General features: G+C 42.6%; 1 long non-coding RNA gene across 1 annotated transcript; it reads right to left on the reverse strand.

The window, feature by feature from the left end:
* Positions 1–28,049: 28,049 nt before the first annotated feature.
* On the reverse strand, positions 28,050–56,763 carry LOC129527127 (uncharacterized). The gene is made up of 2 exons (XR_008672069.2): positions 52,194–56,763; positions 28,050–51,643 (listed from the first exon to the last, which is right to left on the reverse strand). It is a non-coding gene; the product is annotated as an uncharacterized lncRNA (long non-coding RNA).
* Between the last annotated feature and the right edge of the window lie 4,185 nt (positions 56,764–60,948).

Genomic DNA, 60,948 nt, shown 5'->3' on the forward strand with positions numbered 1-60,948 from the left:
GAAATGACAAAGTAAGCTTCAGAAAATGGATAAAAACAAACTTCACTGAGCTAAAGGAGCACATTGTAACCCAATGCAAGGAAGGTAAAAATCATGATTAAACAATATAGGAGCTAACAGCCAAAATAGCCATTACAGAAAGGAACATAACTGACCTGACAGAGCTTGAAAAATATACTACACAAACTTCACAATGTAATCACAAGTATCAATAGCAGAATAGACCAAGCAGAGGAAAGAATCTCAGAGCCTGAAGACTGGCTTTCTGAAATAAGACAAGCAGATAAGAATAGAGGAAAAAAAAGAATGAAAAGGAATGGACAAAACCTTCAAGAAATATGGGATTATATAAAGAGACTGAATCTGTGACCAACTAGGGTACCTGAAAGAGATTGGGAGAATGGAACCAATTTGGAAAACATATTTCAGGATATCATCCAGGAGAACTTCCCCAACCTAATTAGACAGGCCAACATTCAAATTCAGGAAATGCAGAGAACCCCAATAAGATACTCCACAAGATCATCCCCAAGACACATAATCATCAGATTCTCCAAGGTTGAAATGAAAGAAAAAAATGTTAAGGGCAGTCAGAGAGAAAGACCAGGTCACCTACAAAGGGAAGCCCACCAGATTAACAGTGGACCTCTCAGTGGAAATCCAACATGCCAAAAGAGATGGAACCAATATTCAACATTCTTAAAGAACACAAATTCCAACCCAGAATTTCATATCTGGCCAAACTGAACTTCATAAGCGAAGGAGAAATAAGATCCTTTTCAGAGAAGCAAATGCCAAGGAAATTCGTTACCACGAGACCTGCCTTAAAAGAGCTCCTGAAGAAAGCACTAAATGTGGAAAGGAAAAATCATTACTAGCCACTACAAAAACACACTGAGGCACACAGACCAGTGACACCATGAAGCAACCACAAAAATAAGTCTGCAAAATAACCAGCTAGCATCATGATGACAGGATCAAATCCACACATAACAATACTAACCTTAAATGTAAATGGGCTAAATGCTCCAATTAAAAGACACAGAGTGGCAAGCTGGATAAAGAATCAAGACCCAATGGTATGCTGTCTTCAAGAGACCCATTTCACATGCAAAGACACACATAGGCTGAAAATAAAGGGATGGAAAAAAATTTACCAAGCAAATGGAAAATAGAAAAAAAGCAGGAGTTTTTTTGCAATCCTAATTTCTGACAAAACAGACTTTCAAGCAACAAAGACCAAAAAAGACAAAGAAGAGCATTACATAATGCTAATTATGTAATTTAACAAGAAGTAACTATCCTAAATATATATGCACCCAATACAGGAGCACCCAGATTCATAAAGCAAGTTCTTGGAGACTGTCAAAGAGACTTAGACTACCACACAATAATAGTAGGAGATTTTAACACCCCACTGACAATATTAGATAGATCATCAAGACAGAAAATTAACAAAGATAGTCAGGACCTGAACTCAGCACTGTATCAAATGGACCTGATAGACATCTACAGAACTCTCCACCCAAAAACAATGGAATATACATTCTTCTTATCACCACTTGGCACTTACTCTAAAATTGATCACATAATCAGAAGTAAAAACGCTTCAGCAAACACAAAAGAACTGAAATCGTAACAGTCTCTTGGACCACAGCGCAATCAAATTAGAATTCAAGACTAAGAAATTCACTCAAAACCATACAACTACGTGGAAATTGAACAACCTGCTCCTGAATGACTTTTGGGTAAATAATGAAATTAAAGCAGAAATCCAGAAGTTCTTTGAAACTAATGAGAACAAAGATAAAACATACCAGAATCTCTGGGACACAGCTAAGGCAGTGTTAAGAGGTGGAATTTACAGCACTAAATACTCACATCAAAAAACTAGAAAGATCTCAAGTTAACAACCTAACATCACAACTAAAGAACTAGAGAACCAAGAGCAAACAAACCCCAAAGCTAGCAGAAGACAAGAAGTAACCAAACTCAGAGCTGAACTGAAGGAAAGAGAGACATGAAAAACCCTTCAAAAGATCAACAAATCCAGGAGCTGCTTTTTTGAAAAAATAAAATAAAATAAAATAGACCACTAGCTAGACTAATAAATAAGAAAAAAGAGAAGATTCAAGTAAACATAATCAGAAATGATAAGGAGGATATTACCACTGACCCACAAAAATACAAGTAACCATCAAAGAATATTATAAACACCTCTATGCGCACAAACTAGAATATCTAGAAGAAATGGATAAATTCTCGGACACATAAACCTTCCCAAGACTGAACCAGCAAGAAACTGAATCCCTGAACAGACCAATAAGGAGTTCTGAAATTGAGGCAGTAATAAATAGCCTACAAACCGAAAAGAGCCCAGGACCAGAGAATTTCACAGCTGAATTCTACCAGATGTACAAAGAGGAGCTAGTACCATTTCTACTGAAACTATTTCAAAAAATTGAAAAGAAGGGACTCCTCCCTAACTCATTCTATGAGACCACCATCATTCTGATACCAAAACCTGGCAGAGATATGACAAAAAAAGAAAACTTCAGGCCAATATCCTTGATGAACATTGATGCAAAAATCCTCAACAAAATACTGAATTCAGCAGCACATCAAAAAGCTTATCCACCACAACCAAGTGGGCCTCATCCCCAGGATGCAAGGTTGGTTCAACATACGCAAATTAATACATGTAATTCATCACATAATCAGAAGACAAGACCAAAAACAAAAAGACGCATAATGGATGATGGCCAGGCATGGTGACTCACACCTGTAATCCCAGCACTTTGGGAAGCCGAGGCAGGCAGATCACCAGAGATCAGGAGTTCAAGACCAGCCTGGCCAACATGGTGAAATCCCATCTCTACTAAAAATACAAAAAGTAACTGGGCATGGTGGTGGGCACTGGTAGTCCCAACTACTCAGGTGGCTGAGGCAGGAGAATCACCTGAACCCAGGAGGTAGAGGTTGCAGTTAGCCGAGATCATGCCACTGCACTCCAGCCTGGGCAACAAGAGCAAAGCTCCATCTAAAAGAAAAAAAAGATTATCTCAATAGACGTAGAAAAGGCTTTGCTAAATTTGCCATTTCTTCATGTTAAAAATTCCGAATAAACTAGATATTGAAGAACATAGCTCAGAATAATAAGAGCTATTTATGACAAACCCACAGCCAATATCGTACTGAATGCACAAAAGCTGGAAGCATTCCCCTTGAAAACTGGCACAAAAGAATGCCCTCTCTCACCACTCCTATTCAACATAGATTGGAAGTTGTGGCCAGGGCAATCAGGCAAGATAAAGAAATAAAGGGCATTCAAATAGGAAGAGAGGAAGTCAAACTATTTTTGTTTGCAGGCAACATGATCCTATATCTAGAAAATACCATTGTCTCAGTCCAAAAGTTTCTTAAGCTGATAAGCAACTTCAGCAAAATCTCAGGATACAAAATCCGTGTGCAAAAATTGCTAGCATTCCTATACACCAACAACAGGCAAGCTGAGAGGCAAATCGTGAATGAACTCCCATTCACAATTGCCACGAAAAGAATAAATACCTAGGAATACAGCTAACAAGGGAAGTGAAGGACCTCTACAAGGAGAGCCACAAACCACTGCTCAAAGAAATCAGAGATGACACAAACAAATGGAAAAACATTCCATGCTCATGGATAGAAAGAATCAATAGCATGAAAATGGCCATATTGCCCAAAGCAATTTATAGATTCAATGCTATTCCCATTAAACTACCATTGACATTCTTCACAGAACTAGAAAAAAAAACGATTTAAAAATTCATATGAAACCAAAAGAAAAGCCCAAGTAGCCAAGACAATCCTAAGCAAAAAGAACAAAGCTGGAGGCAGCATGCTACCTGATTTCAAACTACACTACAGGGGTACAATAATCAAAACAGCATAGTAGAATAACAGATACATAGACCAATGGAACAGAATAGAGAACACAGAAATAAGACTACACACCTACAACAATCTAATCTTTAACAAATCTGACAAAAACAAGCAATAGGGAAAAAATCCCTATTTAATAAATTGTGCTGGGAGAACTGGCTAGTCATATGCAGAAAACTGAAAATGGACCCCTTCCTTGCACCATATTCAAGAACAAACTCAAGATGGATTAAAAACTTAAATTTAAAACTGAAAACTATAAAAACCCTTGAAGAAAACCTAGGTAATACCATTAAGGACATAGGCATGAGCGAAGATTTCATGATGAAATCACCAAAAGCAATTGCAACAAAAGCAACATTTGACAAATGGGATCTAATTAAATTAAAGAGCTTCTGCACAGCAAAAGAAACTATCAACAGAGTAAACAGACGACCTATGGAATGGTAGAAAATTTATCCAAACTATGCATCTGGCAAAGGTGTAACATCCAGCATCTATAACAAACAAACAAATTCATAAGAAAAAAAAGAACCCCATAAAAAAGTGAGCAAAGGACATGAACTGACACTTCTCAAAAGAAGATATACATGTAGCCAACAATCATATGAAACAAAGGTCAACATCACTGATCACTAGAGAAATGCAAATCAAAACCAAAATGAGATACCATCTCACACCAGTCAAAATGGCTATTATTAAAAAAGTCAAAAAACAATAGATGCTGGCAAGGTTGTGAAGAAAAAAACAGTATGCTTTTATACTGTTGGTGGGAGTGTAAATTAGTTCAACCATTGTGGAAGACAGTGTGGTGCTTCCTCAAAGACCTACAGACAGAAATACCATTCGACCCAGCAATCCCATTACTGGGTATATGCCTAAAGGAATATAAATTGTTCTGTTATAAAGACATATGCACGAATATGTTCACTGCAGCACTATTCACAATAGCAAAGACATGGAATTAACCCAAATGTCCATCAATGATAGACTGGATGAGGAAAATGTGGTACATATACACCATGGAATACTATGCAGCCTTAAAAAGGAACAATATCACATCCTTTGCAGGGACATGGATGGAGCTGGAGGTCATTAACCTTAACAAACTAATGCAATAAGAGAAAACCAAATACCACATGTCCTCACTTATAAGTGGGAGCTAAATGATGAGAACACATGGACACATAGAGGGGAACAATACACACTGGGGACTACTAGAGGGCAGAGGTTGGGAGAAGGAGAAAATCAGGAAAAATCATTAATGGGTACTAGGCTTCATACCTGGTGATGAAATAATCTGTACAACAAATCCCCATGACACATGTTTATCTATGTAACAAACCTGCACATCCTGCACACGTACCCCTGATCTTAAAAGTTTAAAAAAAAAAAAAAAGAACAGCCAGGTAACATGTTCTCTTTTTCTTTCTGTTTTTGATGGGCAAGAGAAAGATGAACAAAGACCAACAAAAGAGTAAGGGTACCACAATGCAACTTAAGGCCATCACCCAATGGAGAAAGAAGGGAGAAAGGGCATTAACATTTATTTTGAGGCTGCTCCCTACTAAGAACTTCACCAGCATGTGTATCCTCATCGGATGGTTGTGAAGTGGGTTCACCATATGCTAGTTCCCAACTTGTCTGAGTCAGTGAGACAGAACACATTCATATACAAGTGACAAGCAGGTTCATTACTTACAGATAGACAGCAAGGGATGACAGAAGCCTAGCATTTACTGTGACCTGGTCCCCCCAAGCTTAGAAAAGCTGCCTGGGGTAGATGGAGTCTTATGTCCACATGGCACACTTGTACCACAGCTGATGAACCCCAGATGGCAGCCTGTCCCAGATTATATACCTCTGGGTAACATGACATACTGGGCTAAGGTGTTGAAGAGCATTCCTGTTCTCCAGTCTGCTCAGACTTAATAGAGCCTGGGCTGTTCCAGTCAATTCCCCCTTATCTCAGGATGTTGCATTGCCAACATATTCTACAGTTATATTTGAGAACTACAAATGAGACAGGTGCAGAGGAGAAACTAAATCAGCTCAAGGCCACCCAGATAATTGTCCTGCAAGGGTCACCTCGTCCTTTGAATTCAGATAGAATTGACTCAAAAGTCCTCTTTTGGGCTCTATAGGGAATCCAATCCCTCTCTAAGATTTCTGTGAATTCCTTCATTCCTAGATTCTTGTAGGAACACCTTTGCTCAAATGCCCTGTGTCTTCTGGGTTTCACTCACATCCCACTCCATTTGTTTCTCCCTCAAACACGCAGCACAATGTTTTTCTCTGACTTCTCCAAATTTTATTTATTTATTTATGTATCATTCTTTCTTCTGCCTTCCTCTCTTTCTTTCTTTCTTTCTTTCTTTCTTTCTTCTCTTCCTTCTGTTTGTCTTTCAGTCTTCCAAACAAACATTTGTTGGGCATTTACCATGTACTCAGCAACTATGCTAGGCACTGAGGACAGACTGATGAGTGAACTCAGACATGCTGTCATGCAGCTTACAGTAGAAAAGATGGACAGGAGTCAAATAATTATATAACTTGATACAGAATCATAGAGTCATAAGAACAAAAGAGCTGTCCATAAGGCTGGAGAGCACCTTACAGCCTGGCGGGTCAGAGAAGACTTTCCTGGGTCAATGACATATCCTTGAATTCTAAGGGATAGATAGGAATTGACTCAGCGAAGAGAAGGCAGAAAAGAACACCAGGCAGAGGGAATCGCATATCCTAAGGCCCCGTGGAAGAGGGAGCCAAGGAAGCCAAAGAGTGCCACATGATCAGTATGCAGAAAGAGGGCAAGTGCCATGAGAGACAGGGGAGGAGCTGTAGGTGGGCTGTGGCATGCAGGTCAAGGCAAACATGTGGTCTTTCACCTGAGAGCAAAGCAAAGACAGCAAGGAATTTCAGGTGTTGGTGGGAGGGAGAGTCTAGGGTGGGTTAAGGAGTGATGAAAGGCATGGCTATAATTTTCAAGAAAAAAAAGGGTGGCTGGGCGTGGTGGCTCACGCCTGTAATCCCAGCACTTTGGGAGGCCGAGGCGGGCGGATCACGAGGTCAGGAGATAGAGACCACGGTGAAACCCTGTCTCTATTAAAAATACAAAAAAGTAGCCGGGCGTGGTGGCGGGCGCCTGTAGTCCCAGCTACTCAGGAAGCTGAGGCAGGAGAATGGCGTGAACCCGGGAGGCAGAGCTTGCAGTGAGCCGAGATTGCGCCACTGCACTCCAGCCTGGGCAACAGAGCCAGACTCCGTCTCAAAAAAAAAAAAAAAAAAGAAAAAAGAAAGAAAGAAAAAGAAAAAAAAAAAGGTACACATACAAATCAATGAGTATTTGAGTATTGGAAATGTAATTACCACTATAACCAATACCCAAATAAGATACAGAATAGTTCATCTCCTCAGAAAATTCTGTCAATCCTTTCCAGTCAACTTCCAACACCCCCACCCACAATTACCACTGTTTTTATTTTTCTCACCATAAAATAGTTTTGCCTGTTCTTAGACTACAGAGGAATCATATGCCATACATTGTATACCATGGCTGCAGTGTGAACAGCAGATTGTAGAGAAACAATAGTGGATGTGAAGTGGCCCAGAGAGAGATAAAGACCGTTCAGACAATCATAGTGATGGTGGAGATGGAAAGAAAGCGCATAGATTGAGGAGTGAGCTATTTCTTTGTTTTTTTGTTTGTTTGTTTGTTTGTTTTTTGTTTGTTTGCTTTTTTTGAGACGGAGGTTCGCTCTTGTCACCTAGGCTGGAATGCAGTGGTGCAATCTCGGCTCACTGCAACCTCCACCCTCCTGGGATCAAGCAATTCTCCTGCCTCAGCCTCCTGAGTAGCTGGGATTACAGATACCCACCACCATGTCCAGCTAATTTCTTGTATTTTTTGGTAGAGATGGAGTTTCACCATGTTGGCCAGGCTGGTCTCGAACTCCTGACTTCACGTGATCCACCCACCTCGGCCTCCCGAAGTGCTGGGATTACAGACGTGAGCCACTGCGCCTGGCCAGAGGGAGCTATTTCTAAGGTAAAATCAACAATGAAGGACTGGATGTAGAGCTTGAGAGAGAGAGAGAGGTGTCATGGGTAACACAGGCATTAGTGTGTTTAGCAGACTTTGAAAGTTTGGAAACTTGGAAAGTCCAATAGACCCAACAACTTAAAATTGTGCATAAGAATGGTGGTTCCTTAAAATATTAAACATAGAGGCCAGGCGCAGTGGCTCACGCCTGTAATCCCAGCACTTTGGGAGGCCGAGGCCAGTGGATCATTTGAGGTCAGGAGTTCGTAACCAACCTGGCCAATGTGGTGAAACCCCATCTTTACTAAAAGTGCAAAAATTAGCCAGGCATGGTGGCGGATGCCTGTAATCTCAGCTACTCGGGAGGCTGAGGCAAGAAAATCGCTTGAACCCTGGAGGTGGAGGTTGCAGTGAGCTGAGATCGAGCCACTGCACTCCAGGCTGGGCAATAGAGTGAGACTCCGTCTCAAAAAAAAGAAAAAGAAAAAAAGAAAACATAGAATCACCATGTGATCCAGAAATTTCACTTCTGGGTATAGACCCCAAAGTACTGAAAGCAGGAATGTGAACAGATTTTGTACACCCATGTTTGTAGTAGCATTACTGACAATAGCCAAAAGGAGAAGGCAACCCAAACGTCCATCGACAGTTGAATGGAAGAATGGATAAACAAAATGTTGTATATACATACAATGGAATATTATTCAGCTTTAAAAAGGAATGAAATTCTGGCATATGCTACAACATGAGGGAATCTTGAGGACATTATGCTAAGGGAAATAAGCCAGTCACAAAAGGACAAATATTGTAGGATTCCACTTATATCTTGGCACCTAGGACAGTGAAATTCATAGAGACAGAACGTCAAATAGTGATTACAAGGGGCTAGAGGGAGGCCAGGAATAGGGAGTTAGTGTTTAGTGTTCAGGTTTGGGTTGATAAAAAGAGTTCTAGAGCTATATGGTGGTGATGGTCACACAATAGCGTGAATGTACTAAAAGTCTGTACATTTAAAAATGGTTAAGATGATGCCAGGTGTGGTGTCTCATGCCTGTAATCCCAGCAATTTGGGGGGCTGAGGAGGGAGGATTGCTTGAGTTCAGGAGTTCAAGACCAGCCTGGGCAACAGAGCAAGACCCCCATCTCCACAAAAATTAAAAATAAATTAGTCAGGCAGGTGGCACGTGCCTATAGTCCCTGCTACTTGGCTAGGTAGGAGAATCACTTGAGCCCAGGAGGTCAAGGCTGCAGTGAACCATCATTGTGTCACTGCACTCAGACTGGGCGACACAGAGTGAGACCCTGTCTCAAAAAAAAAAAAGTTATGATAAATTTTATGTAATGTATATTTTGCCACAATAAAAAAATCTATTCAAAAAAGTGTGATAACATCATTGAATATTCATTTTCTGTGTCAAATCTTTAAATATTTTTTTAAAATCACACATAAGACAATCTTCTTAAAATGCACTGGGCATTTCTTCAATAGTCTGAAAGCTCCCCTGGTGGTTTTCCACAGGTGCCCACCCATCCACCGTCTCAGTCCCAACCACTGTCTCTGCATCCTCCCCCCACCATCTCTTCTCTGCTTCACCCCAAGTTTCTGTCAATCCGGCTATTAATGTTTCTTCCATCTGCTGCCCTGGTTTCTAGTTCCACCTTATCTTCCATGAGCCATCCTAATGAGCTTCCAAAAAGTCCTACATTTTTGTTTAAGCTGGTTTATCTTAGGTTTTCACACCAGGAAGCCAAAGAGTAAAGGACTTCATGTGTTTATAGTAAATGCAATGCAAAAAATATGACTATTGACATAAAACCTACCACTAATATCAATAAATGTATATAGGTTAAATGCACCCACTCAAAAAAACTGTTAACAAAATAAATACAACTCTCTGTTTTTTCAAGAAACACATACAAAACTAAGTAATCAGAAAGACCAAATTAAAAAGTAAAAAAAATTAATTTTAAATGGCAAAGATAAAATGAAAACAGGTGTCATGGTCAAATATGCTATCATTTAGAACTAAAAGCACTAGACAAGATAAAGAAGGATACTTTATAATGCTAAAAGCTATAATGTATAATGACATTATTGTTGTTAATCTGTATGCACAAAATAATACAGCAACAACTTTCACAAAGCAGAAATTATAGAGGGCAAAAGGAAAAATAGACAAACTCACACTAATAATAAGAAAATTTAAAATACCTCCCTCAGACTTAGACAAATTAAGGGAGAAATACTTAGCAAGGATATAGAAAATCTAAATCAATCAAAAAATATATCTAACAACTATATATTCAAGCCTATATCCTGATAATCTCCTTCTCAGGTACATATAGATCAGTTATGACAAGAGAGCATATTTTAAGCTACAAAGAAAATCTAAATTAATTGCAAAAATAGAAATGTCAAAAGCTTATAACCACAATACAATGAAACTATAAATTACTGACAAACTGTTTGAAATAATGCCTTTTACCTGGAAATGTTTTAAAACTCTTTATTAAACAACTCGGGTCGAGGGAAAGGCAAACTGAAATTGCAAAATTTCTAGAAAACTCCAATAATGACAGTACTAGATACTAGTCACTAGTATCTAGAAATACAACTAAAGTAGTGCTTTTAAAGAAAAAAAAATCTATATATCCTTAAATAACTATATCAATAAGGATAAAAATGAAAATAAGTTATTTAATACCCAACTCAACTAATTAGAGAAAGGAAAATGAAATAAACCAGAAAAAAATAAGGAAAACATTCAAAAGAATAAAAGCAGAAATTAATTATTAAATAAAAATTAATATATTTTTAATTTATCAATTAAGAAGTAGGGGAAAATGTAAGTATACAAAATAAGAAATTTCAAAGAAGAAATATTCGTGACAGGAAATTTTTAAATCATGAGAGATTAGTATGTACAAACCTATATAAATAATTTTTCAAAGATAAAGTGAATAACTTCCTTGGAAAATATAATTTACCAAAACCGATCACAATAGAGATATAAAGTCCAAATAAGACACTGTCACTGAGGAAATAAAGTCATCAAAGTGAGTCTCCAGTGACCCCTAAACAATCACCAGGTGCAAATGGTTTCACAGGAAAGTTCTAACTAAAGTTCTAAAGATCAGATTATTTGCAATGGTAGTATTCTAGGGAGTAAAGGATACACATGTAAAAATATTTTAATACCAAAACCTACAAATATTTCACAGAAAAAGTCTAATCTCACTTAACAATAAGATGTAAAAATGAATAAGTTTAGAGCTCTAGGTACATGAGGACTATAGATAATAACATTGGCCTAAATATAGGTTCACGCTAAATGCATATATTTTAGCTGCTTTTGCCTCAGAAAAGTGGGTAGCAATTTGAGATAACAGGTATGTTAATTTGCTTTCCCACAGAAACCTTTTTACTATCTGAATGTATCCTATAACATCATGTTGTATACCCTAAACATATACAATAAAAATTTGTTTTTGCTTTCATTTTGTTTTGTTTTGTTTTGAGACAGGGTCTCACTCTGTCACCCAAGCTGGAGTGCAGTGGTGCAATCACGGCTCACTGCAGCCTCGACCTCCCAGGCTCAAGCAATCCTCCAACCTCTGCCTCCTGTAGCTGGGACTATAGGCACAAGCCACCATGCCCAGCTAATTTTTGTATACTTTATAGAGATGTGGTTTTGTCATGTTGCTCAGGCTGGTCTCACACTCCTGAGCTCAAGCCAACCTCCCGCCTCAGCCTTCCAAAGTGCTGGGACTACAGGCATGAGTCACCGTGCCTGGCCTAAAATTTATTTTTTTTTTAATTATTAGAGTTTAACGCCAACAACAAAAATACATCATGACTAAGTGTGATTCATTCCAGGAATGCAAGGAAGGTTCATATTAAGCAGTCTATTGGCCAGGCACGGTGGCTCATGCCTATAATCCCAGCACTTTGGGAGGCCGAGGCAGGTGGATCACTCGAGGTCAGGAGTTCAAGACCAGCCTGGCCAATATGGTGAAATCCTGTCTCTACTAAAAATACAAAAATTAGCCATGCGTGGTGACAGGTGCCTCTAATCCGAGCTACTCGGGAGGCTGAGGCAAAAGAATGGCTTGAACCCCGGAGGCAGAGGTTGCAGTGAGCCAAGATCGTGCCACTGCACTCCAGCCTGGGCGATAGATAAAGACTCCATCTCAAAAAAAAAAAAAAAAGAAGTCTATTAATATAAGTCCCCATAATAACAGAGTTGAAGAGAAAAGTCACAGAATCATCTTCACAAGTAATAGATAACTGTAGTGATGGGAACTTCTGGAATTTCTCTTATAGTTGCTTCTAGTTTCCCAGTGAAATAGGAAACAAGGTCATCAGCTGAGAGTGAGAAATCAGGAACAGGGAAAAACATGAAACATGAAATCGTTGTCTAAGAAACTGTTTATCTTAACTAAATTAAATGAAACTGTTTCAACTATAGAAGATTATTTCTACAATGCTCCTCTGAAGAAAGATATTTTTCTAACTCCATGTTAGCCAAATCCATCCCTTTTCTCCAATTCAAATACATTATTTCTGTTCTGTCACTAACAGGACTTGAGGCCTTAAGTCACAAAAAATGATTCCTATAGAGTTGGAACTCTATAGGAATGTCCTATCAGTACCTTCCTCCTGGGCAGTCCCTAACCTCCCTCTCTGCTCCCAGTCTCAGCTTCTTCCAGTTCATATTTCATATTCAGGCATTCAGTGTAAATTCACTAGTAATTAGTAAAACAAACTCATCTTTCAAGATGATATAGATGCCATCTCAATGCCACATCCAAGAATTTACCCTACAAATATATTGGCCTGTATATTTAATGGTGTATGTACATGTATGCTCACTGCAGAATTATTTGCCTGGAAAACAACTAAAATGACCATCAACAAAGGACTGGATAGAAAATATTGTTACCAGCATACAATGGAAAACTATGCAGCCTTAAAAAGAAAGTTAGGTAGATCTAGGTATGCTGATTCGGAAAGCTGCCCAGGCTATATTATGAAGCACAGGGGAAATGTTATTTTAGAACCATATTAATAACACAATTCCATCTTTTTAAAGCTATATATTACAAATAGGACTTCATCATTATCCAAGAAGTTGCACATCAGTTGCAAGGTTATGAAGAAGTAAAAAAAAAAAAAAAAAAAAAAAAAAAAAAAAATTTGTTCTCAGATGAGTTCTCGCTATGTTGCCCAGGCTGGTCTTGAACTCCTGGGCTCAAAGAATTCTCCTGCTTCAGCCTCCTGAGTGGAGGTGGAACTAAAGGTATGGGCCATGATGTCCGGCTCCAAAAACCTTTATAATAACAAAATATTATTATTAGCTCAGGTGCACTGACTCACACCTAGTTATCCTAGTGCTTTGAGAAGCTGAGATGGGAGGATCGCTTGCGCCCAGGAGTTCAAGGTTACTGTGAGCTGTGAGCATGTCATTGCACTCCAGTGTGGAGACGCAGTGAGACCCTGTCTAAAAAAAAGAAAAAAAAAGAGGAAAAAGAAGAGAGAAAATGCTATGAACATTTTCTGTTTCTAAAATTAAAATTAGTGCCCAAACACATCCCATGCCAATCGCAGCTCAACACTTTAACCAATTTCTATCAACCCAATTAGCATCTTCCTCAGGTGGCCACTGGTCCACAGGAAACATTAAGGGATGTACTCACCATCTCTGCATCATTTTCAGAAGCACTAGGTTTTTCTGATGCTCCTGTGCCACTATTTGTAGGAGCAATCACTAGAGCACCTTATAAATCAGGAAATTAGATCTCTTATTTGCCAACTGACTTGTTTAAGGTCATATATCTAGTTAATGGCAAAGTTAAATCTTGATCATGCTTATTCCCAAGGTTGTGCTGCTATTTATATCATTCGGCTGCCTCATCCTAGCCATCCTTCAGGGCTGCCAATCAGATGTCACTTACTCCATGAAGCTTTCCAGGATGCCCTTAGCAGGAAATGACATCTCCTTTCTCTGAAACACAACAGGACCCGAATCCCTCTGGTGGACTTTGTTCCTGCCTGCTTTGCTTGAACTGCTGATATAAGGACATATCCTCCAAGTTCTCTTTGAGGAAAGTGCGCTCATTAACTATGTTTGTGTAATAGCCAGGGTCACGATTGGGGTGAGGCAAGTGGGGGGCCTGGAGTGCAAAATTTAATGAGGAATTCACTCTCAGAGTCACACATGTACAGGGTTATTTGTCTCATCTTAGTTCCAACCCTGATAACATTTGATAGAAATAAAAGTCTACCATATTCTGTAATATAGTTTCCTGTACTGTAATAATCAGAACAGCTTTAGATTGGTGGGTGAACCACCCAAGGTCAGCCAGCTAGCCATTGATGACACAGGGATCCCCATGCTCGTAGATTTCCAACTTATAACATGGCATAGAGCATTGCACTGGGTTCCTGGGGAAGACTAGAAGGGGAGGGAGACTAGAAAGATGGTGAGACGGCTGGGCGCAGTGGCTTACGCCTGTAATCCCAGCATTCTTGGAGGCCGAGGCAGGTGGATCACCTGAGGTCGAGATCGAGACCATCCTGGCCAACGTGGTGAAACCCTGTCTCTATTAAAAATACAAAAATTAGCCGGGCATGGTGGCGTGTGCCTGTAATCCCAGCTATTCAGGAGGCTGAGGCAGGAGAGTCGCTTGAACCCAGGAGGCGGAGGTTGCAGTGAGCTGAGATCACGCCACTCCACTCCAGCCTGGCAACAGAGCAAGACGCTGCCTCAAAAAAAAAAAAAAAAGAAAAGAAAAGAAAAAGAAAGAAAGATGGTGAGACATGGGTGCCACCTCAAAATGCTCACATACAAGGAGCCCTGGACAGCAGCTACTAAGTTCCAAAGTTGATTGCAGATGAGAGGCAATCTCCCTTTGCCAAATTCCATTTTCTGTCATTTCCAAAACAGTGATTTATTAAATAAATCATGAAATAACTTAAAATTAGATAAGAAAGTAAAAAGAAATTGGATAGATAAAATGAGGCTATTTATCATTTTCTTTGTTTTAGGGTCTGAAGCACTTCCTTCCATTTGTATTCACAATTGAATGTGCTCATTGCTAGGCTGAGTTGGCCAGCAGATGAATGAGGCCAACCAGCCAGCTCCCAACATACTCCTCTGGGCCATCTAGAGTGTCCTGGTGCTCAGGCTTCATTCTAACCATCTGCCAAATCACTCCTTAGAGACAGGGAGTGGGGAATTGAGTTAGGCTTCTATTTGCAATAATGGAAATAAGAACTGAGGATTCCACATGGGCACAAAGAGGGGAACGACAGACACTGGGGCCTATTCAAGAGTGGAGGGTGGGAGGAGAGAGAGGGTCCGAAAATATAACTATAACCAGGTACTACGTTTAGTACCTGGGTGACGAAATAATCTTTACAACAAACGCCCACAGCACAAATTTACTGATAACACAAACCTGCACATGTATCCCTGAACCTAAAATAAAAATTAAAAGAATAAGAAAATTAAAAAAAAAAAAGAACTAAGGGTTCCATCGACTTGTGGCTGAACTGTTCTTAGATTCCAAAGAAGCCTCTGAAACCAGGCCACTCTCTATGCCCCTAGGTGGATGCATGATCCCAGAGTCACTCTCCCTGGACTTGATATTGCTGAGAACAGCAGCCAAACCAGGCGAGTCAGTACGGAACAGCATCCAGGGATGACGCCTGTATTTATTCCACCAAGATAGGCTGAATCAGGAGCCTCCTTTAAGTCAGCTTGATCTGTCCCGAACTGCTGGCCTTCCTTATCTGTGCCTGTGACATCTTCCAACCAATCAGTAGACACATCCATAATGTACCCTGTCTCATAGCTTCTCTACAAAGATGGGTGAGATATGGTGTCTCACTCTTATTCCTCCCCTAACCTGACAGTCTCTGGGGTAACTGGAGCAAACACAGCAAAAACTCATTGGTTAAAAAAGACTTTCAAGTTGATAAGTCAATTTAAAGAAAGCAAGAAATTCTTAATCCTTTTTGGCTGATGTGCAATCATCAAATCACGTTATCACAGACCTCTGTTCCTCAGTGTTTTTTTATGTTTAAACTGTCCTTAGTCTTCTCAAGAAGACTAAACACCATTATACGCTATATCATAATTAATCGCTGATAAACAAATAAACTAAGGAGCTACTAAGCACCTACCCTGGATAAAGCACAGGGTTAGACATGGAGGTAGAAAAACAAAGAAGATACCAGCTCTGCTGAGAGCTCTGGATAAAGAACTCACTTGTGGTAGAATCAATAGAAAACCGAGTCCTGGGAGGGATGAGGCTGACGAAATGACAGACCTGTAGCACTGGGAGCTGGGAGCGAGGTTCGAGGAGGCCGGTCCACTGCGTCTAGTCCTTTCACTGTTTTTGAACAGGTGGTTCATTCTGCTTGAAATGGCTTTTTCCCCGTTTTCCATCTAGTGAGCTACCTCTCATCCTTTTAGCCAGTTTTGGTCAATCAGAGGATAGCATTTGGGGCAGGTGCACCTTGAGACGAATGGAAGCCCCACGTGTAGGATAGTTTGGACAGCATTTACCCATCTCCCTTTCCCAAGGTCATCTGCCAAAAAATAAAAAAAATAAAAAAGCACTGGGTCTTTCAGTTTCACTGAATTCATCTGGGCTGCCCTAACGCAAAGCTATGTCAGGGAAGTCTAACTGCCTGCATGTAAGAATTAGGACCATCTCAAGACCAAATTCCTGAAATCTCAACTTTAAGCCTGACTGGTTAGAAGACGCTTCTTCGAATTTACACCTGCTCCTTATTATGCTCCTGATCGTTTCTCTACCCAGAGCAGCTGTAGCTTCCCCTAAGGGCGGCCCTGCCTGTGGCCCTGTGAATAAACATGTCTCTCCAGACCAAAGGAGTCATAGGTGGCTTTGTAATCACAGCTTATGAGTTGTATACACTTACTTAAATGGGCTTGATGCTGTTGATAGTGCTGTCTTCTGAAAGGAGAGCTGACATAGGGAGAGTAATTCGAGGCTTTACCTGTTTCTTTTGCAGCTTTATTGCGATATAATTCAGATACCATAAAATTAAGTAGTTTAAATTGCATAATTCAGTGGTTTTAGTATATTCACAGAGTTGTGCAACCATCACCACAAGCAGTTTTAGATCACTTTCACCATTCTAAAAAGAAACATCATACCCATAGCAGGCACTCCCCATTTTCCCCCAACCACCCTGCCCCAAACAAGACGTTGCACTTTCTGTCTCTACAGATATACCTATTCCGGATATTTCATGTCACTGAAATCATACAGTATAGGACCTTCTGTGTCTGTTTCTTTCATTTGGGATACTGCTTTCAAGTTTCATCCATGTCATAGCATACATCAGTGTTTTAATTATTTTTATGGCTATGTAATATTCCATTGTATGGATAGACAACATTTTGTCTTCATTCATCAGCTAATGGGCATTTGGACTGTTTCTAAATTTTAGCTATTTACATTCAACATATTTGGCTGTATGTTCAAGTTTTTCTGTGGATGTGTGTTTTCATAGCTCTTATTTGCTGGATCACATGGTAACTGTATTTAACATTTTGAGGAACCCCCAAACTGTTTTTGTAAAGTAGCTGCATGATTTTCCATCACCACCAGCAATGTATGAGGCCTCCAATTTCTGCCACATCCTCATCAACACTTGTTATCATCTGTGTTTTATTTTAGCCATACTAGTGCTTGTGAAGTGGTATCTCATTGTAGTTTTTATTTGCATTTCCCTAATGACTAGCGGGTTGAGCATCTTTTCATGTGCTTTTTGGCCATTTGTGTATCTCTTTGTTTGTTTGTTTGTTTGAGACAGGGTTTCACTCCCATTACCCAGGCTGGAGTGTAATGGCGCAATCTTGGCTCACTGCAACCTCTGCTTCTCAGGTTCAAGTGATTCAAGCCTCCCGAGTAGCTGGGATTACAGGCACGTGCCACCTCACCCAGCTAATTATTGTATTTTTAGTGGAGACAGGGTTTCACTGTCAAGGCTGGTCTTGAACTCTTGACCTCAAGTGATCCGCCCACCTTGCCTCCCAAAGTGCTGAGATTACAGGTGTGAGCCACCGCGCCCAGCCCATTGTTGTATCTTATTTGGAGAAATGCCTATTTAGATCCTTTGCCTATTTTAATTGGGTTGTCTTTTTACTATTGGGTTCTAAGTGTTCTGAATACTAGCCCCTTATCAGGTTGTAAATATTTTCTTCCTTCCCATGGGTTCTCTTTTCACTCTCTTGATGACATCCTCCGAAACACAAAAATTTTTAATGTTGACAAGGTCCAATATATCTAGTTTTTTCTTTTGTCACATTTGCTTTTTTTTTTTTAAGACGGAGTTTTGCTCTTGTTGCCTAGGCTGAAGTGCAGTGACGCCATCTCAGCTCACTGCAACCTTTGCCTCCCAGGTTCAAGCAATTCTCCTGCCTCAGCCTCCCAAGTAGCTGGGATTACAGGCACCTGCCACCACGCCCGGCTAATTTTTGTATTTAGTAGAGACAGGTTTCACCATGTTGGCCAGGCTGGTCTCAAACTCCTGACCTCAGGTGATCCACACACCTTGGCCTCCCAAAGTGCTGGGAACACAGGCATGTGCCACCACGCCTGGCCCCCATATTTGCTTTTAATTTCATATTTAATAAAATATTTCCTAACCCAAGATTATGAAGATTTACTCCTATGTTTTCCTGTAAGATTTTGTAATTCTAGCTTTGACATTTAGGTCTTTGATTCCTTCAAGTTAATTTTTGCATATGCTGTGAGGCAGGGGTCCAGCTTCACTCTTTTGCATATGGATATTCAGTTGTCCCAGCATAGTTTGTTGAAAAGAATATTTTTTTCCACACTTAAGTATCTTAGTATCTTTGTCAAAAATCAATTGACCATAAATGTGAAGGTTTATTTCTGAAGTCTCAATTCTACACCATTGACTTACATGTTTATCCCTGTGCTAATACCACCCCTATTTTGATTACTACAGCTCTGTGGTGAGTTTTTTTATATTTATTTTTTATTTTTTCAGTAGAGATGAAGTCTTGCTATGTTGCCCAGGCTGGTCTGAAACTTCTGGGCTCAAGCAATCCTCCCACCTCGGCCTCCCAAAGTGTCGGGACTACAAACGTGAGCCACTGCGCCCAGTCTTGTGGTAAATTTTGAAGTTGAGAAGGCTGAGTTCTTCAATAATTTTTTTGGCTATTCTGGGTTCTTTGTATTTCTATATGAATTTTAGGATCTGCTTGTCAATTTCTGCAAAAATGGCAGCTGAAACCTTCATAAGGGTTGCCCTTTTGTACTTTTTACATATCCTTGTTTTGCTTCATTTGGTTTCAATGACAGGATTTTGATTTATGGACACTTTGATCAAATTCACTCCGTTGAACTACAGCCGCTATGTTGTTTGTTTCTGTGATACCAACTGATACCTTAAAGTCTATAAAGTGCCCTAAGAGCCAATGAGCCAAACCAGCCTGTCCTTCTCTTTGTCACTCCATCAGCCCACAGCCTATAGCTCCTGAAGGTAAGAGGTCTGAAGCAGTGACAAAAAAGAATCCTCTTCTTTCCCCCATTCCAAATATTTTTATAAACCAGAAACCCTATGGTTATTGTAATCAATGTTTTGAAGCCAGGCATGGATATAAATCATCCCTTCCATTAAATTGTATTTGTTTGGATGTGCTACCCATCTCTCTCTCTCTCTCTCTCTCTCTCTCTCTCTCTCTCTCTCTCTCTCTCTCACACACACACACACACACACACAGAGAGAGAGAGAGAGAGAGACAGGCATTTCCAGTTTGTCTTGCACAGATTTTTAACTTCTAGATAAGTTCAATCACATCGAGAAAAGTGCTTTTTCTTTCATTTGATAATAGTTTTCATGAGAGGCCTGGCAAAGCTGAATGCTCAGCTGTGGGGCTTCTTTTAAAAGAAAAAATTGGCTTCTAATAGTACATACATGATAATAAACAAAGTATATACATACATACTTTTTTAATTTTTTAGAGACAGCGTCTCACTTTGTTGCTCAGGCTGGAGTGCAGTGGCGCATTCATAGCTCACTGACACCTCAACTCCTGGGCTCAAGCAATCCTCCTGTCTCAGCCTCCTGGGTAGCTGGGACTACGGGTGCATGCCACCATGCCTAGCCTAATTCAAAAAAATTTATTTTGTAGAGATGATGGCTCCCCATCTTGCCCGGGCTGGTCTCAAACTCCTGGGTTGAAGGGATCCTCCTGCCTCAGCCTCCCAAAGTGCTGGAACTACAGGCATGAGCCACCACACCTGGCCAGAATAATATTATATAGGCCAAATTTACATATTCCAATTAGCATCGCTTAACTTCTCTCCCCCCAGCAAAAACATAGTAGAGGATGCCTTAGTCTGATTAACTATTCACATAGACCTCAGCTGTCCCTTGGTGCGTGAATAGCGAGTATATTTGGCCAGATGTGGTGGCTCATGCCTGTAATCCCAGCACTTTGGGAGGTCAAGGCAGGATGGTTGCTTGAGCCAAGGAGTTCAAGACCAGCCTGGGCAATATAGTGAGACCATCTCTATAAAAAACAAAAATAAAAAATAGCTAGTATATCCAATTACATCAGATAGAAAACCATTCTCGCCTCCGTGTTCTAAAAATGGACTAACTTTGCCTTAAATAAATTTATTTTTTCCTCTTCATGAACTTTAAGTGGAGGCTGACTCTATGAATCAGAATGCATAGCTGAAATTCAGGTTCCACCATGTACTAAATGCATTTTTGTGAGTTCATCCTTTGGGGACCAGACCTATGCTTTGCATATGCCATACATAGTAATCAGGTAAAATTAATCATACATTGCTGAGCTTACAAACTGTTATCTTTACAGGGTCCCTTGTGGTGCTGGAGAGCAGAGAACCTAGAGGTAGGAAAGTAAATGAAATACAGCAATTTACACGAATGATGTTTCATAAGCTGTCCTATGAGAAAAATGTTAGTTACTACTATGATCATGATGATTAATATTATCAGAGCAGAAACCAGGAGACCTTGATTCTACTCTCTAGCAAAGTTCTGTCTTTGTTAGTTTTCTGATGTTGGAGGTCCTTGGCCAGATGTGATGGAAGCTGGGCTTTTGTCCCATGGTACCCAATGAGTAGAGCAGGATTTCTATTTTCATTATTATTTTTTCAACTTTTATTTTACATTCCAGAGTACATGGGCAGGATGTGCAGGTTTGTTACATAGGTAAACATGTGTCATGGTGGTTTGCTGCACAGATCAACCCATCATCTAGGTATAAGCCCAGCATCCATGAGCTATTCTTCCTGATGCTCTCTCCTCACCCTAACCCCGACAGTCCCCAGTGGGTGTTGTTCCCCATGATGTGTCCATGTGTTCTCATCGTTCAGCCCCCACTTACAAGTGAGAACATGCCATGTTTGGTTCTCTGTTCCTGTGTTAGTTTGCTGATAACAGCTTCCAGCTCTATCCATGTCCCTGCAAAGGACATGATCTTGTTCCTTTCTATGGCTGCACAGTATTCCATGGTGTATGTGGTACAGAGCAGGATTTCTAACCCACAAGAAGGGATTCAAAGAGGCTTTCTCTTTTCTGAGTTGAAGACCACAGGCCTCTCACATTGGGATTAATCTTTGGAGCTTGACTCCAAACTCTCAGACTCTCCATCTCTTCAAACTCTTTCCCCTCCTGCCCTTCCACACTCTACCCACTGCAATCAGAAAAGCTGAGCCCACACACAAAGAACCTGAGCTTTGGAAATACAGTTCATTAATGGCAGGTGTGTGGAAACCCACAAGGAGAAAGTGGAGGAGACACAGTCCTTGCTATCTTATGCAGCAAACTAGGATTTCTGATGCAAGACATGCAGTAAGGTAACGAGTGAATAGTCCTAAATAGCCTCGGTTGGGAGTCAGGGAAGAGCACTACATGCGTCTGACTATACAAAGAGATTCCCATGCTCAGTTCCCTAGGCTGCTAGATGTCAATTGTCTCTGTGCAGCTGCTGAGAAGATGGAAGAATAGGTGTCCTCTTTGGCCAACTGAGGCTGCCATGAGTGCACAGCCCATTGGAGTCATTAAGGCCATCTAAATCTAAGTGGCCATATAAAAGTCATTAAGGCCATATAAAACTATATTCCTTGTTCACAATGCCACCAGATACAGAAAGACGGGAAGAGGAGTCTAGTCCTTTCTACTTGTTCCCAAGTCCTCTTCCACCAAGGCAGGTTATCACGGAAATATTCCAGGATCTGGAATGAGACACTTGGATTTGAGTCCCAGTTCTTCCACTTAGAGACCATGTGACTTTGAGTGACTTTGATTGGTCCTTTTGACTTTTTTTTTTTTCTTTGAGACGGAGTCTTGCTCTGTCACCAAGCTGTGCAGTGGTGTGATCTCGGCTCACGGCAACCTCCACCTCCTGGGTTCAAGTGATTCTCCTGCCTCAGCCTCCCAAATAGCTGGGATTACAGGCGCTCGCCACGGCACCCGGCTAATTTTTGTGTTTTTTTAGTAGAGACAGGGTTTCACCATCTTAGCTAGTCTCAGACTCCTGACCTCATAATCCACCCACCTCAGCCTCCCAAAGTGCTAGGATTATAGGCATGAGCCACTGTGCCCAGCCTCTTTTGACTTTTCTAAGTCTTGGTCTCTCCAAGTGTAAACTGGGGGTCCCCTGAACTACCAACTTCACAAGGTCTTGCTGAGAATCAAATGAGATAATGGATGGAAAACCCCTTTAAACCAAAATGTACCATGTATGTGGTGATTTTTCTATATTCCTCACTAGTTTCAGCTAATAAGCACATAACTGTGGCCACCAGAAAAAAAAAAAAAAAAGTCACTGCAAGTAGCAGTTTTCTCTCCTGGTAAGGACAGTTCAGTAAAGGCAACATCTCACTGTAAGGTACAGGTAAAGCTGAACTCTAGATCTAAATATGAGCATATCTGTGGCCAACAACACCCTTTTACAGAAAGAACAAGGCCAACATTTTATTCTCCCTATTGCAAGGCTGTTGACTGTCCCAGACACCAAAGGGGAGACTGTGACATGGTGGCCATGAGCATTCATCTCACAGATCTCCAACTACAAGGAGAACAACTGACCAAGGACTCTGGCTGCCTTTGAAATATATTATCATGTTTGAACCCAGGTAAACCTTCCCAAAGCCACTTCCAGCCACTGACTAAGTGCAGCAGGGCTACTAAGGTGAGCCCTCCAATGGCTAATTGTAGCTCTAGGACTCCACAACAGCTTTGCCAAATTTTTCTTAGACTGCGTAGCAGTCTAGAAGGCTTCTACCTATCTTTTCTTTCCACAGTCCTTCACTCAGTACAGACATTCTTCATGCAAAGAAAGAGGCCTGTTCATAGTGCACACAGGGGGCCAACTTCATATGAATCAGGTGGTGTGAATGGTATGGACTGAGGCCCCTCGACAACCACATGTTCTGTAGCTGTTTCTATTGCCAAAGAAGGCATTGGTCAAGAAAAGGCAATAGGGAGAAAATAAGGAGGAAAAGGCTTTTTTAGTTTTAAGGAATAACTATTTTTGAAAAATAGAGCTTGACAGAAACATTAGTTGAGGAGTAATCCGAAGACTGCATTGACTGTCATGGGAAGCACGGAGGCCCCTGTTCCTGAAAGTGCTGAGTCAGAGGCTTGAGGCTATTTTGCAGGGATTTCATCACATGATATGCAGGGGATGCTGAACTTGATAAATCTGTAAGGTCTGTGAATCTAGAAGTCATTCAATTAAATACAAACATGGGTCTGGATAATTCCAGTACCTTAGAGTTGACATGATCCTGAGTTCCTGCCTCTAAATGACAAACGTATTTATATGAAAGTGACCAGTGGACATCAACTCTTACTTGCTCCTGTTCTAGACCTTGAAAGAAACTCCAGGTGGCCAGCTAGACCCCAGTGCCACCCTTCCCAGGACATTAGCACCCTCGGTGGGTGTGGGATCCGACACCAGCCTCCTTGATGAGAAGCACTGCGCACTGGGCTGCCTCCAGAGCCCTTGACTGCTCACGCCCATGAGTACCACCTGTGCTTGAGGACAAGGCTGTCACTTGCTAGCAATCAGCAGAGGGTTGTCACAAAGCCAGGAGCAGGAATACACCAGGGCAGTATGGCGATCCCAGGTACAGACAACCACAAAAGGCTGGTATCCCATCTCCACTGGGAACAGAGAAGATTCACTAGGTTCCGGGGGCTGTGCTTCAGGGGAAATGGTAGGTAAGGAGGAGATCCCTGCTCACAGTGAAAACTTGTGTCCATAGGAGAAGAGTAAACTTTGTCCTGGGTGGCTTGTTCTTGGCCACCTGCCATTCTAGGAAGATTCATCCACACTCCTCCAATTTCCTACCACTCTGCCCTCGGCCTGCTGTGGGTCAGCTCCAGCCTCCATCACTCCATGACTTTGTTCTCATCAAGATCACCAGTGACCTTCAGATTGCCAGATCCAAAGCCCACTTTTCCAGGCCTCATCATACTTGCCCTCCTGGCAGCATCCAGCAGTGTTGGCCACTCCCACCTGCCTCCTTACTGGTTTTCTCTCAAGCCTTCTTTTGTCTTTAATCCCTGCACATCACTCCTTCAACAAATATTTATTGAGCATTTACCATGGGCTAGCTACTGGCCTAGGCACTGGGAACACAGCAGTAAGAAAAAGCAGACATGATTCCAATCCTTACGGAATCTACGCTCTAGCAGAAAAGTCATATGTTCTTCAAATAACACACACACAAATGCCAAATGGCAATCACACTCTGTGAAATAGGTAAAACACTAAAAATTCCACAGAGAATTGCGCAGGTACAAGAAGAGGAAAAAAAAGTTAGGATTTTTAGCTTTTAAAAAAATCACTACATATACATATAGAAGGTACAATAAATTTTATGCCTGTTCATGGTAATCTATGTACTGAGATACATAGCTTTAACAACTCAAGCTCACTCACAATTCAGTCTGACTTTCACAAACTAATTTCATATTACTGTATATATAGAACAAGACAAATATACCAATTCTTTATTGAACAACTGTGCTAAGCTTTGCATATGTTATTTAAGTAGTGCTAGGTTTTATATAAATTGCCTTTTCTAATCCTTTCAATAACCCATAGGAAAGTATAATTATCTCCATTTTACAGATGAGAAAACTGAAATTCAGAGAGTTTACCAAGCTGGCACGTGGCAGGCTCTGAATATAGACCCAGAACTTCCTTTTGACCAAAAAAAAAAAAAAAATTTACAACCAAAATATCCAATCTTGCATGTGCAAATGAAGCTTGTTCCATTCAAATATGTGCTCTAGAGACCACAAAATAGTCTTCCCTAGAAACAGCTTTGCGAACCTGAAGCACAATCTTCTGAATGTTCTCACTGCAGTCAAGGCTTTGTCCTCGAAGAATGGAGTTGATTTTCAACAGTCATTTGGCGCATAGGCTGGTTGCATTGGGAGGGGGAGGTCAGAGTGGGTCATAGAGCACACCTGTCCTCTCATCTGGCCAGCCACTCTCTGTCTGTGATGGAATGGGCTCTCCCCAACCCAAATACAAGTACTTCTTCTGACTCCTGAGTTCAAGGTGGCCACTCATGCTACCTCATGCTTCTGTCCAGTGTGTCTGGCTCCAAAAGTGGGTATATGATCCAAGTAAGGCAAATCAGAAAACCTCTGTTAGATTTAGCATATCAATGTTGGAAAAAAGGTCTCTCTTCTTTTTAGGTTGTATATCAATTGCCCATTGCTGCTATAACAAATTCCAACAAACTTCATGGCTTGAAACAACTTGAATTTCTTCTCTTATAGTTCCGAAGGCCAGAAATCTGAAATCAGTTTCAGCAAGCTAAATTCAAGGTGTCAGCAGGGCTGGTTCCTTCTAAAGGCTCTGGAGGAGGATCTTTTTCCTCACTTTTTTTTAGCTTCTAGAGGCTTCCCAAATTCTTTGGCTTGTGGCCCCTTACTCCATCTTCAAAGGGCATTACTCCAAGTTCTGCTTCATTGTTCCCTCTCCTTCTTCCACCTTCAACTTTCTTTTTTCTTTTCTTTTTTTTTTTTCATTGAGACAGAGTCTTGCTCTGTCACCCAGGCTGGAGTGCAATGGCACAATCTCAGCTCACCACAACCTCTGCCTCCCGGGTTTAAGCAATTCTTCTGTCTCTGCCTCCCAAGTAGCTGGGACTACAGGTGCACACCACCACGCCCAGATATTTTCTTTTGTATTTTAGTAGAGACGGGGTTTCATTGTGTTGCCCAGGCTGGTCTTGAACTCCTGAGCTCAGACAATCCACCCACCTCAGCCTCCCAAAGTGCTAGGATTTCAGTTGTGAGCCATCGCACACAGCCAACTTTCTTACCCACCTCTTATAAGGACCACGTTGGACCCACCCAGCTGATAATCCAGGATAATATTTCCATCTCAAGATTCTTAATCACATCTGCAAAGTTTCTTTTGCCAGGTAATGGAACATAGTCACAGGTTCCAGAGATTAGGACATGGACATCTTTTGGAGGCCATTATTCTGGCTAACATAGACTGCAGGTTTTGGGGCTGCCAGTGACTATGACGGCCATATTAAGAAGGCTTGATTGTAGGGTATGGGGTGACCAGAAAGAAAAAAAAATAATAAGAGAGAGGGAGAGAGCAAGAGAGAGAGAGATGACAGTACCTTTGAACTTCTAGATTCCAGTTGTCCCCGAGAGAACGACAGAGCGGGAATTCTGGGCTGCAACATGGAGAAAGCCTGGCTAAGAGATGGAGAGAGATGTGTTTATGGCCTTTAACCCAGTTTTGCCCACAGCCAACTGCACTCTCAGATATCCAGTTGGGTTTTGTCACGAGGAATTAAAAGTGAAAAAGTACCATGCTTTAGTAAAGAGGGAGGTGTGACTACTAAGAATAGATACTGATTTTCTTTCAGTGAAAAGTAACTGACCCTAAAGCTGCTCCCCAAAGACAAGTACTAGGGTGAGGAATAAAATAAGTACATAGGTTTGGGGAAAGGCATCTGGCATCTCCGGGTAACTGTAAGAAAACAGTACTCATTTGGAAAGCTATATATACTTGTAATGTTTCAAATAATTTAATATTTTATAGAACAGATACTCATTGTTTCTTCTCCTACCCTTTAATTCATCCTTAGAAAATGCATCCATGATTTATTCTCAAAGAACCACACAATAAGATCACTGTTGATTGGGTCAGGGGCTGATAGCCAACCTAACCTGAACCGGTTAAATTCTCTCCAGGCATTTGAAATTGGAACTCAGAGCTACTAGTTATAATTAAATGGTGCTTAACCAGAGAGTCAGAGAAACTGGCCTATACAGAAAGGAACCATGTGAAAACACAGAGAAACAAAGGTGGGAGGCCAGGGAGAGAGAAAGAGAAAGCAAGCAAATATTAAAAAAATAATAATAATAACATTTGGGAAATCTGGGCGAAGTGTATCTTGGAATTCTTGGTATTATTCATGCAACTTTCCTCTAAGTCTGAAATTACATTTAATTTTTTTTTTTTTTTTTTTTTTTTTTTGAGACAGAGTCTCACTCTGTCGCCCAGGCTGGAGTGCAGTGGTACAATCTCAGCTCACTGCAACCTCCACCTTTCGGTTTCAAGTGATTCTCCTGCCTCAGCTTCCTGAGTAGCTGGGATTACAGGAGCATGCCACCATGCCTGGCTAATTTTTGTATTTTTAGTATAGACGGGGTTTCACCACGTTGGCCAGGCTAGTCTTGAACTCCTGACCTCAAGTGATCTGCCTGCCTGTTGGCCTCCCAAAGTGCTGGAATTATAGGTGTGAGCCACCACACCCAGCCTAAAATTTTTAAAGTTTCAATAAATAATGTAAACAACATAAACACTCCAAGTAAAAGACATTGTTAAGAAAATTAAAAGATAAGTGCAGACTAGAAAATATTTTCAAATTATCTATCTGATAAAGAACTTACATCCAAAATATATAAAGAATTCATCTAATATATAAAGAATTCAACTTTAAAAGTGGACAATCTGAATAGTTGCTTCACCAAAGAAGATAAACAAAAAAAGATGCTCAATATCTTTATTCATTAGAAACATGCAAATTAAAACCACCTTGAGATACACTTACATGCTCACAAGAATGGCCAAAATTAAAGACTGATTAATACCAAGAGTTGTCAAGGATGTGGGACAACTGAAACTGTCATACATGATGGCGGCAATGCAAAATGGTACAGCCACTTTGTAAAAGTTTTATAGTTTCTTATAAAATGGGACATGCACTTACCCTACAGCCTAGAAATTCTACTTTTAGGTATTTACCCATGAGATAAGGAAACCTAAGTTCACACAAAGGCACGTACTTTATTCAGAAATGAAACTCAAATATGTATCAATTGCTGAACAGATAAATTGTGGTGTACTTATACAACAGAATACTACTCAGCAATAAAAAGGAAGAACTACTGATACATGTGAGAGCATGAACAGCTCTCAAAAGTATTATGCAAAGTGAAAGAAGTCAGACACCAACAGACACTGTAGAGTCCATTTCTATGAAATCTTCACAAAGCAAAACAGTGACAGAAAGCAGATCAGTGATACCAGCGGCCCAGGTGTTGGGAGGGGACTGGCTCAAAGGGGCTCATGGGGGTGATGAAATGTTCTCTTTCAGGATTGTGGTGGCGGTTACACCTTTGTCAAAGCACATCAAATTACAGTTTTTGAACTGATACATTTTAGAGTATGAAACTGATATTTAAAGTTGACTTTTAAAAATTCTCTTCTCCCTCAAAGCGAAGACTACATCAGTCCTCCCAAATAAGGAGCTAGTCTTTTGCCAGCCTTTTGAGAGAAGGAAGGAGAAAACACCTAATTTCTCTACCAGGTTATCCTGCCTCACTCATAAAGCATCTCCCTTTACTTTAATAAGCACATTGATTTCTCTTACTTGCAACCAAAAGATCCCTAAGGTATTTGTGATGGAAAGAAAATTAAGTTTCTTAACTAACTCAGGGAGTCCAAACTACCTAGAAACATAATGTCATAAAATCTTCTAATATTGTATGCAGATGGCTTTATCCCTTCTGGAATGCTAATTTTCAGCTTGCTGTCTTCCTAACATCACCCCAGGCATGTTCAGTGCAGTTCACCACCCGACTGGTACGACATCTATTCCAGGACTAAACTCATCATCCTGGTGGAACGGTCTCAACGTTCATTATTCTTAGGGATAGAACAATTTAAAGTTCAATTATCTGCAATTGCTCTGTTGAAGGAATAATCTCCATATAGATGAAGGCAGCCCAGTACCACTCTTGCTTGGACTGTAGCATTCTCAAACCTCTGTGTTTCCAGCAAAGGGGGAAATGACAGAGTCCCAGGTCCCATCTAACTCCCAAGGATTCCTGAGCCAGTAGCTCCTGCCTCCTAGTCCTTGGGCCCCTGTGACAGCTCCATGGAAAATATAACCTCCTTCTGATATGAGCCCTTGTTGTACATGCTGAGAACAACAGCACTGCCAGGCAGCAAGTGTCACAGAGGGACTACCCTTGGCCACAGCATAATGGCTCATCATGGCATTACAATTCCATCTGAGGCTGGGAGTTTCATCCAAGACCAGCAGCCAAACGTTTAAGGGTTTGTATCATGACAAACATAATTATGAGACAGAAAGGGCCTATTAGTTCTACTATGTAATTTTAAATCTCAAACTATCAAAAAATACACACACACACACACACACACACACACACACACACACACACAAACCCCTCTTCATCTTCTCATTTGAGAAGGCTGTAATTATTCCAGGGTCCCTAACAGCTCACTCAATGGCTGGTTAAGCACCGCTTCTTAGCTGACAAGACCTCATTCCATGTTGGTTCAGGTCAGATGCAGGTGGCTGGGCCAGATGACCGGAGGAAGCCCTTGGATTCCATAAGCTCGAGTGTGGGACACTGGATAGAACATGCCTACCTTGTTTGTTTTTAATTAGGAAATTGAAATTGCCACTAACAGGTTTCTGCACATGTGGGACCAAGTGTGCACACACTGGCATTTGTGTGCAGGCATGAGTCTCCCGGGACATGTGTGTGGCCGTCCATGACTGATCATCCGAATGCTCTTCTGTAAGTGTATAGATTATCTCAGGGCATGAGGACACCCTTCACAGCCTGGGCCTCCCCGCCAGCTCTGTCTCCACACTCTTATCCACTTGGTGCCACATATGCACAGCCTTATGGGTCCCGGTGTTGGAAAGGAAAGTGCCCTGGGCAGCAGGCCAGGCCTCCAGCTGATTCACCGGTCAGCACTAGGCAAATTGATTTACCTCTCTGATGTATCCCTATTTCCCTCTCCGCAAAACAAGAATATTTAATCCATAGGGTTCATGGGAGGATTTGATGAGCAAACATGTGCAGAAGCGTGTTGCCAGTGTGTTTATTGTGTAGTCATAATAATGGAACAGTAGAGTATGATGCAGCAACAGTGCCTGTCTTAGTTTGCATTCTTCCACAAGTAGACTCCGTGATAAGGATTCAAGGTCAAGTAGTTTGTTTGGGGTGGGGAGTCGGAAGAAGACAAAGAAGAGAAGTCAGCCAGTAAAGAGTGCCGTGTCAAACCAGCCACCGTTATGGGTGACAGGAGCTTACCCCACAAGAACACTGTGGACAGTGGTGTGGAATACACTCCTCAATGTTACCCCTGCCTGAGGGAAATGATGGAGTTACTGTCATCTGCCCTGGCCAGGATCTGGTGGGTGGTTAGTTTCTCAGCACTTGCAATATGCTGTGCACAAGCGCCCAGAGCTGCAGACCCCAGTATTTGGAATGTGGCCAGTTCCTGCTGAACCCAAGACCTGAGGGCCAGGAGCACGGGCTTGGCAGCAGCTGCTTCAAGTTGGATCATTGACACTGCAGAGCCACGTTTCACAAGCAAGGAACTAAACTCAGGGCAGACTTGGATTCCAAAACAAGACGTGCAAAAAGGGCAATTTCAGGAGAAATATGAGCCCAAAAGGGAGATCTTTCAGGCCTCATGGCATTTGTGCCTCTCTTCACAAAAATAATTTTTTTTCTGCTCTATGTAAACCTTGTACTAAGTGCTACAGATACAGTGCTGACCAAGACAGAATCTGCCCTGCCCTCCTGGAGTTCCAGTGGGGATGCCTGCCTTAAACCATCACAAAAGCAAATAAGCAATTCCAAATAATAATGAATGATAAGTACATGTGAGTGTAAGTTGAACTGTGGATGAAGGTGAAGGGATGTCAGGGAAGACATCTCTCAGTGACATTTGAGCTCAGACCTGAAGGATGAGTAGGGGTGGTGAGGTGAAGGGGAAGGAAATTCCGAGCAGATGACTTAGCATGTGCAAGGGCCTGGAGGCAAGAATGAGCTTGGCACTCTCCCTGCACTGGTGAAGGGAGCTGGAGCCTGGTGAGAGGGAGGGAGGGGAAATGAGGCTGGAAAAGTAGGGAGGCATCAAACCAAACAGTCTAGAGGCATGAGAAAGAGTGGACTTTATCCTAAGTGCTGAGGGGGCCAATGAAGCATTTAAAGCAAGGGAGTGACCTGATCAAACTCAAATTCGGGACAGTGCCTTTGTGGAAACAGGATCCCTGGAGCAGCTCTGATCATCAAATGCTCTCTGAGCCCAGCTTCATGTGGAGTGTTGGGGGTGACCACACTCCGGGAGATCTGATGGGCATAGTACATGGTAGACATGCTGAATTCTGTAAGAGAGGTCCAAAGAAAAAGGCTCAGAGGAGGTGAGGAGGGGGATCCAAAGGGCCCTGCGGGGGGAAATGGCATCTGAGCCAGGCCAAGAGAGTGGGTGATGCTGGACCTGAGTGTTGGTGTGGAGAGGGTATTCCAGGCAGAGGTGCCAGAGTGAGTAAAGGTGAAGCTGACCAGGCAGTTGTCCTCTCTGCTCCCCTAGGCGGTGGGGCCCGGGCAGGAGGTAGCCTGAAGGGGCACAGCTCCTCTACTCACTTGGCCACCATGTTCAGCTTCTTGGCTGCCAGCGCAGGTCCCAGTGATGGCTTAAGCACCTGGACTGGCTGCTCTGATCCCTGTGGGGGTAATATGGTCACTCAGGCTGGGTTGGAGATCCAAGATACCTGAGAGTCAGCAGGAAGCCACCAAGGGCATAGTTGGGCATTGGTTGGGGAGGCTGAGTGGTGGGGTCATTTACCTTCTAAGTCAAACTCACCCTGGCCCCAGTCAAACCCAATCCAACAAGCAAAAAAACAACGACAATTACTTTTCTGTTGGAGAATTTCAGCAAACCTCTGAGTGTGTGTGTGTGTGTGTGTGTGCGCGCGCATGTATGCACGTGTTTCATTGTGACTATGCATCTGGAGGGGTTTGTGAATGTGCTCCCATGTCAACGTGCACGTAAATGACAACAACTCACGTTCACTGAGCTTGCCACATGCTCTATGTTCTCGCCTGAATCCTTCTATTTAATCTCCACCTTATTAAAAGAGAATATTGTCGTCCCCACTTACAGATGAGGAAACTGCATGTTAGATTAGTTTCCACAGTGGGATGTGAGCTAGACTCCTATGGGCAGAATGACTTTTTGCTCCTAGAATTCTAAATCATGCACCAACTCTTAGCAGGAAAGAGATTTTCACCTTTCCTCAAGGTCATGTGGCAGAGATAAGAACCCACTTCTTTCCTGTAAAGCCCTTCAAAACATTGGCTCTGAAATAAAAGCGTAACATTTTCTAATGCAGTCTATTATCAGACGACTGCCACAAACATTAGTAAGATGCACGCAGTCCACTCCAGAGAAAGAAAAGTACTCTGGTGCTGCACAGCATTAAATGGCACGTCTCCTGACTCCTCTGCTTTCTAATAAAGGAAGCGATGACTCTGATCTCTGAAGACACCGGTTCTAAACCCACCATATGACTTACCTCTTTAAAAAACAAACAAATAACATTTAATTTGCTTGTAAAGAATATCGTTTTTAGGTTTCCAATGTATTTAAAAATTGTAGGTAAAAGGCATTCATATCATCTTGGCTTTCCAATCTCTTAAATCATTTCGGCTTTATGTCCGGCATTTGACAACCCAAACTGACTTATAAAGTACTCATGTTAATTAGCATAGAGAAATTGTGTATCCGTGTGTGTGTGTGTGTGTGTGTCTGAGTGTTTGTATGTGTGTCTGTGTGTGTGTGTGTCTGAGTGTTTGTATGTGTGTCTGTGTGTGTGTGTGTATGTGAAGTTGCTAGTATTCCCTTTGTGCTGACTCCAAATAAAGCCCGGAAAGGCTTTGGAAGTCTTCCCTGCCCCTTACCCTTTTCCCTTCTTTCTGAGAATTCTTGAAGCCTTCAGAGCAGGGCCCGGCACACAGCAGGCACCAGGAAGTGTCAGCTAATGGTCTAATGACGGTGACGGTTGGCACCATCACCACCACGCCCTTTCCTCCTGTTCCTACTGGGAAACCTGCATCCCCTCAGCCCACAATAGGAAAGAACCTCCCATGGCCCTGCACACCCTGGATTTTATCCTAGAAGCCAGCAGAGTCCCTTCTCACCATGGCCCCCTGGATCTCTCCACTTTCACCACCTTGGCCTTCCCTGACTCCCTCAAATTTGCTTGTCCCTCAAACGATAGACCCTGCACCCTCTGTTCCCAGCCTGCACACCCTTCCTCCTCTCTTCTCCCAGTTAACTCCCGCTCGTCCTTCAGATGGCTGCATCGGCATCATCTCCCCAGGAAGCCTGCTTCCATCTCCCCGACTTAGTCCACTCCCCCTATAATGGACCTTCATCACACCATGTCCTGCTCCTTCAGAGTGCATGTCACAGGGAAAGTTCACACTTGTCTGGTGGTGACCTGCCCCTCTCTAGAGCATCGCTCCTGTTAGACTGAAATTCCAACAAGGCAGAGCTATGGAGCCCCAGAGCCAAGCACAGCTGATCTGGAACATAATCGACACTCAGTAACATTGGTTGCATGATTTTACAGAAAGGGGTTTGAAGTAACAGTGTGAGAAGGAAGGGACTAGAAGAAGAGTAACAGTGATGGGAGAGAGAACAAGGCCAGATGCTCACACTGGCTCTCCTTCATCCACCCTCTAGGCCTCTCCACCCCTCAGCCTGCCTCCTTCCCCAGCCAGGAGACGCAGATCTGTGCTGGGAGCTTCAGAGGCCATCTGGCTGCAGCACGGTCACTCTGCTTTGAGCTCTAAGGATGCACCTGGTACATCTCCAGTGACAAAGTGATTCCAAATAATACCCAGGTCCTGTGTCCAACCCTCCTCTCTCCACTCCCTCCCTGAAAGGGAGTCTCATCACATTCCAGCGCCATCTGCTTGGGCAGAGCGTGCCAGGCCCTGGCTGAGGGGCCCTGCTGTCAGCAAGGGTTCCTGGGCCACCATGGAACCAGCACCCACAGGAGGCAGGCAGTGTCCAGACACATGATCTGGGTCAGGGACACAGTGCCAGCTGCTGAGTCTCGGAGGACAAGGGGGGCGAGATGGAAGTGTCTGTGGGTGGCACAATGGTGGAATAGCCAGCTCTAGGTGAATCTGCCCTAAATTCAAAACTGTCACACAGCAACGAAGGATGGTGTCCTGCTGGCAAAGGTGTGCCCTGATTCCAAAGGGTCAAATTAAGGAAGGAATCCAGGCATGGCGAGGTGGGGACTCTGGCTGAGCATCCTAAGGCCCAGCCTGGCTGGAGAAAAGTGGCCTTATAGTGGGTCCTCATGTACCCACTGGGGACAGGCTCACAGGTTCCACTAGCACAAGGGGACACAGGGGACATCATTCAGACAAGGAGAGTGGCCACCAACAACGAATCCAGGGTGTGCGAGTCCACGGCACTGCCCGCTGCAGCAAGATCCTTGGTGTTAGGACGAGGCTGCTGCCATCTGCTCTGCTCCAGGCTCACTAGCGCCCACTCCCTGGGTGCAGGAGTTGAGCTGGAATTCGCACCTCCCAGATGTGGGTGTGAATTCCAGCTCAACCCTCACCAGTAACCTTTACTGTGTGACCTCAGGTCAGTCAATGAACTCCTCTGAGCCTCCACATTCATAAAATGGGAACTGTAAATCAGCCTTAGGGGGTGGAGAGGAAGAGTTGTTTAGTCAAAGCCTACTATGTGCCCAGTGGTGAGGAAGGCTCTGGAGATATCACTGTAAGCAACATCAGGCATGGCACCTGCACTGGTGGGGCATACAGCCTAATGACAAAGATAGATGTTAAGCAACTCATCCTGTAAATAAACGTTTCATTACAAACCGCAATAAACTATAAGAATAAAAAGCACCAGACATTGGAAAGTGTTTAACAGGAGGCCTTGACCTAGTATAGGAAAAAGAGGTGCCAGAACTCTTCCTGGAGGAAGTGACAAGTGAGCAGAATTCTGATAAAAGGGAGGGGGGCACCCACTGTGTCTGAGGGCGAAGGGGCCAGGGACCATTCTGGGAGAGCAAGGGACACATGCCGCAGCTTCTGGATGGACTGAGATGAGAGAAGGCCACAGAATGCTGCCAGCAAGGCAGAAAGCAGCAGGCAGGGGTGGGGTCCCAGAGGGCACTGCCAACCTCACAGGTGGTGGTGATGAGCAACCCAGGGCTGGCTTAGCAGCCACCAGAATGACAGCACCCAGCATTACCCACAAAAAAGCATCCTAGCTAGAAGCCAGGCCCAGCAACTGACCCTTCCCGGGATGCTTTCTAGGTTATTTAGATGTTCCTTTGCGAGCATAGAGCAGACTTAGTTCCAAAATCTTGATCCCTTTGCCCCAAAATCAGGCCTTCGTCCCAGGAGGCCTCTCTACTATTTCTCCCAGGAAGCCCAGCACATGATTCTCAGGAAAATGGGGTTCTGGGGAGCCTGTGTTAAGATGCCAGGATTCTCAGAGTAAGTGTGCAGTGAAGGAAGGCTCCTGGTCCACCTGCCCACTCGAAGGGATAAGCACAGTATTCATATGTAGAAATCTCTTTGTCAAAAGACCGAAAAAGGGATCTCTCTTTTTTTTTTTCATGGAATGCTTCACAGATTTGCACGTCATCTAGCAAAGGGTCCATGCTCATCTCTGTATAGGTCCAGTTTTGGTATCTGTGCTGCTGAGCAAGCATGGGACTCTTATTATTCAATCCTTAAGTTCCTCCTCCAAGACCCCTTTTTTTGAGCCACTGCCCATGAACTCCACAGCTACAGCTTCATAAAAAGGTAAATGCAACACAGCAGTTTCCCATCTCTTACCCACTCTAAACCTCTGCATCTTCAGTCTCTCCCTCTGTGTTGCCTCTTTTAGAGTGTATAATCAAGCCAAAAGAGCCTGGAAAAACCCCTTCTAATCAATAATTCAACATGTTGGTCTCCTGTGACTTTTTTTCATTACAATTCTCCAGGTCAGGCATTCATGAATTCTACAGGATGGAGTTCCCTGCTGGGACACCAAAGTAGAATTAATGTAGTTTGGGGGTAATTATGTGTTTTTTAATTATCCATCTTTTTCTTTTCCTAAACAGCCAGAAAGAATTATTTATAAATAAAGAAAAATGTTATGGTCTCATGAGTTGGGCATTTGTAAAGAAGCAGATTCAAATGAGGGTACAAATTAGAGTAACAGGAAACATTTTGGGTATTTGCTGAGTCAAGAAAGACCGATTTAGAAAGAGGTGAAAATAGTTCAAGTCCGTTTAAAAACTGCTGACATGACATTTCAGCTTTATAATGAGCACCACTGAGGCATCAGTGGCCTTGCTCTCTCTTTTTTTTTTTTCCTTTTTTTTTTTTTTGAGACAGAGTTTCCCCCTGTCCCCCAGGCTGGAGTGCAGTGGCACAATCTCGGCTCACTGCAAGCTCCACCTCCCGGGTTCACGCCATTCTTCTACTTCAGCGTCCCGCGTAGCAGGAACCACAGGCACCCGCCACTACACCCAGCTAATTTTTTTTTTTTTTTTTGTATTTTTAGTAGAGACAGGGTTTCACCCTGTTAGCCAGGATGGTCTCAATCTCCTGACCTCGTGATCCGCCCGCCTCGGCCTCCCAAAGTGCTGGGATTACAGGCATGAGCCACTGCGCTGGGCCTCCTTTTTTTTTTTTTTTTTTTTTTTTTAAGTTGGAATCTCATTCTGTTGCCCAGGCTGGAGTGCAGTGGTGCGATCTCCGCCTCCCAGGTTCAAGCAATTCTCCTGCCTCAGCCTTGCAAGTAGCTGGGCCTACAGGTGTGTGTCACCACGCCCAGCTAATTTTTAGTAGAGATGGGTTTTCACAATGTTGGCCAGGCTGGTCTCAAACTCCTGACCTCAGGTGATCCACCTGCCTCGGCCTCCCAAAGTGCTGGGATTACAGGCATGAGCCACCGCGATTCTCATGCTCTGCCTCCTCCTCTCCTGAACCCCCAACCCATCACTCTTTCTTCCTAGCTGCAGTAGACACTGCTGCTAGTGGCTTAGCTAATACCCATTCTCTCCTTCTCTCCATATTCTGTTCCAACAATAGGACTCTGATTTTGTTCAGCATGGCAATATGTCCAATTAAAAATACCTCTCCAGTTCCACTACAGCTAGACTAGGTGAACCCATCCAGCCAATGAGATGCAAACAGAAGTCTACTGTGTGAGAACTTAGGAAAACAAAACTGATTCAGCTGGCATGGTCTGTGCCTTTGCCTTTCTATCTTCTTCCTGCCTGGAATGTGAAAGTGAGGGCTGGAAGAAGAGCAGCCATTTTGCAACCATGCAGATAAAAAGCACACATTAACAATGGCAAAGCAGAAAGCCAAAAGAAACCTGGACAATTGGACTTTTGGTTTATCCTTCAAGGAACTGAACCAGTCCTGGACAGGCTTCTTTAGGATTCTTGTTACATGTGAAAAACCAACTCTTGTGTGATTACACCACAGTTAGATGAGTTTTCTGTCACATGGAACCAATGCAAGCCCTAAATGACATACATTTCTATATATCAGGACACTCACAGAGCCAACTATACCATCCCAATTTGCATAAGCACCCCTCTTTTGGACCCAACAATTTTGCTGACTCTCCATTCCAGAAAGAGGCTTTAGCAAGGCCTAATATGGAACCTCATGGAAAAGCTGTCCTCTACCCACTTAAAACAGGAAAGGACAATGGGCACTTCTGCAGGTTCCACCAACCTGCAGACAGGGAATGCAGAATTGAATGATACAGTTTCTGAAAGCAGTAACCTCAGTGGCTACAGTGAAAACTGTCCATGATAGTTCAAACTCACCTCACACTTGCTGGAGCCCCAGCTCCTCAAATCCCTTCCGCACCAGCACGGCATCTAGATGACCCAAGCTACCTGAATTCACTTGGCCTCGTAGCTCCCCTGACACAGGTGGCCACTCCATCCTACTCAAAGCAGCTTCCTCTCTGGGCTTCTACAGGACCACTCTCCCGCTTCCCATACTGCACTGGCTTTTCCACTCAGGGCAATTACCACTTCTTCCTCTCCTCCCCAACCTCTAATTGGTTGATTTCCACAGGACCCAGTCTGGGTGCTCTCCTTTAACTCTCTCAGTGGCCTCCTCCAGGCCCTGCACAATCACTTATGTGCTGGTGACACAAACATTAACCTCTAACCCTACTTTTCTTTAGAACTCCAGCCTCTGACATCCAACTGTCTGCCTGACACCTCCACTGGGATGTCTCACAAGAATCTCAAGCCCAGCATGTCAAAACTTAAATTTGTATTTCATGCAAATCAAAACCTCAATGAGATACCATTTCACATGCATTAAAATGGCTATCACTAAAAAATAAAAAATAAATGTTGACAAGGGTATAAAAAATTGCAACACTTGTGCACTGTTGCTGGGAATGTAAATAGTGTAGTTGCTATGGAAACAATATGGTTTCTCAAAAAATTAAACACAGAATTCTCCTATAGTCCAGCAATTCCACTTCTGAAAAATGAAAGCAGGGACTTGAGCCCTTATTTGTACATCAATGTTTATAGCAGCACTATTCACAATAGTCAATAAGTGGAAGCAACCCAAGTGTTCATTGAGAGATGAGTGGATAAACAAAATGTGGTATATCCACACAATGGAATATTACTCAGCCTTGAAAAGGAAGGAAATTCTGACACATGCTATAACATGGAAGAACCCTGAAGATATAATGCTAAGTGAAATAAGTCAATCACAAAAAGATAAATAGTGTATGATTCCACTTATACAAGGTCCTAGAGTAGTCAAATTCATAGAAACAGAAAATGGCATAGTGGTTGCCAAGGGCAGGAGGGGGGTCAGAGAATGAAGAGTTACTGATTAATGGTCACATAGTTTCAGAGTGAAAAGATGGAAAAATTCTGGAGATGGGTGATGGTGATGACTGTACAATAATGTGAATGTACTGAATGTCACTGAACTGTACACTTTAAAATGGTTAGGATGATAAATTTTATGTTATATATATTTTACTACAATAAAAAATTCATTTTACCCTCTTTTTCTGCCAATCTTCTCTAGTACATACATAGCAGAAGCACCCATCTGCCCAAAATCTGAGAGTCATCCTTGATTCCTCCTTTTTCATTTTCCTCTACAATCAAACCATCAGCAAGCACTAGCAATACTACCTTCAAAATATATCTTCAGTATCCACCCACTTATTTTCACAACCACCACTTGACCCAAGGTGCCCTCGTGTCTTACTGGCATGACCGGAAGGGCCTCTTGCCTTATCTCCTCACATCCTCTCCTGCCCTCCTACCAATCACTCTCCACCAGCAACCAAAGCAGCCACATCCCTGCTTAACACCTTTCCATGGCTGCTCAATATACCCAATGCATAAAATCCTAACCGTTTGGCCCTGCAGCCTTGCATAATCCATCCTGTGACTCTCTCTCCAAGTTTATGCCACATTTTCCAGGGCTCACTCTTCTCCATCAAACTGGATTGGAAAAAACCAGGGCCTTTATCAAGCTGCTCCATGCCTGGGATGCTCTTCCCACTGGTCCTAGTATAAATCTACTTTTCTTATTTTTCAGGTCTCATTTTGAAAGTCATTTCCTAGAGAGGCTTTCTATGGCCCCCTAACTAAAGTAGGTCCCCTCTGTTATTTTCTATCACAGCATCCATTTGTAACTCTGTGTCTGCTGATTTGTGTAATGTCTATCTCCCCTGCTAGACTGGGAACTCCAGAAAGAGAGCAACAATCTTTGTCTTGGTGACCATTGCATTCCAGCCAGTGCCAGGCATCACAGTAGGTACTTAATAAGTGTTTGCTAACTGAATAAAAATATGGAGACTGCTAAATTCTACTATTTCCATCAGGGGCCAGCAGCTTCTAACCAGGGACAAAGTGGCTCCTGTCCCTATTATTCTTAGATATCTACTAACAAAAGTTACACGTTTCATCCCAATGACGTTAGGCTCTGTGTCTAGAGGTCTCACAACTACAGAGAAGAATGCTTCCACCAGAGGACACACCAGTGGTTCCATTGACCTGGATGCTGAGTCTGCCACCCAGCCACTCTGAGCCCCTCTTGTCATTGAGTCATCAGGCAACAGGGGTCACTGCACTGGCAGGAATGATTGATCCTGACTCTCACGGGTAAAATGGGTTGGTCCTACATAATAGGGTAAGAAGGAGCATGTCTGGGATTCAGGAAATACTCTGGGGTGCCTTTTAATACTCCCTTGTTCTATGATTAAAGTCAATGTAAAACTACAATACAACCCAATTCAGGCAGGACTGCTCATGGCTGTGGCCAGTGATCAGTGAACTATAGCCCACAGGCCAAATCCAGCTTGGTAAATCCTGTTTTTGTAAATAAAGTTATTGTTGTAACACAGCTATTCCCAGTTGAGTAGTTGTGACAGAGACTGAAAGGTCCTCAAAGCCTACATTTTAATATATGACCCTTTAAAAAAAAGTTTTCTGATTCCTGGCCTAGACCTACAACCTGCCGTTCTTGCTGAAGGCAAAAGAAATGTTGAATGAACAATGAATAAAGGTGGTTGTAAATACCAGCTATGACCATGTGACCAGTTGCAGAAATAAGGATTATAATATTTGTGAGTATGTCTAATTTTGATATACATGTTCATATATATGAACCACATATGTGTTTCCACCTCTGCCATTCCTTTATCATCTACATAGATGGGGTTAGTAGCAACTGCACGTGTATCTCAGGATTTAAGTTACATGTATCAAAGGGGGAGTGTGAAGCAGCCAAGAAAAGAGCAGATGTTACTTCAAGACAAAAAGGGGTTTTCTATCCTCTTCTAGGGAAAGGGTGAGCACATGTTTGGCTGTATGTGCATTGGTTGTGTCATGTTGTGCAGAAGCATGACTTTGCTCTTGTCTTTATTTGGAGAGTATGGTTGAAGGTGATCCATGTGAGTGTCAAGTTGACAGAAGTGGACCACAGTGACTTTCTAATGTGACAACTTGGTTAAGATGAACTACATTTCCCAGGACTCCCTCTCCTGTAGGTTTCCCATTGGGGCAGGCCCCAAGGGAGATCCTTAAGGGAGATTTGGAGAGAAGAGAAGCAGCAGCCTTTTGCTTCCGCACGCTGCCACTGATCTCACTCACAGCCAGGCCTGCAACTGCTCCATCCTCCCCTGCATCGTGCTTCAGCTTCTCCAACTCCCAGGCCAGGAACATACGCTTGGCTGCAGGATGAGGGGCCCTGGCTTTTGTAGAACACCTATACCATCAAGGTCAGAGGCAAAAGAAGCAACCCGGGGCCCAGTCCATCCCATGGTCTCCAACTTGTGCTTGGGGGTTCCAGCATGCTCTCGCTCTCCTCTGCTTCACATCCATCTTCTCTACCCAACAACCTGGTATGTGGACTTCAAGCTCTAGCACAAGATGCAAAAGCCAAATTCCTCTAACAAATCCCATAACAAAACCTAATATATATTAATACACGCAGGACCTCCCGGTGGTTCTGCTTCTCTGATTGAACCCTGATTGATACACCAATTAGCTACTAAATGCAAGGTACACTTGAAGTGGTGGCAAAGAGGAACAGACATAAAACCATAAGCCCACGTTATGATGGAAGGAAAATTGGCTCAAATTGCTCAAATAAAATGGAACAAAAGGATAAAGGCTACAATACAGGCATAAATAATGTGTTCCAGGGGCATGGAAGAAGCAAACACTTTGGAGATAGCCAGACCTGAATTATAATCCTGGCACCACCCAACATCAGCTGCGTGACCTTGGTAAACGTCACCCAGGAGTTGTCTGCTCCTTCCACTTTCCTCTCTCTGAAAGGGAACTTCTGGGAAACAGAGATTGTTTTTGACAGCAGGGAACATGTCAGGAAAGGTTTTATATTAAAGGCTGTCACGTTTCACCTTGCAGGAGCGTGGTTCGGCATAGCATTTTTCCATCTTATGCAGAAGGAGTTAATGCATTTTGGTGGGATAGTGTGGGAAAAGGTCATCCTGCAAATATTCAAAAGCAATTTCATGAAACAGTGGGCTCTCATCCATCTGCTGTAACAAACTGGCTGGGCGCTGTGGAGCCTTAAGCACTATACATTCAGCGAAATTATGACTCCCACTGGGGATATATCATATTTTTTTCAAGGCTGGAATGAAAAGATATACAGTGTACTGTATACATAGGCCTATTATGCTGGGGAAAATATCAGAACTAGTTTTTGCTGTTTATGGAAGATCAATGATAAATCAACCTGTATAATCTGCAACTGACTGTTTCATTTGTTCTTTAATGTTCCACTGATCTTTTGGAAATGAAGGAACTTCACATAAAACATGTAGTTTGATGAACTTTAATCTTACCCATAATTGGATAATAAAATTGGGTACGTGCAGTAATTAAAAGGATTGTGATAAAAGAGTCCATCTGCAGTTTCACATTGAGCTTCTTCCATAAACCAAGGAGTTCAGTTCAGGGCATATTAGGAAACAAAAAACAGCCCCGTAGGCTAGAAAGCTACATTTTTATTGTTGTTGTTAGAGGGAAAGGTATTTACAGAGAAGATAGACCATGTCAGTGAGGGCTAACATTAACACCTAGGGAGCTCTGAGATAAGGACATCAGTTTTAAAGATTAGGCTTCGACCTGCTAGTGAGCAGGAAGTAAACTGCTTGGTTTTTCCTTAAGTGAGGTCATTTTTCCAGACTATCTTTAGATTGGTCCATCTATTACACATTTTCCATTGTTGTCGGTTTTACAGAAACGCAGACTTGCAATTTGCACGTAAGCCTGCACGTGCCTAATCCTTGTTTCTGGGCTCTCCAGTAGTGCCTGTCATGCCTGCTCACAACCTTAAAAATGTCTCTCCTTTGCCCAGCTAAGCCCTGCTGGGCTGGCTCCCCACTCTTTTCTTGAGGCCTCCAAGTCCTGGTATCTGACCCCCAGGACCCTGAGCTGAACCTCCAGCAAAGCTACCACTCCTAGAGCATCCCCTCAACCTGGAGCAGTTCTCTCAATCACTGTTTTCTGGCTTTTTCAACACTTCTCCTAGGCCTGTTCCGGTCCCGCCTTGATCTGCTCCCAACCTCCCCATCCTCAACTACTAACTGACCCCAGACCCAACCCTGTGGATCATCTGCCCTCCAGACCAGCTGTAACTCAGCCACTGCACCAGGTCATTAGCCAGGCTACTCTAGTTCCTTCAAATGCTTGCCCTCCAATAACCCTTAAGAAGCTTTTCTTTGTATCACAGTACATGAAAATAACGTTAGTTTCTCCATTGGAGAGGAGCCAGCAGGGGTGAGAAAGGGTTCCAGAGACGAGGGTCAGAACTGCACTCCAGTCCTACCACTGGTAGCTGGAAAAAGAACCTAATTTGGAGATACCGAATTATCAAGTGATGGTAAAATAGCCAACAGCCCACAAAGTGCTGATCTACAAGGCACAGATGTGAGATCAAAGTAAAACAATGGTTAGCAAAGGGACTGGTAAAGCACTGAACAGACATGAATGCTGCTACGTGCGGCCAGATCTGCTTTATAGATGAGGAAACTGCCCATCAAAAGAGGCAAGGTGACCCGTCCAAAGCCTCACAGAGAACAAGAGGCAAATTCAGGACTAGAATGCAGGCCAGTCTTCCTACATGCTAGGAATCAGTATTTTTGTTTTCTTCTTTTTTTAATAATCATATTACTTAGATTTTTGTGTATGATAAAACACACAAGACAGACATGGTAACATTTTGCATCCATTGATCTTTTTTCTGTGCTGGTTCCTCCCCACCAAAATACAATTATTGTGATACACTGCTTTTATTTTATTTTTTTAAAAAAGAGCTTGGACATTCTTCCTCTTTAAATATTTGTGTATGATGTTTTTAATGACAACAGAGTGTACAACTGGCATGAATGTAGCAACCCCTTATTATTGTATTAGTATGGTTGTATTTCCCTGGGTAGCAGCAGTCATCACTATTACAATAAAACAGCCTCATGCTGAATATACTTGTATAGAACTTTTGCAAATCGCATACATTATTTCACTGGGATGAATTCCTGAAAGTAGAATGACAGGGTCAAAAGTCATAGAAAATTATAAGATTTTTGTTATATTCTGCCAATTTTCTCTCCAGAAAGACTAAAAAACATACACTCTCCCAGCAGTATGAGTGTCCATTTCCCTGCATCATAGCCCAAACTTAACTGGTTTGATTATTTTTTACTACTCACATGGTTTCAGCTTGCATTTCTTTGATGAAATGTGAAATTAAGTAGTTCTTATATTTGTGGCTATCTGTGTCTCCTCTTGTGTGAATTACCTGTTTATGTCCTTTGCCCCTTTACCACTGGGCACACTTCATTGTTTTCCTACTGATTTGAGTAGCACTTACTGGGTAGCCACGGACTAGGACAATCATACACCTCCAAAGTGGGAAGCATCCTCACATGAGCCAGAGAGAACCACAGGAACTGGTCTTGCTAGATAGCCCTGAGAAAAGGAATTGGACCATTTTGCCCTCCTGCATGAACTCCGCTTCTGCTGACAGCTGGTCCTGGAGAAGGCCGAAGCAGTTGAGGGAGGGTCCACAACAGGACACTACTGCCTCTGTTCTGATTCTGGAATGGGGGAAAGAAGATTGGGGTGGAGGTGAGGAGAAGAGAAGGGAAGGACAAGAGAAGAAAAGGAGAAAAGGAGGTGGGTGAGAGACGAAGGGGAGGGAGTTGGTGCAGGACAGTGGGGAATCCACTGGAGAGGAGCCAGCAGGGGTGAGAAAGGGTTCCAGAGACCAGGGTCAGAACTGTACTCTAGTCCTACCACTGGTAGCTGGAAAAGAACCTAATTTGGAGATACCCTCGAGCAGGCAAAGGAAACTTACATTAGTGGAGGGAGGAAGGGAAGGGGCAAGTGACTACTACAATTCCCAAGCCAAGTACCCTGGGCTTATACCTGATCCCCAGAATCCAAGTCCCTTTCCACAATATCCCTCTGCCTTCTGCATGAAAGCCATTGCAAATTAATGTACCTCTAAGAGGCAAATAACTTCCTCTTAGATTGAACTGCTAGCAAAAGACCAGTCATTTTTCATCTCTGATTAAAATGTCCATGGAAAAAATTAGAAATAATTCAGCAAAGAGAGCTACCACTCTCTCTTTGGAGAGAGTTACAGAATGCAAAATAAAGTCGAAGGTGGTGGTAAAGGCAGCATGCTGCCCCTCTGCATATCAGAATAACCAGGCTCTTTCCTGCCACTATATATACAGGGTTCATTGGGTGGGTGGGGTCACTAGGGTCACCAGAATATGCAACCAGAGCAAGAAGGACTCTAAAGAGCCACTTATTCAGTGCTTCTCAAGTGTGCCTTTGTCAGAAGCACTTGCTAACACAACAAATCAGTCTTTTTTTTCTGGAAATTCTGGTTCAGTACATCTAGGATAGGACCAGAAAAATCAACATTTTTAAACAACAGCCTAAGGTGGTTCTTATGATGTGGCAAGGAGTTGATTTTGTCCAGTGCATCTTACATTCAAATCACCCAAAGAGATTAAAAACCATTATCAGGGAGTTCCATTTCTGCCTTTGATAGGCTAATATATTCAGATCAACTCTACTACCAGGAACAAATAGAAATGCCCTGTTTGAACGCATCAGAGAGCTATCAAATGTGGTGAGGTCTTACGGCACCAAGATCTCAGAGAGAAAGAAAGCACAGAACTGAACCTGATATTTGGCACAGCTTTTTGCCTCAAAGCATTTGTTGATTCTTAAGAAAAACTTAAAAGCTGAGAAGTTGTGCTTTGTAGAAACTGATCAGTGAAGAAGCCAAGAGGAGAAATGAAGTAGAAACTGGCAGCCAGGAGTCTACAAAGCTAAGCAGAGCTTTGCTGCCCCACCATCCTGGGGAAACAAAAGTAGTGCAGCCATCACCAAAAAGGAGCGGCCCTGGTATGCAACCCAAGCTTTCAGAAGGAACTCCTGAGGCCTGGGAATAAGGACTAACCCAAATAAGCCAGTATTCACAAAGACTAAAGCCTGGCTTCAAATCTGCTCAATCCCAGACTGGATTATAACAATCTGCCCCTATCTTGACTTCCAAAAGCAGAAGTAAATGCTCTAAGGGGAAAATAGCATCATCCAGAGGCTCAAATTCTCTCTTCAGTTTTTCATACACAATGCCTGACATTCAATAAAAAGTTACAAAAACAAGACCAGGTGTGGTGGCGCTCATGTCTGTAACACCAGCAGTTTGGGAGGTGAGGTGGGCAGATCACGAGGTCAGGAGATCAAGACCATCCTGGATAACGTGGTGAAACCCTGTCTCTACTAAAAATACAAAAAAAAAAAAAATTAGCCAGGCGTGGTGGCATGTGCCTGTAGGCCCAGATACTTGGGAGGCTGAGGCAGGAAAATTGCTTGAATGCGGGAGGTGGAGGTTGCAGTGAGACAAGAGATCGCGCCACTGCACTCCAGCCTGGGCAACAGAGTGAGACTCCATCTCAAAAAAAAAAAAAAAACTTTTTTAAATAAATGAATTATGAAGTATATTGGGAGATGTGCAAGGCCAGAAACCAAGAGAAAAAATAGACGTAGAAAGAAAAAGCTCGAAGGAGACTCTGATGTTGGAATGATCACACAAAGACTTTCAAAATAACTGATTAATATGTCCAAGAAATTAATTTTAGCAAAGAGTTAAAATCTATTTTAAAAAATCAAATGAAAATTCTAGAACTGAAAAATACAATAATTAAAACTAAGAACTAAATAGATGGATTTAATAGCAAACTAGACACAGCTGATAAAAAGATTACTGAATTCACAGACAGGTCAATAGAAAATATCCACACTGAAAGAATGAGAGGAAAAAATGAATGGAAAATACAGGTGGTAGTAGAGGGGCATGTATGGGACATAATGGGACATGGTAAGTAGGTCCAACATACATGTAATTGGAGTCCCGGAGAGGAAAACAACAAATGGGTCAGAAACAATTTTTACAGAGATGATGACTGAGGATTTTCCAACACTGACAAAAGGTATCAAATCACAGATTCTAGAAGTGTTATGAACACTAGAGGAGTTCAAAGAAAACCACATTTAGGCACATGTAGTAAAACTGCTAAAAAACAAAAACAAACGGGAAAATCTTAAAAACAACCGAAGTTAAAAAGTAAATCAATTTTTAATTTATTAATCCATTATTTACTTTCATGATGTATTAATGGTCAATTATATCAGAATCTCTGAGAGTTAGGCCAGGGCATGGGGCAAGTGGAGAGGGCTTTTTACAAATATACACTCTAGAACACCATTAGAGATTGTGATTGAGCCAACTTGAAGGCCCATGAATCAACATTTTCAGCCATCAACAATGGAGTTGATTCTGATGTAGAAGTTCACAAACTACACTTCCTCAAACATAGCTCTGTCTTTATCCCTTTATAACTAAGGAAACAGGGACCCATCCAGGTAAGACTGAGGTCAGCTCAAGGTTATACTGTGAGTCAATGGCAGGGCCACAGATAGCACATTGTACAGTCACATGGCAATTTCAAGAAGCAGCTCTTCTAACCTGGTACCTACAGGCATCCTAGTCCACAGCAAGGAAGGCAGGGGCCCCAAGTGCCTGTAAGGATTCTTAGCCACAGGAAAGATATCAGGAAGGGATTGAAAATACTTGCTCACCTCTACAGGACAGGCATGTGTGAGGCACTTTTACAAATTCCTTTTGATTCCAAAAGTAGGCCCAACTCTATACCATTTATCCAACTTACTATACTGTATTAAATGCTTGATCCATTATCTCTTTTAACCTTTATCACAAACCTATGAGGTAGATATTATTATCATTCCTCATTTTATAGAGGCACAGAGAAGTTAAGTGACATATACAAGGTCACAGAGATAAGTGGGGGAGTCAGGAAATGAACCTATTTAGAGTATACATTACTTCTCCATTCTACTGCCCAAACCTGACTCCCCTATCCCCACCCACCCACCAATTCTCACACACTTACCCTGCAGGTCAAAGGGTGGTTTCTTTAACATCTCTGGCTCTAGACTGTTTTTGGTGATGGGATAAGCCCAATGGAGCAAAAGGAGAACAGGAACTGGAACTGGACCCCTAGGTAATCACCCTAGCACCGCCACTCCACTCTGTGGATTCACCAAAGTTCCTTCCCTCCTGTGGTGGTCAATTTCTTCATTTGGAAAAGAGGGTTTTCATACCTATCTCATGATTGTGGTGAGATTAAATACCTTTGAAAGCCTTTCACTACTCCAAATGTGAGCTCCAGAGTGTGGCTGACATGGGAGGGGATAAGTGTGGGCTCTACTGTTCTTGGAAAGACCTAGGCACCGTGTCCCATAGTGGCTGGCTGCACTGTGGACGGCTCCCGAGAAGCTGGGAGACTCAGTCTGCAGAGTGACGCTGTGCTGCCGGCCCGCAGTGTGCCCCAGTGTTCATTTCCACGACAGCCTACGCCTTTATGAGGTGAGCTCATGCTGTCCACTATCCGCACAGCCGACAATTCCCACGTTATTAAATGGCTCGCCTGGCTGCACTTGTTTTATAAAATAGCATGAGCAGCCATGCAGTTATCTATAGGTTTTTCAATAAACTTGGAAATCTGATCATCTCAGTGTCTGAAATTTCCCTTCTGGTGGCTGATGTTGATGAGATTTTTTTTTTCCTACTTTTATCTAGGCTTTAATAAAAGGCTAATAGATTAAATGGTATGAAAAAAATGCTTTTACAAGTGATAATAATACAGACAGGGGTAATTCTGCGCAAAACTGTCAAGAGAATAAAATGAGGTATGGAATTTTCCCTTCTCCTTTTGTTACCTTTCGTCTCCGTGGGGGTTGGGGGCTGTGACCCACCTTCACCCCTGCTGCAGCTGCCCTGAGCTCAGCGTCCTCAGGTGATTTTCTATATTTGGAAATCCTTTATGGCCCCTTTGCCTCTAGAAGAAAACTCCTATTGTGCTGCCTTCTACCAAATAACATGTTGGGGATTTATTAATCACGTGACAAAGATCTTTCCTCTGCAGACAGGCTTATATCCCTGGGGTTCAAGGGGAAGGATTAGAGAGGAAAAGAGGGGAAGGTCGAGACGGAGGTCAGGGATGAGCAATAAGAAGAGAGGAGGAAGAAGAGACAGAAGGATAAAGGGAGACAGGAAGAGGAAGATGGGTATGGAGGGGGAGAAGGGGGATGTGTAGTGGTTGGAACATCTGCAGAGACTGAAAAAACAAGAAATGTAACAACTTGGTGAAGACACAAAGGCTTGTAAGGAAACCAAAAGAAAAGCGAGGTTTGGGGAAAATGTCAGATTCCAACAGAATAGACTAGCCAGCTGGGGATGGGTTGAGTCTTGGGGCTTCACAACCAGAGAGAATTAAGCCTAAAGGGCATGCCTAAGCTAACAGAGACCCCGTTGGGCCCAGCTTTTCTTGGAAGGAGCTGATTACTGCAGACCTGACCTGAAGGGCTGAGCTAAAGCAGCTGCTCTTGCCCTGGCCCAGGTGTCCTGGTGGGAGGCAAGGTGAGGCCTTTGTGGCAGCCTCTTTGGCCATCTGAGGACAGCCTGGTCTAGCAAGCAGGTATAGGTCCTGCAGGGGAGACCAACGCTTAGCACCACAGGAAAGGAGCCCTATTCCCAGCCTTCCTGGTACGGGCCCAGTGACTGCCCCTTCAAATCTGTCACATTCCCATAGAAGCCTTTGTGGACTCAGGTACATGAGGTAACTCAAGCAACCAGGCCCAAAGTGAGCTGGAAGTTTCAGGACCCCTGTGAGGGCTGGAGAAGAGAGCCAGGAGTCCTCCCCTTCCCCTGCACTCCAAATGAGGAGCAGGTAAAGGGCACTGAAAACAACATGGGCTTTCAGATCAGAGGACACTTAGTTCCTTGGTTCAAATCCCAAGCCAGCACATCCTTGGAAGATGGCCTTGGCCTCAGTTTCCTCTTCTATAAAATGGGGACAGTGATACTTCATAGTGTTGTGAAACTAGATATGCTAATATATGTAAATATATGGAAAGTAGTTGTTCCACACTTCCTCTTCCCCAGCTCCATGTGAGCACATGGAAGGACTTTAGCCAGAGCGACACATCTGTCCTTTCACTCCTCCTCCCCTCACTCCTCCTCACTCTGGGTGGTGAGTTATACAGAAGGAGCAGAGCATGTTAGATTCAGCCCCATCTGGTTTCTTTATTTTGGATCTGACCCCCTACAGGAAGAGTGCTCTTTCTTCAATACCACCTGTATTTTCCATTCATTTCTTCCTCTCATTCTTTCAGTGTGGACATGCCATGCGCTGAGCTCCTGCCCTAATGAGAAAGCCTACGGTGTCTGGCCAGTTCTTCTCGTGACTGGTTGGAGAATGGATGTCTCTGATGTAGGAGTCTAGTACTAGGAAGCTGTATACCCAGGCTACATCCACCAATCCATTATCAATCAAGCTGATCTTTCGACCTAGCCCCATATGACCCCTGTGTCTGTCTGTCAGGTGGTTCTGAACTCAGGGGAGGAAGAGTGGTATTTGGTGGCTTTCTGATACATAGAAAGTACTCATTAGTACCAGCTACATATGCATCCCCAGAGGCAGGGTCCTTCCACTAAATCTTCTGGTGACTCTCAGTCCACCTGAAGGGACACTTATCCCCCTATATAAAGTAACCGCAAATGAGCAAGAATTGGTCAGCAAGCCATAGTCTTCCATTTCAGTTGTATGATGGACCTTGGGAAAAACATCAAGAGTTTTATCTCTAACTTGCCTCTGTCCCAGAATCCTGACACCACTGTGCTCTTTGTCAATGTGTGATCTTAAATGAGCCACCACATCCTCTGCTTAGAGCTCCCATCCTCAACCCACATATTTATTTGACTTCCTCCAAGAAAATTTCAGATACCATGGTCTGGAAGACACAGGTTGCTTCTCTTTCCTCTCCACTACCCCAGGTAGTTCTCACCACAGGGCCCTGATTCCCAACCCAAACAAGGCCAATGAGAGGCTCCCTTCCAGGGATTTAAATATTGAGCAGAGATACCCTGGTGGTACCCTAAGAGGTTTAAAAGTTTCTACCACTAAGATTTCTGGGGCTCCCCTGCTTTGTGTCCTTCCTGCTGCCTATATTTAGTTTGATTTTGCAAACTCCCCAGTATCATTCTGTTGTAGTTCAAGTTCCCCAGGAAACAGATTGAGCTGGTGATTTGTGTGCAGAAAGATTACTGGAAAGTGCTCTCAGCAACAACACCTGTGAGGGAGGAAAGGAAGCGGGATTGAGCAGAGACTAGGACCTGAAATGAAACTGTGCACTGCACATAGGCCTCAGCTAATTCCTGGGGAGCTGGAGCTAGGATGGCCCTTCAGAGGTGTCCTGCCTTGAAGCAACGAAGGCTTTGCACCTCCAAAATGACCAGGTATTGGGTATAGGCTGCCACCAAGAAGGGGCTGTAACCTTGGGCAAGGTGGCCCTCCTTAGCCAAGGACAATTGCAGGGGAGGCCTCAGCTCAGAGCTACCTGCCGCCAACATCCTGGGAGCTGGAGGAGAGCATACCTCAGTCCTAATGAGGAATTGGGAGGCGTGCCACAGCATCTAGTCCTCCTTCCAATAGCTCGCTTTTTTCTTACTTTAGTCTTTGCTTGAAGCAAAGAACCATAACTGATATACAAAGCAATCTTAGACTATAGACTCCAATTTACCTCCTGCTCTTAGAGACCCTCTTCAACATCTAAATCAAGGTTTATCTGTCCACCTCACATTACCTCCCATTCAAAAACCAGAACAAGAACAAGAACTCACGTCAACAGGAACGCTGTGCAAGCTGTTAAGCAGTGTGGGGTTCTGCTTGGCAATCAGTCTATGACTGTCAGCTCTTCATTTCCAGTAACGATGTACAGAAGGATGTTAGATGGGACTTCTCCTTTGGTCTAGAATTTTCCCCAAAGCAAGGACAATAAATGACAAGTATCAACATATTCTAAAGAGAGGTAATGAACATGTTGTTTTAGACTGGGTCCCCAAAAAAGCAGTGCCTGGGACAAGGAATTGCATGCAGAAAGTATATTTTGGGAAATGATCCCCAAAAAACAGGAGTGGGGACTGGGAAGACGGAAACAGAAGGAAGGCCAATTTGAGGGTGAATTATCCAGCTGGTTGCCACCATGGGCACAGAAGTTCGCTGCTACTAGCCTGACAATCCTCTCAGGAACGATGGAGAATACACCTCGGAATTGTCTGCCAAAGGGTTGGAAGACAAGATAACTTACCCACTGGCTTCTAATCCACACTGGCCAAGCATTCATTACCCCTTGAGGTGTTAACTACCACACACTTCCAGGTTTGTACATGCACCAGAATGACTGAGAAGGTCCTTGCAAGGGTCTCACTCAGATGTGACATTCCAGGGTTGAAAATCATGCAGGTGAGGAGAACTGCTGTCTGGCTTCACCTGTATGCAGCCAGTCTGCTGTACCCAATGGCTGGAGGGAAAAAAGTGGTCTGAAAGGATGTAGGTGCAGGACAAGGGGCGTCCAACATACACATCCACGCAGGATTTACCAACAGAGAGCCAGAATGGCTCTTTAGTTGCCGCCATCACCCTTCTCCAGGCTGTATTAGAAAAAAAGAGATTAAGCAGACTCTTTGAAGAAAGAGGACTTATAAGTGTAAGGGTGCTGTGACATTTTCCTTCCCCTCCCCATGATTCCCTGCCATCACTCCAAGCCAAGTAAAGGCTGCTTCAGAGTACGGAAGTGTTTGCCAAAAGAGGAATCTACCTCCTGGCAGAATCAGACACCCTGGTGCTACTGTTAGCTCTGAGAGGAGAGGAGCAGCAGTTCCTGGGAGAATGTGACATGTGACTTCCAGCACTTGGGGAAGTAGCAGAACTCTGACAGTTGTGGACTGTCTGGAGCAGCCCTCAAGAGTAGCATGGGAGCAGGTGACACTTCCAGTCTGGTGTGCAGCCAATTACCTATTTAGTTGAGTAGTCACCTCAAGTGGAACTATTAATAGACTCAAGTCATCCTGAAAGGACTTGGTCAAGAAGGCTGCCACTGGGCTAGGGAACTTCAGGAGTGTGCTTCTGCAGGGCAGGATGTGAGCAGAGACTGTCAGAAGTAAGCTAGAGAATGGTACAATACACACAGTGCCAGCAGAGGTTCTCCATAAAAACCACAAAGGAAATCTAAGAAAATCCACTGGGCATTTGACACACAGAAGGCACTGATGGCCAGGTTATACTAGCACTGATTGGAGGTGGCTTTGCCTTTCTCCTTGACTGTCAGAACCTTCAAAGCCATTAGAAAGGTTGTGGAGCAAGGCAAATGAAATTCTACACCAAGACTACATCTGAGCTGGGAGAGGAGGGGGACGTAGAAGAAAGAAACAAGCATAAAACTGGATAAGAAAATGAAATTTTGATTTAAGATTGGGCTGAACTTTTTGATCCCTGAAAATGGAACTTCTTTTTATATCTGAAATGTGACAAAAAAAATGAAAAGATTTTCCCTAGATATGTTCCTGGGCAGGAAAGGCAGATCCAATAGATCTGAAAAAGAATAAGTTGATTGTACCTTCCAGGACTGGGAGTCGTCCTTGAAACCAGATGTAGGCTGTGGTCCTCACCAGATGTTAGCACTTGGAGGACAAGAAGGCATATGAGACCAGAGAACACACCTGGGACCAGCTGCACACCTGCAGAAAGCCACTGGCTTGAGGACTATACTTCCTCCACCCTATGTAGCCATTTTTTTTTTTTTTTTTGAGATGGGGTCTCACTCTGATGCCCAGGCTGGAGTGCAGTGATACAATCTTGGTTCACTGTAGCCTCAACCTCCTGGGCTCAAGCGATCCTCCCACCTCAGCATCCTGAGTAGCTGGGACTATAGGCACGTGCCATCATGCCCAACTAATTTTTTAAATTTGTAGAGACAAGATCTATGTTGCCCAGACTGCCTGTGTAGCTTTGGTGTCAGAAGTCATCTCTGCCAGACAAAATCTGCTGCACCTGTAGACAACTGGATATGATTCTCATGGCTGGCAAGAGGGTATTCCAATTTAAGCTGAGCTGCCCCATGTCTGTCTGTGATATTTGCCTATTCTCACATTAAATTTACCTCTGGACAGCAGATTTTAGATCCCCTATAGAAGTGTTCCTCTAATTTTAACATGCAGAAGGCACCCTGGGGTGTTTATGTAAAATGCAAATTTCCAACCCCCGTCTCCAGAGATTCTGATTTAAGAGGTAGTCTGTAGAAAACAGTTTGAAAAATAGTGCTCTAGAAAACAGTGCTGTCCAATAGGACTTTCTGCGATGATACAAATAGAGCACTATTCAATATGGTAGGCACTAGCCAAATGAGCCTATGTAGCAGTTAAGATGTGGCTACCATCTTAACTGCTTACCAAGGAAGTAAGTTTTAAATTTTATTTAATTTTAATCAATTTAAGTTTAAATTGTCCCATGTGACTAGGGCTTCCACATTGGACAGTGCACCCTAGAATCTTGTTACTCAAAGTGGGCAGCAAACAACACGCAGCAGCAGCAGCAGTACCCAGGATTTGTCAGAAATGCAGAATTTCAGGCCCCACCCTAGACACCTCAGACCTACTGAATCACTATCTGCATTGTATCAAGATCCCCAGGTGATCCACATGCCAATAAAGGTGAATACTCACTTTCTAGAATATTTTGGTGGTTCACTGACTCTTCCATTCCCGAATCATCCACTATCTGTTAACACACTTTTCTTGTTATAGACTAATTATTTTTTATTAGTCTATATTTTTAATCAATTTAATCAATTTAAGTTTTAATTTGATTTTAATCAATTTAAGTTTAAATTGTCCCATGTGACTAGGGCTTCCACATTGGACAGTGCACCCTAGAATCTTGTTACTCAAAGTGGGCAGCAAACAACACGCAGCAGCAGCAGCAGTACCCAGGATTTGTCAGAAATGCAGAATTTCAGGCCCCACCCTAGACACCTCAGACCTACTGAATCACTATCTGCATTGTATCAAGATCCCCAGGTGATCCACATGCCAATAAAGGTGAATACTCACTTTCTAGAATATTTTGGTGGTTCACTGACTCTTCCATTCCCGAATCATCCACTATCTGTTAACACACTTTTCTTGTTATAGACTAATTATCATATTCAATTGTATAAATCTAGTTCTTACCCCACATTGTTGGTACCTAGCATTATTGGTCTGAAGGGTATAAAGTGTGTGTGTGTTTGTGTGTGTGTGTGTGTGTGTGTGTGTGTGTGTGTGTGTGTGTGTTTGCGCATGCGTGCGTGCACATGGAGGAGGGTGGGGAGAAATGGGGATGGGGGGAGAGAGAGAGAGAGATAACGCAAGGTTGTAGCCAGGCTGGAAAGGGCCCTACCTGCAAGCTAAGGGTTTGGACTTTATTCCTTGGGCAATAGAGAACCATCAAAAGCTGTTAAGCAGGTAGGTGGCTTGGGCAGAGTTATGTTTTATGAAGATAATCATGGAAGTATGGAGGATGGCCTGGAGTATGGAGGATGGCCACACAGATAACTAATCTCTACCGTCCTCTGGTTCTTACATTAAGTATACCTACATGGAGTAGGACTTGCTATCTTATCTTACCCCTAGATTTGAGGAACAGCAAGTACTTAGGACTTATAGCAATGTATCCATTCTACATGGTCAACATCTACAGTATCCCAACCCAGATCTTCAGAATAATATAGTATTCTTTATCTCTAAGCTTGGGAGGAAATAACAAACACTTTTGCATTTCAATCCTGAAAAGATTATTTCTCGGTGATAAACCAAATGTTTGCCATTTATAGTAGTGAACTCTTTGGGATCTGACTCACCATTGAAACAACAATTTGCTTTGAAAGTGTACTTTTCAAACATACTGTTTTAAGACTAAAAGGATAAATAAGACATTCACGGGACACATAATAATCAAAGCAATAAAATACTACAGGTTTTCCTTCAGATATCTTTTTCATTGGCAATGATATGGTCTGTTATCATAAGCCTCAATATTAAAATGAAAAACAGGCCAGGCAGGGTGGTTCACGCCTGTAATCCCAGCACTTTGGGAGGCTGAGGCAGGCAGATCACCTGAGGTCAGGAGCTCAAGACCAGCCTGACCAACATGAAGAAACCCCGTCTCTACTAAAAATACAAAATTAGCCTGGCATGGTGGTGCATGCCTGTAATCCCAGCTACTCAGGAGGCTGAGGCAGGAGAATCACTTGAACCCAGGAGGCGGAGGTTGTAGTGAGCTGAGATCACGCCATTGCACTCCAGCCTGGGCAACAAGAGCGAAACTCTGTCTCAAAAATAAATAAATAAAATAAAATAAAATAAAAAAACAGTTGCAACTGGTGAAGGGAAGAGGCAGAAAATGGGAAGGGGAAGAGTAGGGGACTTAAAAAGTATTTCTAGTTTTTAATCTAGTCTTGGAAATCCTTCGATATACTCAGAGATAGATCCTGGCAGCCAGGGGAAGTCTGAAAGGGAAAGACCCAAAAGAAAGGGATCTGTTGTTTCCTAGGTGACAGGGGTCTTAAAGTCACTCTGTTCTTAAAAGAATAACTTAAAGAAGTTATTCCACCCAAATACTGTGGGCAAAATAACAGCCCCAACCAGAGCACTCAGACAGAAGACAAAGAGGCTTGTATTGGGACACAAGGGGACTAGAAAGATGAAGAAATCCTGGGGAGGCCAGTACCAGCAAGAGGCTACACACACAGACACAGTCACCACACACAACAAAGGAGGGACTGATGGAGTTCATGACCCTGTAGCTCAAGCAGAGCTGCTAAGTGGAGTGACCAGTGAACCTAACCCACTGGGGTTTGGGAAGAAGACTTTAGAACCTCTATTAATATTTACTTTTCATCTTTGCAAAACAAGAAATTGCATTTTGCTAAAAGTTAAAATTTAGATTGACATCAGCCCCTCCCTCCACTTGCAAATCAGAAGGTCCTATGTCAGGTACAGTATACAAGCTGTGGTGGGAGGTAGCAGGGGTGTAGGAGTTAGATAACGTGGGAGGGGTGTTTAGTTGATTTCAGCATATTGAGATGTACTGCAGTTCCTAGGTATGTGCCCAGACACAAGGGCTTACCTGTTAGGTAGTTTTTACTAAACCGAGCCACTGGACAAGTAGCTTAAAAAGATTCTTGGTGGCTCAAGCCTGTAATCCCAGCACTTTGGGAGGCTGAGGTGGGCAGATTATGAGGTCAGGAGATCAAGACCATCCTGGCTAACACGGTGAAACCCCATCTCTACTAAAAAAAAAAAAAAAAATACAAAAAAAATTAGCTGGGTGTGGTGGCGCACACCTGTAGTCCCAGCTACTTGGGAGGCTGAGACAGGAGAATGGCATGAACCCGGGAGGCGGAGCTTGCAGCGAGCCGAGATCACACCACCGCACTCCAGCCCGGGCAACAGAGCGAGACTCCATCTCAAAAACAAAAACAAAAACAAAAAGATTCTTGCAAAGAAACAGCAGACCAAGGATAAGTGTAATACAGGTTGAACATCCCAAATCGAAAAGCCAAAATCTGAAATGCTCCAAAATCCGAAACTTTTTGAGTGCCAACATAAGGCCCAAAGGAAATGTCCATGGGAGCATTTCAGATTTCAGATTTTCAGTTAGGGATGCTTACCCAGTAAGTATACAATGCAAATATTCCAAAATCCAAAAAAATCCAAAATCCAAAACACTTCTGGTCCCAAGATTTCAGAGAGGAGATATTCAGCCTGTAATGCAAGCAAAAATGACAACACTAGTTGATACTTCTGTTCCTGGTGCAAGCTGTTCATCAGCCAGGAAAAAACATTAAGTTTTACCAATAAGTCAGCCAAAAAATTTGAAACTATCACAAAGATTTTTTAAAGTAGGTATCTGTGTTCACCATGGTTAATGATGAATCTCACTCTTCAGATATACACAATGAAAAGTGTGAAGCCGTCACAATTAGCAGAAGCTACAGATCCGGAAGATAAGACGAACCTCCACCATGTGTTCAGCAATACTTAACATCATAAGATGCTAACTCCAATACTTGTTAAGCAATGCTCACTAAATATAGTCATAAATGTTTATAAACCTTTCAAAAGTTTTCTCACTTAATAGCAAAAGACAAAAAGTAACATACCATTTAAAAAATACTTGTTCTTCATAGCATGGAAATGTGGATGAAATACTGGTGAAACAATTTAGGGGGAAAAAGACCCTGATGCATCTTTTTGTCAGGAAGTACTATTGGATGACAAGTAGAAAACACTGCTGACAATCTGAAGAAATAAGTACAGGAAGAAATTTTTCAGGGCGTGAGGCTGAGTAGAAGGAGAGATGTTTCCAACATGTCTCCTCTTACAGTACCACTGCAGGAAGAAAGACATTAAGGTAGCGATGAAGTGGTGAGGATATATTTCTCAAAATTAACCTACCTTAAAAAAAAAAAAAGTTTGTTTTATGAGTAAACTAAGTCTAATCCCGGATGGAATGCCTACTTTGACTGAAATGTTTTTTTTTAAAGGTGAGATGGGGCTGGGCACAGTAGCTCACGCTTGTAATCCCAGCACTCTGGAAGGCCGAGGTGGGCAGATCACTTGAGGCCAGGAGCTCAAGACCAGCCTGAGAAACATGGCAAAATCCCATCTCCACTAAAAATACAAAAATTAGCTGGGTGTGATGGCACACTCCTGTAATCCCAGCTACTTGGTGGCTGAGGCAGGAGAATCCCTTGAACCCAGGAGGTGGAGGTTGCAGGGAGTCAAGATCACACGACTGCACTCCAGCCTGGGCAACAGACAGAGGCTCTGTCTCTAAATATATATATATTTTATATATATATATATATACACACACACACACACACACACACACACATATATATATAAATGTGAGATGGTGGATTCCACATTAAGAATTGAGCAATAGCATTACTAAGTAATTCACAGGCAAGACTTTCATGTGCCAACAGTATCACTGATGTGAATTTTATAAAATTAAGACCTTTAACATGTAGTAGAATATTTACAACTCTTTGGGATGCAATAGGAGGTACCCATGAACAATACTTTGATTCATTTAAATTTCTCTGATCATCGCAAGGTAAAATACTTTGAAAAGAGCTATAAACTGGCCAGGCGTGGTGGCTCACGTCTATAATCCCAGCACTCTGGGAGGCCGAGGCGGGCAGATCACGAGGTCAGGAGTTCAAGACCAGCCTGGCCAACATAGTGAAACCCCGTCTCTACTAAAAGTACAAAAATTAGCTGGGCATGGTGGCGGGCACCTGTAGTCCCAGCTACTTGGGAGGCTGAGGCAGGAGAATCGCTTGAACCCGGGAGGCGAAGGTTGCAGTGAGCCGAGATCACACCACTGCACTCCAGCTGGGGTTGGTCGGGGGTGGACACAGAAAGATTCTTGTGTCAAAAAAAAAAGGTGTAAACTCAAATATGAGTTTTATGTGTATTTTTTGCACAAAGAGCAAGTATGCCACATTTTCTGACCTTTCTGAGATTGTAAATGGCCGCTAGTAAACTTCAAAGAAATAAATACATCTCATTTGAATTTTCAGAGTGAAAGTTATAGTTCATCACTGAGACACAAAGGAACTACTTTCAGAGACTTGTAGTACGAAGAGTGCATATAAAAATGGCTATTTGGAAATATTTTCATCATTATATGACTATGTTGCCAAAAACTATTAATAGTGTGACACCTACAAACACTTTCACATCTACACAACTGAAAAACTTGTAAGCAGAATTTTTCTAACTTGATTTAAAATCTTTGAAAGAATTTCAATAAGCTTCAAACCTATTTGTTTTTTATGTTTTTGTTGTTGTTGTTGTTGTTGTTGTTAGAGATGGGGTCTTGCTCTGTTACCCAGGCTGGAGTTCAGTGCCGCAATCATAGCTCACTGTAACCTCGAACTCCGGCCCCTACTTTTTAACAAAGTAAATGTGTAGCACCTTCTGATTAACATGCAAAAATGACAGATTCACATCAAGAAAATGGATATTTACCAGCTAGATTTAAATTAAAAAAAATTATCTTTGCAAAATTGGTAAATAGGATTGAAAATTTTAGTAGGTATAGTTTTCCTTCCATCTGAATCTCCTTCTCTAGAAGGTATCCTTTTCAGCTCTAACAGCCCTTAAGACCAAATATTGAAATAAACTGAAATTAGAACCAGAATTTTGAATCATTCAAAAGGTGTTAAAATAAGGTTTTCAAAAATAGTAAGTGTCCAAAAGATTTCATTTAAAAAATACTGCTTTTTTAAAAAGTCCATTATAAATTATATATAACATATTCTACTTCAACATCATCTCATGCTGCTCTTGATCATATTGCTCTTTTTAAAAATGAGTATATTACACTTATTTATATATGTATAAAATATATATAAACAAGTATATTATAAATTATATATCATATATTCTATTTCAACATTATCTCATACTTCTTGTGTGTATATTTTATAATGTGTATGTTATTACTCAGAAAAATTTATTATTACTTTAAGCATATAAATAA

The sequence above is a fragment of the Gorilla gorilla genome, chromosome 16 (genome assembly GCF_029281585.2).
Source record: "Gorilla gorilla gorilla isolate KB3781 chromosome 16, NHGRI_mGorGor1-v2.1_pri, whole genome shotgun sequence".
Classification (NCBI taxonomy): domain Eukaryota; kingdom Metazoa; phylum Chordata; class Mammalia; order Primates; family Hominidae; genus Gorilla; species Gorilla gorilla.